The 61,608-nt window shown below is 33.6% G+C and overlaps 1 protein-coding gene across 1 annotated transcript; it reads right to left on the bottom strand.

Annotated features, from left to right (window-relative positions):
- Positions 1 to 1,694: 1,694 nt before the first annotated feature.
- LOC135133593 (nephrin-like) lies at positions 1,695 to 33,825 on the bottom strand. The gene is made up of 17 exons (XM_064062042.1): positions 33,657 to 33,825; positions 31,929 to 32,005; positions 30,957 to 31,076; positions 29,838 to 29,880; positions 25,939 to 26,103; positions 20,919 to 21,098; positions 18,537 to 18,689; positions 18,289 to 18,483; positions 17,944 to 18,234; positions 17,586 to 17,885; positions 17,240 to 17,536; positions 16,880 to 17,182; positions 16,529 to 16,819; positions 16,306 to 16,473; positions 15,925 to 16,070; positions 3,653 to 3,845; positions 1,695 to 2,109 (listed from the first exon to the last, which is right to left on the bottom strand). The coding sequence occupies exons 1-17, from the start codon at positions 33,823 to 33,825 to the stop codon at positions 1,769 to 1,771; spliced, it is 3,432 nt and encodes a 1,143-aa protein (XP_063918112.1). The 3' UTR covers positions 1,695 to 1,768.
- Between the last annotated feature and the right edge of the window lie 27,783 nt (positions 33,826 to 61,608).

The raw sequence follows: 61,608 nt of genomic DNA, 5'->3' as shown, positions 1-61,608 counted from the left end.
TTCGAAAATGTGGTTGGCAGTTGTAAGAATGATTTGGACAAGTAGATACGTCAGTCCATTCGTCCCGGAATGTTAGAACGCGTGAGATGTTTTTTAATGAACAGAATTGACAGGTGCGGCTGGTGCCGGGGGGCTCAAGGGCACGTGCCTCCCCAAAATTACAACGTCTGCAAACATACTGGACATGGTCAATAATAATAATTTTCAATATTTAAAAAATTATCCGGAAATTTGTGTCATAATTGTCAAAACTAATTTTTTTATCTCGCTACATTTAATAAAATATATCAAAACTTGTTATTGCTGATAAAACCTGGGCACAGAGACCGTATCATGGCTGATTTAGACGTTTTGTTTACGCCGTTGCCGTCTGATAGAACTGGACTGGGGTCCCGTTTCGACCGTGCTCGGTAGGATTGAGTTACTATCGCGGGTTTTAATTTTCATTCTGCACGAATACGTATGATAAATATTCTTGGATAATCGTCTCGGTAATACAGACATTCGGAAACAACTACACACCGCCTATATTAATAATACTCGTGCACATAACGCAAGGGTCGACAAAAATAGCCTTATATTACGCCGATTGGTAATGTGCATAAATGAGAATTTGTTTTAATTATTTAAAAAAATAATCAATAAACTTTTTAAATATTGTCACTAGTTTAGAGGATATCTTTGCTTTATATCGTACCTTTCTTATTTTCATTTTTTTTAGCTTTTTCGCGTTCCCTATACGCTTTTTGATACTCTGCTTTGCCATTGTTACTATATTTATTATTGTTTTGACGATTTGAAATTGTATGAAAATAAACGTGGCTACTCACGAGTAAAATGTTTCTATCATGTGCGTATTCGCCACGTGCTTGTCCATGAATTCATATAGTATATAGTATGCATTGGCGGGGTGGAGTGGTAATAGAGAGAGAAGGGATGAGAGAACGAAAAGTGTTTAGGACATTTTTTATATTTTGTCGGTGCGGTCTCCACGTGTTGGCGGTGTCTTTGTAAGGCAGCTGCACGTGTGCGGACCTTCAACCTTGTGTGGCGGCACAATAACACGTCGGTAAGCAGAGAATAAATAAGTCGTCTCGTGGTGTAGTGGTCAGCATACCTGCCCGGAGAGCAAGGAGACGGGGGATCGAATCCCACCGAGCCACAACATTTTTTCTCTGCTTACCTACACTTGTAAGGCGGCCGCCGTCTGAAGTGCGGCTCGCACCACCTCTGGTCGCGCCTGCCCACGTCCCATTTAACGGTTTTATTCCACGGAATTTTTTCCACGGAGTTTTTCTTGCGGTTTTAGGATCACATTTGTTTCAGTTCGGTCGTGCAGTAAAATTCCTATCTCCTCCAAGCCTGCCGTAAGGAACTTCGTTCCAAAAAAGAAAATAAATAGACCCAAGAAAAAGGAAAATTAAATCCATACTTATAAAAATTGTGGAATGTTAATTCATAAAATTCGAAAAATAGAATCATATTCAAACTTAAGAGAAGTAACAATTTGGTTGTTGGATTAGACTAGTAAATAACATTTTTTACTCATATAAAAAAAATTCAAAAAGAACTTAAGTTAATATTTAACAATATACCCAAACAACACTATCAATTGTTTTTACGGAGTTATTGTTGAGTAAACTTAGCAAAATACACTGTTATTAATTGATCGTTTATGTCTCTGTATTGCAGCGATCCTTTTTAAATTCACAAAATTGAGCATCAGTCACACTTTATATACAGGACATATAAAATAATCCTCCTTGTCTCAGACAAGATATCCTTCTTGTTCATTAATACCATAACCTTTTCCAGAACTAGTCAGGATTCGTTTCTGAGCAAGAATTTGAGCTAGGAGACCTCGGGGATTCTGTCGCTGGTCTGGCGATGGAACGGCATCTCGCTGATGGCGGAGAAGAGACTCATTGGCCGGAAGAGCCGGTGGCACCGGGTTGCTCATATGACCCACGAGAGGAAGTGGCGGTATTTGAGGTGGATCTTGAAAATGTAGAGGAGGTGGTGGATACGAAAGATAGCGGTCGGGCATGTTGTGACAGGACTCGTCCGCTGGAGGTGCTGGCGATGGGAAACTTACGTACGACGCTTCTGCTGAAATTTCATTTACATAGTTTAAAAAATCATGGCCCGAATGTACTTTGTCAAAATGTGTTCAAGTACGGAGTTGTGCAATAGATAATTTTAAAACATCGAGATGAAGACAATAAATAATTCAGTTTGTTTCAGTGAGTTCATACTTGATGACACCGTAAAGTTTATAATTTATTAATTTAGAATGTTACAGAAAGGATAACGGCGTTGCCAGTTCGTTAACATTTGTTTGATTATTTTAAAGCTAAGTTACTTGAGCCGACTTGAACTAACCTAATGGAATACGAGAACGTTACAAATACATCGATTACCTATCTATAAAGATAAATAAATTTAATTCGTTGAAAGATATTTGTTTTAAAAATAATGTTACCATAATCTACACAGATGCTGGATTTATGCAGACCATTTGTTTCTCTTTGTTGAAAAAATTTGAAGACACTATGAAAAACCATATTGTTTAAATCAGCTTTATGCAGTTATGTTACTATGTAATAATTACGAAATTTCGAATGGCTTTCGAGTAACAAAATGATAGAGAATAGACAACTATTACAAAAAAATTTAAAAAAAATTAAATTTAACGACAAAAGGTATGGAATAACAAAAACTGCGCACTGTGTACTTTTCTTAAAGAATTGCAGATGTTTTGAACGAATTTTTACTATTAGACAGGACACAATTTTTTTGTATTTTATTTTTGAGACATAAAATCATATCAAATAATTTGTTTTATTAAATATTATGATATGAAATCGTAAGAGAAAACACCAAAAGTTATATTTCTGAGATTTTTGAACTGATTCCTTGAGTCTACAAACGACAAACGTTGAAACTATATCTAATCGTTTTCTTTTCGCCAAATGAATCGATCGTGCATATCACAAGAAGTTCAGAATGGTTAATAGAAACCTTAATATAACTCATAAATGTTAACAAAGATTTGATCTCTAGCTAAAATGTGAAAGTTTTCTTGGCATTTTTGAGTTCATAGGATGTAGCTAAGGTACAATTCACTAAATAAAAAATAAATACATTTTCCAATATACATATAAGTGTTCCAAGAATCAGGTGATAAAATTGTTTGACGCAGTTTAGGAAAACCTGTCCAATCTCGATTAAAGAACGTGTATGTGTGTCCAATAAAAATTGTCTCAGATAGGAGAACGAGGAAAGTTCTTTAAAACGTAATTATTTAGATAAAGAAAAATATATCTATACATTTAAAATTGTAAAAGTAGAGTAAAAGTAACAAATAGTGAATGATATTTTCATTTATATAATAATCTAAACTGTTTAATCTATAGAAATCTGAACACACTGTCTATCTGCAATTAAAAAAAAACACTTTAGTGCTTACTATAAGTCTTCTCGTAGACTAAAAACTTTTGGCACCAAAATATCAAAAGATATTTTTAGAGGTTAACATTATTTGCAAGTTTTGCAACACTACAAATTGACTAGTTTCAAGCAGATAATAATGTTTGCATTTTTCAAATAGGCGATCGTTAGTAGGTAGATAGGTAGCAAGTGACTTAGTTACCTGTCATAGTGGCTTGAAAATCAAGGCTTTGGTTATCTCTAGCTCTAGTCCCATCATGTGTTTCATGCTGGTGGTGATGATGAGGGCAAGGAATAGTGTGATTTTTGTGAACCATGTTAGGTTGCATCTGAGGCTCATAACTGGGACACACTGGGTGCGCACCTGGGTAGTCCGGTTGTTTAGGGCCATCCTCCTGGCAAAAATATTCAGGTGTTACTTTGCCTTCCATTTATATCGTTATTACTATTTATACTGACGAGACAACGAAATTAGTCCGTTGTTTTAAAATTATGTGTGAAAAAAATTACATCATATTTTTGTTTTGTGCAGTTTAGTGGAATCAATTTCAAAGCCGACGTCAAGATAATAAATAATCGAAACATTTTTAATAAACAACATGTATTACTTTAATTGATAAATGAGCTATTGTATCTTCATTTTTAATAACTGTAATGCAGTTGGAGCTATAATTATTCAAATTATGTACACTTTCTTCAAAAAATCTTTGAAATCTGGTATATTTAGACGCAGTACATATATATGGAAATTTTTAAAAGAACCGAAACAAATCTGGCCTACTTCCTGTTTACAACAAACTGTATTTATACCAGAACAATGTGTACCGCATTGAAAATACATGTCTGTGCATAATAAATTACCATATATATTTACATACGTGTATATTTTTTAGAAACACCTACCCCCGTGAATAGAACATACATATGTATGACGTAAACAAATGCTACTTTTCGTGAAAACTATTACGACGTACAACTACGTAAAACTAAGACAACCACTTAATTTTCATTTTTTAGTTCATTGTTTCCTTTTTACTTCCCGAGCGTAAGCAAAGGAAGTATTGTAATCGAGTCCGTCGGCCGACCCTCTACTTTTACGTTTTCTCGATCTTTCATGACTCCTAGAATACGAAAAAATAGGTCTCCCATTTCCGTCTGTCTGTCCGTCCGTCTGTCCGTCTGCCGTCCCGGATTTTTATTAGACAGATAATCTCCGAAAGTACTGGACCGATTGTTGTGAAATTTTGTACTTATATTAGGAATATAATGTAGATGGTAAAACGCTAACCAAAATTTGTCTAATCATCCCCACCACTAATGCGATGACGTCACTTAAAAATTGTACATAGTAAATGGGTCTTAAATTGTATAAAATAACATAGTCCTACACATGTAGTTTACGATTCCGAATTCAGTTTTTACCCGAAACGTCCAGATTTTTGGAAAAAAAATTAAAATCATAAAACAACATTTTGCAATTTAATTTTGAATTTGCAAATTCGAATAATTTGAATGTTTTAAAATGTTGCAGATGTTTTAAGGCTCTAAAGAGCATCATAAATCTTTAGTCAAAATATATTTGGTTATCCCCTCCAAAAACTTGATGACGTCAGCTCAAAAGTTTGCCGAATAAAGCCTATCTAAAATGTACAAAATATGATGCGTCTGTACTTGTGATATGTCACTCCATTCATATTTTTTGGATTTGCATATACAGGGTGACTCAAAAAAATTAATGATTGCGCAAAATTTATTTTACTGATTTACTCAGGAACTATAAAACCGAATGCTTTGAAATCTTGAAGATGTTTTAAAATCATCATAAGCATGGTAAATTTTTGGTCAAAAGGTATTTGGTCGTCCCCTTCTAAAAAATTTATGACGTCACCACAAAATTTTGCTGAATAAATCCTATCTAAAATGTACAAAATATGGTGAGTCTCTTCTTGTGATTTATCATTCCATTCAAATTTTTTCGATTTGCATATACAGGGTGACCGAAAAAAATTAATGAATGCGTCAATTTATTTTATTGAGTTAATCAGGAACAACAAAACCAAATGCTTTGAAACATAGGAGATGTATTAAAGTTATCATAAGCACGTTAACTTTTTTATCAAAATGTATTTGCTAATCCCCCCTCAAAAAATTTGATGACGTCAGCTCTAAAGTTTGCCGAATAAATCCTATCTAAAGCGTAAAAACATGATGAGTCTGTACTTGTGATTTATCACTTCATTCATATTGTTTAGATTTTCTTAAGAGGTGGCTCAAAAAAATTAATGAAGTCAATTTATTTTATTGATTAAATTAAAGGCAACACTTATTATTAGTATTACATTGGACCAACCCAATTTGGTAGACACAAAATTTTTTAAAGGAAAAACTCGGTTGAAACATAAGGGTAGCACGCTTATTTACATCGACTTTAACATTAGAGACCTGCATTTGTTTTATACGCTCACTTGGTTCCGCGAATATGAAATAGACATGTTTATAATCAACCAGTTGTGAATTTCACCGTCAAGAATTAAAATAAAACCCAATGTTTTATATAATAAACGGAAGTCGAAGCAATAAAACCGATGGTCGTTTTGTTTACAGTTTCTCTGTTTGACTCTCACGTATGCTGTCACGCTTGTCATCTTAAATTAAGAATGTTTATACATAAACGATTTTCAGTTGCCTTTCATATTACTAGTCCTTTTGTATAGTGGACCAAGAGTTATAAGGTTATATGGCCATCATAAAATCATCCCATTGTGTCGAAGTGAAGTTGTTTACAATAGAAAAGGTTTTAGGGTCGTAAATAACCTGTCCACTGCAGCTAGACCGGCTATTTTGGTTTTGTTCAGGGGCGGCTTTCACTAAATATGAAAATCCACCACTCTACTATTTCTTTACTACCTGCAGCCGCTGAAGGTTCCGAAATAACCACTCGCTCTGAAAGCCGGCTCTGTTAAATGTGAGCAAGAAATGTTTAGAAGACGATTTATTGCCAATCGGTAAGCTTAGTGCGAACCACACAAAGGGGGTATTTATATGCGGTCAACTACTTTTATGATGGTCATATAACCTTATACCTTTTGGACAAGTATACTTAAATTAGCAATATCATGTAGATGGTAAAACGCTAACCAAAATTTGTATAAAATAACATAGTCCTACATCTGTAGTTTACGACTCCGAGTTGAGTTTTTAAGTGAGTGAGTGAGTGAGTGAGTGAATCATGAATCACGAATCACGAATCACTAATCACGAATCACAAATCACAAATCACTAATCACGAATCACTAATCTCAAATCACTGATCACGAATCACGAATCACGAATCACTAATAACGGATCACGAATCACTAATCACGAATCACTAATCACGAATCACTAATCACTAATCACGAATCACTAATCACGAATCACTAATCCCTAATCACGAATCACTAAATCACGAAATCACGAAATCACTAATCACGAATCACTAATCACGAATCACTAATCACGAATCACTAATCACGAATCACTAATCCCTAATCACGAATCACTATTCACGAAATCACGAAATCACGAAATCACTAATCACTAATCACGAATAACTAATCACGAATCACGAATCACCAATCACGAAATCACGAATCACGAATCACTAATCACGAATCACGAATAACTAATCACGAATCACTAATCACTAATCACGAAATCACGAAATCACTAATCACGAAATCACGAAATCACTAATCACTAATCGCTAATCACTAATCACTAATCACGAATCACTAATCACGAAATCACGAAATCACGAAATCACTAATCACTAATCACGAATAACTAATCACGAATAACTAATCACGAATCACTAATCACTAATCACGAAATCACTAATCACGAATCACTAATCACGAATCACGAAATCACGAATCACGAATCACTAATCACGAATCACTAATCACGAATCACTAATCACGAATCACTAATCACTAATCACGAAATCACGAAATCACTAATCACGAAATCACGAAATCACGAAATCACTAATCACTAATCACTAATCGCTAATCACTAATCTATTTTTTTGTGATTCGTGATTCGTGATTCGTGATTTCGTGATTAGTGATTTCGTGATTTCGTGATTAGTGATTAGTGATTCGTGATTAGTGATTCGTGATTAGTGATTCGTGATTAGTGATTCGTGATTCGTGATTTCGTGATTCGTGATTAGTGATTCGTGATTAGTGATTTCGTGATTAGTGATTAGTGATTCGTGATTAGTTATTCGTGATTAGTTATTCGTGATTAGTGATTAGTGATTTCGTGATTTCGTGATTAGTGATTCGTGATTAGTGATTAGTGATTAGCGATTAGTGATTAGTGATTTCGTGATTTCGTGATTAGTGATTTCGTGATTTCGTGATTAGTGATTAGTGATTCGTGATTAGTTATTCGTGATTCGTGATTAGTGATTCGTGATTCGTGATTTCGTGATTGGTGATTCGTGATTCGTGATTAGTGATTAGTGATTTCGTGATTTCGTGATTAGGGATTAGTGATTCGTGATTAGTGATTCGTGATTAGTGATTCGTGATTAGTGATTCGTGATTAGTGATTTCGTGATTTCGTGATTTAGTGATTCGTGATTAGGGATTAGTGATTCGTGATTAGTGATTCGTGATTCGTGATTAGTGATTAGTGATTCGTGATTAGTGATTCGTGATTAGTGATTCGTGATCCGTGATTAGTGATTCGTGATTCGTGATTCGTGATCAGTGATTTGAGATTAGTGATTCGTGATTAGTGATTTGTGATTTGTGATTCGTGATTAGTGATTCGTGATTCGTGATAAGTACAAAATTTCACAACAATCCAGTACTTTCGGAGATTATCTGTCTAATAAAAATCCGGGACGGCAGACAGACGGACAGACGGACAGATAGACGGAAATGGGAGACCTATTTCTTCACCTTCTAGGTGTCATGAAAGATCGAGAAAACGTAAAAGTAGAGGAACTCGATTACAATACTTCATCTGCTTACGCTCGGGAAGTAAAAAGAATAAATTGAAAAACTGAAAAATCGAGAACGAAAAATTGAAAAATCAAAAACTGAAAAATCGAAAAATATAAATACCGAAAAATTGAAAAATCCAAAAAAAAATCAGATATCAAAAAATTGTAAAATCAAAAAATCGAAAAAACTCAAAATTGAAAAACAACTGATACATCGAAAATGTAAAATTTTAAAAATAGAAGAATTGTAGAAGAAAAACCGAAAATCGGAAAATTGAAAAATTCTAAAATTGAAATGCCGAAAAATGAAAAATCTAAAAATTGAAAAATCGAAAAACCGAGAAATCTAAATTGAAAAATTGAAACATTTAAAAATCAAGACAACCCAAAATGGAAAAGTTCAAAACTGAAACATTTAAACTTTAAAACTTAATAAATTGAAAAAAAAAATCACGAATCACGAATCACTAATCACTAATCACTAATCACGAATCACTAATCACTAATCACGAATCACTGATCACTAATCACGAATCACGAATCACTAATCACGAATCACGAAATCACGAAACCAAGAAATCACGAAATCACGATCAATGATCAGTGATTCGTGATTAGTGATTAGTGATTTTATTTGTTTGGTGGTTTGCAATCTTGGGGTTTTTCTTTCTGATTTTCCTTTCGGATTTTTTAATTTCTAAGTTTTGCAGTTTAATTTTTCAATGTTCCTATTTTTTCCGATTTTTGTAGTATTTTTTAATTTTTCGTGGTTTGGAATTTTGGAATTTTTCAACTTTTAGTTTTCGATTTTTAATTTTTCAGTCTCTCGATTTAAATTTTTAGATTTTTAAATAACAACCATTTATTTACGAAAGTGTTTATTACATAAATCAAACTAAACAAAATAAATTAATTTTTATGTTTAGTATTCCGATTTTTAGTACTTAGTTTGATTTTTAAGTTTTGATGTTTCAATTTTTCGTTTCTTCAATCTTCCGATTTTTTAGAAATGTGTTAAATTGTAAAATTTTTTACTTTTTCAATCTTGCAGTTTTAAAATTTTTAAGTTTTTCATTTTTGATTATTAATTTTCTCGGTGTCTCAACTTTTCAATTTTTCGATTATTTAATTTTTCAGTTCCTCAAATTTTCGATTTTCCATTCTTCAATTTTTCAGTTTTTTAGACATTTTAATGTTTCCTTCAATTTTGCGTTTTTCCTCTCTCTATTTTTTTTACAATTTTTCAATTTTTCTATTTCCCAAAGTCTTAAACTTTTCGATGTTTTATTGTTATAATTTTTCGGTTTTAGTTCGTTTTTTTCCGATTTTTGAACATTTTTTTAATTTTTAGTTATTTTATTTTTTGCTGGTTTCTAAAGAGCATCATAAATCTTTAGTCAAAAAATATTTGCTTACCCCCTCCAAAAACTTGATGACGTCAGCTCAAAAGTTTGTGGAATAAATCATATCCAAAATGTACAAAATATGATGAATCTGTACTTGCGATCTATCACTCCATTCATATTTTTTGGATTTGCATATACAGGGTGACTCAAAAAAATTAATGAATGCGTAAATTTATTTTACTGATTTACTCAGAAACTACAAAACCGAATGCTTTGAAATCTTGCAGATGTTTTAGGTTATAAAGAGCATAATAAATGGTTAGTCAAAATATATTTGCTTATCCCCTCCAAAAAATTGATGACGTCAGCTCGAAAGTTTGCCGAATAAATCCTATCCAAACTGTAAAAATATGATGAGTCTGTACTTGTAATTTATCACTCCATTCATATTTTTGGATTTGCATATGCAGGGTGACTCAAAAAAATTAATGAAGGCGTGAATTTATTTTATCGATTTAATCAGGAATTACAAAACCGAATGCTTTGAAATCTTGGGAATATTCTAAAGTTATTATAAGCATGGTAAACTTTTGTTCAAAATGTATTTGTTCATCCCTCCTAAAAAAATTGATCACGTCACCCTTAAATTTTGCTGAATAAATCCTATCTAAAATGCAAAAAATATGATGAGTTTGTACTTGTGATTTATCATTCCATTCATATTTTTTAGATTTTCTTAAGAGGTGGTTCAAAAAAATTAATGAAGTCAATTTATTTTATTGATTAAATTAAAGGCAACACTTATTATTAGTATTACACCCCAACCAACCCAATTTGGTAGACAAAAAATTTGTTAGAGGAAAAACTCGGTTGAAACATAAGGGTAGCAGGCTTATTTACATCGACTTTAACATTACAGACCTGCATTTGTTTTATGCGTTCACTTGGTTCCGCGAATGTGAAATAGACATGTTTATAATCAACCAATTGTGAATTTCACCGTCAAGAATTAAAATAAAACCCAATGTTTTATATAATAAGCGGAGGTCGAAGCAATAAAACCGATGGTCGTTTTGTTTACAGTTTCTCTGTTTGACTCTCAAGTATGCTGTTACGCCTGTCATCTTAAATTAAGAATGTTTATACATACACGATTTTCAGCTGCCTGGGATACGTATACGTGAGTAAATTGTTTCGTTATTTTATTGATTATTACAAATCAATATTCAAAACGACCCAATTCATTTTCCCGAAAATTTGAGAATATAATAATTTTATTCTTAGTATTACACTACATCTATCCCAAACTGATATACGTGTCCTTGCAAAAATGTTGATGACGTCATCGCAATTTTTTTTTTAATTCCCACTACAAAAATGTAATGAGAAAAAACACAATAGGCATGCAGTCGTCAAGTTTCCGACAGCGAGGGAAGTACTGTCTAAACTCTTTAGACCAATTTTTTTCAGTAGTTATTAGTTGAATTATACTAGTAGTAATTTTTGATACTTCATGTTGGTGATTTTGGTCACATAAACAAAAATAGAGGTAAGAGGTCCACTAATAGTGTTCTGTCACGGAAATTTTCATAGTTTAAATACCATAATTTCCTACATTGTAGCCTTCAGTACTTATACATCTTTAAATATAATCTTGAGGGGTAATAAATCTAAGCCGTGGTAAGATGGTATTTTAAAAACCATAAACCACAATTTACTTCACTATTCACTGCATTTTACCCTTATCCGGGGCAATGCATTTTAACTGTGTACCTGAGCAACCCGGGTCCGGTAGGCCCGCTGGTTGTATTTTTGTTATCAAATAAGAGTAATTTTAATAGTAAAAATATTTGTTTAAGGTATGTTATTACTTTTAGAAAATAATAATTGCGTGTTACATAATGATTAATTTTTTCAATTAGCACAAATTGGTTCTGTAATCGACTAATCGAATGTTTAATACATACATTTCTCTCGCATAAATCGCATATTTGTTACTGTTTTATAGCTTTATTTTTCAGACAAATGTAGCATCTTTTCCTGTTGCCTCAAGTGTCATTTCTTCACTTTTTCATTGTTGGACCTAATGCGAGGCGGGCTTGGCAGGTCCGTTTTGCCCTAGAATGTGCCGATTATGTTTAAGTGTAAATCTTGGGCAATAAAATTAATATTTTTACAACCCTCGGTAGAATAATTTATCGTGATATATTCTCAGAAATCGTGAAACGAGATTAAAATAATATGAGTTTCAACAAAAATCTGAAAATTTGAAGTTGCACTCTGGTGATTCCGGCCTGCCAGGCAGCCTTTGATCATCTAATGCCCATTTGCACCAACGTTAGCAGTAAGCATTGCTTAGCTAAGCAATTCTTAAAAGTAACTACTTTTTAAATTGTACAGTTGTTGCACCGTCACCGCTTAGACTCTACTTAACCAAGTAATACTTAGTTGGGGAATTGTGTAAAAGTTTCATTTCTATTGGCGACACCGACGCTTGTTCGTATACAAACATCAAATATTTTAGGTTAGTTTGTACGTGTGTAGTTGGAATCAGGTTGGAATAGTGCTGATATTTATTTTCGCTAACGTTGGTTAGGTGTTTAATAAAAACAGGGCTTAGAATATAGTCAAATACCAGGTCAATATTGTTTAAAACCGGGGGACGGGAAATGAATTTAGAAGAAGTTTTATAACAATTTTTTTTGGGAAATTCATATTAACAAATCTATGCTACATTACTTTTTAATTTGATATTTTATTACATCTCCATGTTATTACGTTTAAATTTATTTTGCTGCTTCTTTTTTATTTCAATGTCTAACTCTAAAAATTCGCTTTCGCACCAGTAATTCCATATTTTTTCTCTCTTCGTATTCTTGTTCAGTTGTGTCTCAAATAACTGTAGTTTCTCGCTTCCCTCTGGCGCTTTTTATTGTTCATATGAAAAATACTTATTTATGCAACTAGTGAATAAAGTGTATCTTTTTTTCACGAGATGGAAAATTTGCCGCACGAATGTCTTCCGTTAAAAAATGACACGCTACGACACTTTTTCATTTAAATGCGTGAAAAAATGAAATGCTATGACACTTTTTTCACGCTTCTAGTGCCATGAAATAAACGTATCCTTTATAAACAAAAATTAATAAAAAATGTTACACTTTTTACGAACGTGAAAAAAAACATGTTATTCTTTACAACAAAACATTGTAACTGTGGTACATATCTTCTTTATATTAATTTTTAAATTGTTAAGGTGATGTTATCGGTTTAGTTTTCAGTGAATTTACAGTAGATTTTGTTTCACAAATACTAGACAACTACTTGGAATCTGAACCCAATTTTTTTTTTACAATATCTTTGATATGCTATTAGTGTCCGGAACTTATAAAATTAGAGAAAAAATGACCTGTTTTGCTCTAATAAAATCCCAAATATGCTCAAAATCACACTAATATTAGGTCCGACTGTGCCGACCATAGTTATAAAATCCACATTAAAGTAAGTCATGGACATTCTTTGAAGTGTTTACTATGATATTTCAAAAAGAAAAAAAAAAGCTCTATTTATAAAACTTCATAATTTTGTTTTAAAACTGATCATGTTTGAAGCTTTATTTTATTCGTTCCATTTGCTGTCTCTTACTGCGGTCTCTCTCGGATCGGGATATAACACCCACCGAACGTTCTTGGACCGATGGGATAATTTATTACTTCCGACATCTTTTCGGTTACAAATTTAATCTTTGCATAAATTTACTTCAGTGTAGTTAGTGAACTCGTTGTGACCATTGAAATATATAAAGAGTAAATTTTGAAATGGGACGAAAGTCGAAGATTCCAATTTCAAAGCCACGAAAAAGTCGAAAAAACTTTTATCAGAATTATTATGTCAAAAACCTACTAAAACTACAGACAAAAAATGCAGTTTAATCATTTGATTAGTTTTACTATTATTACGCTTTTATTTCCTAATTTCTCTACATATAAATATTATTGTTTTTTAGACCCGCCGCTGTTTACTTATATAAAGTGTAAGTCAATGTTACTAATAGAAATTTTATTATTGTTACTTTATATAATCACCAATCCTATTGCTTCTCGGCTTTTTGTCAAAGATCAAAGTGTATTACCTGAAAGAATTTTATTTTGTTAAGTAAAATATTACCATAAACCTTATAATTAGCCGGATAACCATTCAGTATACACAGGTAGTTTCTATACCTCTTTAGTTTGAACTTAGCCGATATTAACCAGATAGGGAACCAGTTATAATTAAAATATGTACTTTATTTTACACTTCAGATACACTTTTGAGCACTAATAATAATGATGGAATCGTCGCAAAATTGGAAATTTTCGATTTCGTGTAATCACCAAAATTATTATCCAATAGAAATAAAGTGTTGTTCTGTTACCATGCGTACCGCACATGCGTTGTATTGTTGTGTCTCGTTAAGCATTGCTTACAAATTTAAGCCTCAGGTAAACGGGCGCTTAAATTAAATAGTTCATAGAACCGTTTAAGAAAGACTTAAACGTTGGTGCAACACATTGTTGGTTTTAAGAAATGCTTAGATTTTAAGTATCTGACTTAAACGTTGGTGCAAATGGGCATAAGGGGTTTAAAAATACCTTTCTAAGAAATTGTACTTATTTTGCCTTATTAAACGGAACCAGCAATTATTCCTAAAATGTATCTACCTGCCGCACCGGGATAGACGATTACCGGACATGGTCATAAAAACATCATAAGCCGATATTGAAGAATAATAATTTATGACAGGTTGCCGACAACAGACCTTCAGCACCGAATAATCATTTCCCGTATTCTTTCGAAATATTAATTTTAATGCTGGAGATAATTATTAGATATACTCGAAACACAATTTGTATACTGTAGTATGGAAATAAAAACAAAAAAAAATCTTTTTAAGCGTACATAATAAATATTGCACAATTTGCGACACATCAAAGAGCGAAGCGATGGCCTATTTGCAAGAAAAAAGAAAAGATTTTTCAGTCTTGAATAACCATGCTACAGTAAAATGTTTATTTTTTTAAATTTAATACCACAATTCCTTCTTCTGCACCTGTGGAACGGGTGTTTAATAGCGGAAACCAAATTCGGACATCAAGAAGAAATAATTTAGGTAACAATACGTTCGAGATGTTGTTAATTTTAAAAAATTCATTAAACAATACTTAAAAAAATACATGTTTTCAGTTATTTTATTTGCCAACGCTTTACAAAGTATCTTGTATCTGTATCTAGGTACTTTTATCTGCCATATATCTGTATCTGTATCTAGATACTTTTAAAAGTATCTGTCCCCAACACTGTGCATAAAAGTAAGTGATATCCTCGTTGTTTGCTGTCAATGGTTTACTGTATACATACTTTACAAAGTTAGAAAAAATCATTACATTGGAACATTTTTAAACTTTTAACGACAGATATTTATGTTAAATGAACAGACAAATCACTTCAAAAGCATGCAATAAAAAATTCATATAAAATAAGTTTTGGACGGAGCAATCGGAAAATATTGTTCAGAAACGATTTTTTATACCCTAGAGTTTATTTGGAATTTCATTACTTAAGCTGCTCTAATTTGTGTTCCTGCACTCAGAATACAATGAACTTTTCACACAGTTGTAAGATTAGGTGTTATTCTGATGAAAATTCTTATTTAATTAAAAACTTATTGATATAAAATTTAAGAAAAAAAAACCCTTGGAAAGAAAAAAATCTCCTTCGTCATAATATTATAGTTTTAAGACAAAACTATTTATAATAATTTATTTATTTACGATTATACAGATGTAGCTAATTTGCCAAATAAAAAGACTATCTGAATACTCATTCACTTCTTGTTGTCTCTGATCATGCATCTAATTATATTATTTTGCAAACATTTTAAAGTTTTACAAAAATAGAAAGGGTTCATTCTGTAGTTACCGAAACTATAAATCTTTCAGAGTTCTCATCATTTTCACCTACACATGGTCTATTCGTAATCACAAGTGAGTTGTTTAATCAAAGAAAGCAGAAAATTTAATTTAAATTAGTACTGATCATGTCGTGAAAAATTAAAAACGCTAAAGTATTTATTAAAAAAAAACTTACCACGTAGTCGTTGTTACTTCCTTCGTTACTGTAAGTTGCACTTTTCTCATTAACGGAGGATAATGTTACACCTGTGACGGTATCGTTGTGGCTATTTGGAGCACACAATTCGATGGTAGCCGATGTACAAGTTTGATTACTTTGTTCTGAAAAAAATATGAAACAAGTAAGTATATAAACTACTGCGATCAATAAAATACGCGAGTAAAAAAAATATCAAATGTGAAAACAAACCTCGGATTCTTTTAGCTCTTCGTTTAAGCATGCAACCGGCAACTAATTCGATGTTGGTAATTAAAAATAAAATACCAATAACAGAAACACTAATAATAACAATTCTCGGTAAATCCTGTTTAAAAGAAAATAAAACGTATTAATCACCTGAAATACGTTTCTTGGATCTTCTGTATAAGAAACAACCAATTAGCAAGACGTTCATTAGTATTAGTAAGGTGCCCACAATAGTGCCCACTGTTATAAGGAAATCGGTGAAATTTTTTAAGTTTTCCTCATCTAAGCTGGGTGACGAATTAGACGGAGGAACTTTGTCTACAGTTAGTTCGTTAATAAAGAATTGCATGGAAAAAAAGATAATTGAACATACATTGGACAGCAATGTTAATCTGAGTGACCGAACTGCCCTGTGAATTTATCGCTTCGCAGGTGTACGTGCCAGCGTCATGTCTGCTTAACCTTGTTATATTTAAAACAGGACCGTCGGAGATGATTCGTTCCACACCAGAACCAGTTGACGATTGTATAATCGGTAGGCCGTCTTTGGTCCAGGTGTATGCGATGTTTTGCGGACTGCCATCCGCTTTCAGCGAGACGATCAGTGGTTCGCCTTCTACTCCTGTGACCGCTTCTTCGTTATCTTTATCGAAAACGGGTTTATCTAAAAGTGTAGGATTAAGGATTAAGAGATGTCATATTAGCGCCAAGGGTTTATCCTCACATAAAACTTGGAGAGTGATGGTGTCGAGAGCGGAACGTCGTAAGGCTTCATTAGTAGCTTGACACGTGTAAACAATTCCGTTAAGTTGTTCGGTGATATTGAGTTTTAGTTCGATTGTGGACACGGTGCCTCCATGAAGACCTGCTTTCGTCGTGTTGTACAAACCTTGTACGAGGATGCCGTCCCTCCACCATAATATTTTAGCTGGGGGATTACTTGAACCCGAGTCGCACGTTAACGTTGCTTGCTCGTTTGGTTTTAATTCTACAGGATCTTTCCGAATTGTCACATAGTCGGGAGGAACTACAAAGACACGTTTAGACGAAACTAGAAAATAATCTACCATGATGAATCGCTTACAATACACGTTCATAGTGATGTCTTCAAATAATGGAATATCGATTGCTGAATTCGCCGCTTCACATCTGTATCTGGCTTTATTGTCAGTAACATTTGTTACGATCGTTATTTCTGCCGTTACCGATTTGTCAGTCGTTTTTATAATTGAATTGATCTTCTTGTCGTTTTTATACCACGTCAGAGTGGCCAGAGGGTTTCCTCCAGATGATGTACACGAGATATTTTGCACAATTCCCGACGGTACATGCGACCCCTCCGTATATGTATATCCATGAATAGAAGGCGGAGTTGGTGGATCTATAAGAGAATACATTATAAGACGTCCAAGACGACGAAGAAGACTTACATAAAACGTTGATAGTATGCGTAGAGACTACATTTTCTCTTAACTGCATGTTCAATCCGTGACAAGTTACAACTAAACTTGTCCTGTTAGGCTCAACAACGGCTGTGATGTAGGACGTTGTAATCCAGCCTCCTTCTGGAGAAGCAACAGTTCTGGAGGTGGCATTTCTAATCTGTCTGCCGGCCACCATCCACTTCATTTCTGCAGGTGGATTCGAGTTTGCGGTTGTGCAAGTCAAGGTAACTAGATCGCCAACTTTGGCCTCGGTTTTACCTGATATGGTGACACGTGCTGGAGAAACTAAAAAAAAAAAACGAAATAGTACTGGAACGTTACGACAATAATCGGAGTTAATTACATAAAACGGTCATGTCGACTTCTGCTCTCAATGGAGATTTGGACATGATGTTGCTAGATTCGCACTTGTATCTTGCCTTGTTGTCGCTGGCGTCCGCTGTGAAGGTGTAAACGTTTTTTGAAACTCTTGCGGCCGTTTTGTACGCCATTCGGATTTGTTTGTCGTTCTTGTACCAGATTAATTGGGCTGGAGGGTTGCCTCCTCTACTACGACACGCCAACTCCACGGTTTGGCCTCGTCGGATAGTCTTCGCTTCCGTATACCCCTCAATATATGGCAAACCAGGCGGATCTGAGCACATTCGGAGTCAGAGTCTGTTAAACGATAAAGAGTGAAGTTACTCACGAAATACGCTAAGCTGCACTGTTGTTCTCATAGGTATGTCGGAAGATAATGCTTCGTGCCTCGCTTCGCACGTGTATTCGGCTTGATCATCTTCAGCTGTTGGCTTCAACGATATGCGAGAATGCGTGTCGTATCTGGTAACCCTTTTGTGCCAGTTTTTCCACGTAACTTCAATGATTTGATCATCGCGATTGGCTGCAGTGAAAAAGTTTGTCATTCTAAGTTGAGCAAATATTTAAAGTGCTTACGTATGTTTAATTCAACGTTTCCTCTATACCAGACAATTTTTGCTGCTGGTTTTGCATTTCGCACTCTGCATTCGAGATGGAACTCTTCATTTTCTTTTATTTCAACCGTTGAATTATGCCGGTGGTCTAAAATTTCAACGGATGAGGGCGGCGCTGAAAAGAGTGAAATGTAAATTTTTTATAGAAAGAAATCTGATAAAATAAATTGTTGACATTGCGATAAATTCAACCGTCCTCCTTTACAAATCCGACATCATTTTTATTAAGACTACTCCATATTATTAATATTATTATTATTAATGATGTTATTGTAGATAGGTTGGCTAACAGATCTAAGTTCAGTTATAAGCCAACACAAGAAGAAGCATCTTAATCGTTCCAAATAGCTAGAAGGATACTACTGGTTCCTTATTAGAAATTAATTAAGATGCTGTTTGTTGTTAAGAAGTATTCGAGGTAGTGATTGCGTGTGCTCATATAGAAGATGTTAAAATCTGTGGTTGAATAAATGTTGATGATTTGGTGCCATGGTGACATTATCAGAATATTTGTTTTCGGTGTATCACAATGCCAAAGACAGTGTTTTCGGGAATTGAAACTAGGTATCCGAAAATAGAAATTTGTTAGCAGTTTAGGACAATGAATACAATAGTTTAATAATAATTGATACAGAAATTTAAGGAAAAAATATCTGCGCGTACTATCCAGAGTTGGAAGTTGAACGCTTTCTAAGATAATATTTTGAGGAAACCCTCGAGGAGCATATTCGCTTTTAACTATAAATAAAAGGTATTGCTGAAATGTCTTTGATTTTTTTCAAGTGCATCTATATGGATTTTGTAAATAGGAGACCATACAACACTAGCGTATTCAAATTTAGTTCTTACCAGTGTTTTATGTAAGACAAGAAGCATACTGGGATTATTAAAATATTTAAAGTTGCGTAAAACAAAGCCTATCGTTTTATACGTTATTGAAGTAATTGCTTCAATGTGACATTTAAGGGAAAGTTGAGTGTCAAAGATAACACCAAGGTCTTTGAATGTATTGGATCTTTTCATGACTTGATTATGAATTGCGTAATTGTACCTAATATTATTAATGACTTTTTTATTAAATGATACTACACAACATTTATCTTTATCAAGAATAATGTTATTTTCAGAACTTCTGTTGTAAATTTTGGCGACATCCTGTCGTAAAAGAAGGCAATCATTCGTGGGACAATTTAAGGTCATCAGCATAAAGCAAATAGTGCACCTTGAGGGAGTCTACAATGTCATTTATATAAATAATGAAGAACAATGGCCCTAATACAGATCCCTGGGGAACACCAGACTGCTGGATGAATTTAAAAGATTTAAAACCCCGATACTGCACAAACTGAAATCGATTATTGAGATATGAAGCAATAAATTTTACGTAATCACAAGAGAAACCAATAGCATCAAGTTTATTTAACAGTAACTGATGATCGACTCGATGAAATGCCTTCGTCCAGGATGAGCCCGTCGTGAATGAAGTTGCTGTCCAGGAGGGAACGACCGTGCCGGGCGTTTAATTCTTTTGTTTATTTAATTTGATTTGTGTTTATTTAAAATAAGTTTAGCCGTAAGATTATTATCTTAGCCGTGTAGCTGGTGTCACGGAATAGACCCGATTTATTTTTTAAAATATTTCCAGGCGTTTTATTTTATTATCTTGCTTTCGCGGGCGCTCACCACCTAAAATTCGTGTCTCCGGCTTGAGAGCAACCCCAGCGGTCCCTCCCCCGGAGAGCGACCGCCGCTCCTGACCGAAAGCGCCACTAGTCGCCCCAAGGCTTGGCACCCAGGTACGCCGCCACCAGACGTTATCGGCGAGATTCCGGACCGTCACTGTCCGTCACACCGAAATTTCGTCGCAATTTGTCTAAGGCGTAAGATGCAGCACAGTATTTTATTATAGAAACTCTATATCTTTGATCTATATCATGAATCCTTGAAATTGATGCAGTCTTATTTGCATAATAGAGTTTGTTATGTATACTTTAATGGATTAGCATCAAGAGAATTTATAGCTAGATCAGGTGTACCTCAGGTTCCCACCTAGGTCCTTTTTATATTTTATATTTATTTATAAATGAAAGTATAAAACGCCTCTTGACTAATAAATTCAGGTTGTGGGAGCGGTCGCAAATGACTCTACAGAAACATAGATATTTCCAGGACATTCCTGACATTAACTTTGAAGCTGCGTGAAACATCTGACTATAAGATTTTCGCTCCACACGAGAATATATCTCCCTGATTTTAGGACTTTATGTTTTATTTTTTAGTAAATTAAAAACAGGACTGCGTTCGAACGTATGAAACAACCTTAATCAAACGTTCAGGTACTTACAGATGACGTTGAGCCTAACTCTTGCCCGAATTGCCTTATGAGACCTTGCCGGTCCCACTTGACACTCATATTTGGCGTCGTCCTCTAGGGAAACATTGCTCACCCTCAAGTTAAATATTCCGTGACGACGGTCAACGATCACAGAGTGTCGAGGCAAACTTGGAATAACCGACCAGAACCCTGTGGACAAAAAAAAAACATGATTTAATTAACGCTGTAGGATTCGCCCTTAATTAGTGTAAGCGGAATTTTTAGTGGAGGTCTTAAAGGCAACAAAACCAATCAGTTTTAACTATTAACCCCAACTTAAGACACGTATCTCAGACGCCGAAGTTGCATTTTGAGGGCAGTTAGTCAGAGTCCGTGAGAGTCAGTGAAGTATAGTCTATTTCAGAACTCCGTTCGTCTAAGCCATAAACCGGGGTGTAAATCAACAATTAGCACCCAGTTAGTAGGCTTTTACCGGACTTCTTTTGTTAAAGAACAAGCTGTCCCCTTCTTTTAGCCAGTAAGAGTTGAATTTAACGGTGCCCTTGTCTTTCAGTATAGAACAAATGAGTTGAATTAAGAAAACCACAGTGCACTTTCAGCATGGTTGTATGATATAGCGATTTACTCAATGCTTAAAGCAGTGACGTTAAAAATGTCGAAACACTATTTATACAGCCTGTTACAGAAAAAAGTAAATTAATAAAATCTCCAGCAGATACCATGGTATGTAAAGTAGCCCAAGAGCTATAAGGTTATATGACCATCATTATGAACACGAAGATTTTCGTTCTCGGATGATCGTGGTGCTCCTACTAAGTTTTAAAATAAAAGTGGTTATTTAAATAATAATTACTAAAGTATTGTGCCTAGTTTCAGTTTGAAGTTGGGTGAAATTGATGTTTTACATTAGTACATTTTTTTCTCTTGGTTTTTCCCTATCATAAGTAACACTTTTTACAAGTGAGTAATTGTACGTGATAACCTAGAATAATTAATTATCCTCTGTTCTCTGGTGCTTTAATCCATGGGCCACCTGTTTATTTCTTGGTCAGTCACTTTGAAAGGCCCGTGAGTGCGAATTAAAGTGTCCCTGAGTCTTATTTCCTTATATAGTTAACCCTAAAAGCGTTACATATGAATAATTGTTGCAATTGTGGCAACGCTTGTAAACCAATCGTATTTACAATAAATTGTGATGAATGTCAGGGTGTGATGCGTGTGTGGGTTTATCGGAGAATAATGTGATATTAACAAGGGCTAAATCAAAATTTGTCAATGTGGTATGCAACACATGTAACAGTAACATGTTTAATTTTAAAGATCTAAAAGAGCTAATAACATCAATAAAACATGATTTTATGACTTCTCTGAATGAATTAAAGGAGGATTTTGAAAATCTAACTAACACCTGCACCCTCTTACGAGTCAATACATTGTTGTGTTGGTATCAAAATGTCCGTGGATTGCGCACAAAAGTTACACGTTTGTACAATTCCATATGTTCTTGTTCTGAATTTGATTTACTTGCCTTCTCGGAGACGTGGCTCTCAAGTGAAATAAATAATAATGAATTGTTTCCTAAAGATTTTGTAATGTTTTTCGTAAGGACAGGGATTTCGAGCATTTAAATGTTTCTAAGGGTGGTGGTGTACTTATGAGCATTAGGGATAAATTGGAAGCTACTGCGTTAGATCTTTCTTCTATTGATAATCTGGTACCAGTTATAGATATTGTTGGAACCAGAATCGCTGGTTATTATGAACCATTAATAATTTTGTGTATCTATATTTCGCCAAGGACAAGTTTTCAAGACTTTGAATTATTTTTTGATGGTCTAAGTACACTAGATGTACTTTGTAATAGTAAAATTATATTGCTGGGTGATTTCAATGTCCCTGAGTTTACTTTGGGTGCTATAAACAACGTCACTACAACATTGAGTAACTTTAAAGAGTTTTTTAATTTTCGTCAATATAATAATGTAAAAAAATTGGTATAAAGAGTTTAGACACTACTTCCCTCGCTGTCGGAAACTTGACGACTGCATGCCTATTGTGTTTTTTTTCTCATTACATTTTTGTAGTGGGAATTTAAAAAAAAATTGCGATGACGTCATCAACATTTTTGCAAGGACACGTATATCAGTTGGGATAGATGTAGTGTAATACTAAGAATAAAATTATTATATTCTCAAATTTTCGGGAAAATGAATTGGGTCGTTTTGAATATTGATTTGTAATAATCAATAAAATAACGAAACAATTTACTCACGTATACGTATCAGAGGCAACTGAAAATCGTGTATGTATAAACATTCTTAATTTAAGATGACAGGCGTAACAGCATACGTGACAGTCAAACAGAGAAACTGTAAACAAAACGACCATCGGTTTTATTGCTTCGACTTCCGCTTATTATATAAAACATTGGGTTTTATTTTAATTCTTGACGGTGAAATTCACAATTGGTTGATTATAAACATGTCTATTTCACATTCGCGGAACCAAGTGAGCGCATAAAACAAAAGCAGGTCTGTAATGTTAAAGTCGATGTAAATAAGCGTGCTACCCTTATGTTTCAACCGAGTTTTTCCTTTAACAAATTTTGTGTCTACCAAATTGGGTTGCTTGGGGTGTAATACTAATAATAAGTGTTGCCTTTAATTTAATCAATAAAATAAATTGACTTCATTAATTTTTTTGAACCACCTCTTAAGAAAATCTAAAAAATATGAATGGAATGATAAATCAGAAGTACAAACTCATCATATTTTTTGCATTTTAGATAGGATTTATTCAGCAAAATTTAAGGGTGACGTCATCAATTTTTTTAGGAGGGATGAACAAATACATTTTGAACAAAAGTTTACCATGCTTATAATAACTTTAAAATATTCCCAAGATTTCAAAGCATTCGGTTTTGTAATTCCTGATTAAATCGATAAAATAAAATAAATTCACGCCTTCATTAATTTTTTTGACTCATCCTGCATATGCAAATCCAAAAATATGAATGGAATGATAAATCACAAGTACAGACTCATCATACTTATTTTGTACATTTTAGATACGATTTATTCGGCAAACTTTTGAGCTGACGTCATCAGTTTTTTGTAGAAGATAACCAAATATATTTTGACTAAAAATTTATTATGCTCTTTATAACCTTAAAACATCTGCAAGATTTCAAAGCATTCGGTTTTGTAGTTCCTGATTAAATCAATAAAATAAATTTACGCATTCATTAATTTTTTTGAGTCACCTTGTATATGCAAATCGAAAAAATTTGAATGGAATGATAAATCACAAGAAGAGACTCACCATATTTTGTACATTTTAGATAGGATTTATTCAGCAAAATTTTGTGGTGACGTCATAAATTTTTTAGGGGGGACGACCAAATACGTTTTGATCAAAAATTTACCATGCTTATGATAATTTTAAAATATCTTCAAGATTTCGAAGCATTCGGTTTTGTAGTTCCTGAGTAAATCAGTAAAATAAATTTACGCTTTCATTTATTTTCTTGAATCACCCTGTATATGCAAATCCAAAAAATATGAATGGAGTGATAGATCACAAGTACAGACTGATCATATTTTGTACATTTTAGATATGATTTATTTGGCAAATTTTCGAGCTGACGTCATCAAGTTTTTGGAGGGGATAAGCAAATATATTTTGACTAAACATTTATTATGCTCTTTATAACCTTAAAACATGTGCAAGATTTCAGAGCATTCCGTTTTGTAGTTCCTGATTAAATCAATAAAATATATTTACGCATTCATTAATTTTTTTGAGTCACTCTGTATATGCAAATCCAAAAAATATGAATGGAGTGATAAATGACAAGTACAGGCTCATCATATTTTGTACATTTTAGATATGATTTATTCGGCAAACTTTCGAGCTGACGTCATCAAGTTTTTGGAGGGGATAAGCAAATATATTTTGACTAAACATTTATTATGCTCTTTATGACCTTAAAACATCTGCAAGATTTCAGAGCATTCGGTTTTGTAGTTCCTGATTAAATCAATAAAATATATTTACGCATTCATTAATTTTTTTGAGTCACCCTGTATATGCAAATCCAAAAAATATGAATGGAGTGATAGATCACAAGTACAGACTCATCATATTTTGTACATTTTAGATATGATTTATTCCACAAACTTTTGAGCTGACGTCATCAAGTTTTTGGAGGGGGTAAGCAAATATTTTTTGACTAAAGATTTATGATGCTCTTTATAGCCTTAAAACATCTGCAACATTTCAAAGCATTCTGGTTAGCAGATTAAAAATTAAATTTCAAAATGTTGTTTTTTAATTTTGATTTTTTTTCCAAAAATTTGGACGTTTCGGGTGAAAAGTCGATTCGGAGTTGTAAACTACATGTGTAGGACTATGTTATTTTATACAATTGAAAACCCATTTACTATGTACAATTTTGAAGTGACGTCATCGCATTAGTGGTGGGGATGATTAGACAAATTTTGGTTAGCGTTTTACCATCTACATGATATTCTTAATATAAGTACAAAATTTCACAACAATCGGTCGAGTACTTTCGGAGATTATCTGTCTAATAAAAATCCGGGGGCAGACGGACAGACGGACAGACGGACGGACGGACAGACGGACGGACAGACGGACAGACAGACGGAAATGGGAGACCTATTTCTTCGTCTTCTAGGGGTCATGAAAGATCGAGAAAACGTAAAAGTAGAGTCGGCCGACGGACTCGATTACAATACTTGCTTTGCTTACGCTCGGGAAGTAAAAATCCTTAAGGTGCTTCGGTCTTAGTTTATGAAAGAAAGTTTACTCTGGTTTTTGCCTTCGATACTTCATTTGTTTATGAGTTGCAAAAATCGCTTTTCTTGGAAAGTCGGTACGTGTTTAAAACTTAAAAACATTCAGTGATTTTTTTGCGTATGTAACGAATTTTTGTTATGTAAAATTCGTGACATTTTGCATCTGCTTGTGAAGGAATCATTTATCTTCCATAAAATAAAAATTCCTACCTAAGGCGAATCCCTCCTTCGCCCATTGCACCTGACCCGCCAAATTGGCCACCTCGCATTCCAGCAGCGCCTCACCACCTTCTTGCACTTTAAGATCCCTAGGTTGCACTCGAAAATATTGTTGTTGACCATAGACCAAACTTAAACCGACGGTTATTAAGCACACTGCAAAAAAGGAACATTGTCAAAAAAGGGTAACTGCAACGAGGGTTGCCTTAAAATTTAAATTTATGGGATATGTACCAAACCTTTTCTCTACGCAGGTATTGGTCATTATTTTTTATGTTGGTTTGTTTTAAGGGGGAACGCTAGATGACAGACAAGTTTGAATTGGGCGCCATTTGTTGTCGTAAACGCAACCAGCAATCCTTCTTTAAATCTACCTGACGCGCTGAGATACACGATTACCGGACATGGGCCATAAAAACATCGTGAAGAATAATGATAATTTATGGTAGGCTTGAAAATTCTCACATTGACAAAGCATCCCTTTTTACAGGCCGCAGAGTCATTAAATGTTTGTTAATGGTACAATTTATTTAAATAATAATGTATTTATTAAAATCAAAATATACTACAAATTATTGAAAAATATATACGTCGAATAATTTTAACAGGAATATCAGAGGAAAATTAATGATATATTGCTTAGCAGAGTTTTTAACAAAAACTAACAATTATTGAAAAAAATGGGTATTAATTCGACACAACTTGAGCCGTTAGTTCAAGACTGCCAATAGGAGCGCCAAAAAACATTTACGGAAGGAAGCGACTTTCGGGCAAAACCCTTATAAGCTGATTGTTAGCGTTCTCGGCTGATTTTTTTTAATTTATGGCAAGGAACTCGGTTTTATAATAAACCGCTAGTACCAAGTTTTGTAATAAACCCGAATTAGAACTGGGTAACTATAATATTTTTACTCCACTCAGGATCCAGAATTCGATACACATGATTACTAAAAATTCATTGTAATATTGTTAATATACAGGGTTATTCAGCTAAGATGACCTATTTGTGTTTTTAAAATAGGCAACCCATAATACCGATTGCACTTGAGCCTGGATTACAAAAAATGTTTCAAAACTGGATTGTATCAAAGTTTACTTATATAAGTGTATAGAAACGTCAGCGTCAGGAAAATGCCTATGCATTCTTACGATAATAACGAGAAAACCGAATCTAAGAGATTTTTGTGGGCAAATTGTGTTTTTTTATTGCCTGGTAGGTGAACGAAGCACATTCAATAAATTTAAGACTGTCATGCAACTGTAATACTTTGGCTTCATCACTGAACAAAACACACTGAATAAAATTGGGATTAATTTGCATTTGGTTTCTTATAAGGTTGTATACAATTGTGCTGTACGGCTAGCCTTTTTGTGTCATTCTCCATAACGTGTCCATAAATAAGGATCATGTCGGTTTTCTCGTTATTGAATGCATAGGCGTTTTTCTGACACTGACCAACGTCAACACTGACGTTTCTGTATATTTAGCAAACTTTGATACAATTTAATTTTGAAACATTTTTTGTAATCCAGATTCAGGTGGATTCGGTATTTTGGGTTGCCTATTTTAAAAACATAAATGGGTCATCTTAGCTGAATAACCCTGTATATTTTGCTTTGTTAATTAATAAAACTAATAACAATATTTATAATAATAATAAAAAATATATAAAATACAACTTTTGTTTAATACGTCCACGTCCAGTAACTTCTCCCTGCATTGTTTACTCGAAAAATAGTTTTACAAAAAGTACTCGTATATGTTTTCATTTGCCGAGAGATCATTTTCGAACTATATTTATAATACAAATATGCAAGACTTGGTGATGAAAATTGTACTCCTCGTACCTAAAAATTTAGAAATAAATTTTATTTATTTAAAAAAAATCTCTCGCAAAGGCAGGTTCCTCTTTCTTCTTGAATCAATTATTTCGCGCAATAATGCCCCAAAGTAAAATGTGCCAAGTTTATTTACCATCTTTTTACACGTTTCTTCATCTTTGTAATTTTTTCTATATTTATTCCTTTGGGTGTCCACACAACAAAATAAACTTGTGAAAGACCCGTAAGAAGCATTTGTCCCTAGACTTGAAAGTAGTAATCATGATTTTCTTTTTATTTTCAAATCTCTATCTGTCATTGTACACAGTTTTATCTGTTGCTGTAGTCGGTCTAAATTTGTAAATACGTCAAACATTTGAAACCGTAACCCTAATTCCTCTTTCTTTTGCCCAAGTGTTAGAGAGTTGCCTAGTGTTCATTTCAATTTGGTCTAAATTCAAAGATACTTTTCTCAAAAAAATCTCTTTGGCTGTAACAAATGTTTCTACTTCCACGTCAGGATTATCTAAAATATTTAAACCATAATCGCAGTGGGGACCAGCATACGTCCGTTTTTTACGACATATTTTTTGTTGATAACATTGTGTAATAAACTCCACGCTGTATCTGCCACCCTTCGAAACAAAATTTCAACAAAAAATCCATTATCCATCAACAGTGGGACAAGATTTTGTTGTCTAGCCCCCACTTTTTTTACAGATTCTTCAGTACAAAAAGAAGTTAATTTGGATACGTAATTGCGAATATAATTTTTACGTTAAATTTTTTGAAGATGAAATTGTAAATTTTAGTCCCATTTGACCTTTTGGCAATAAATTCTTTTTCCGTTAAACGAGCCATTATTATGCGACTTTATTAAACCAACAAAAATTGACAAAAGCGATTCTCTTTGACTGATTTTTGTTTCAATTTTTTTATAGTAGATACAAAAAAATAGACACTTCTTGAAACTGGCCAATAAAACAACTGATAACAAGTTTTTATTTATTTTTTAATGAATCTTTTAAAATAAATATATTTCAAATATGTTTCGCCTAAATTATTTTTTCTTTGTGTAAGAATTTAGCTTTCGCTGCTAAACATCCCCTCCACAACGTTTTATTGTAAAATTCAGTGAATATGGTTTATGGTATCAGATTTATTACCCTTCAGGATTATTTTTAAAGATGGATAACACTGAAAGTTACAATACAGAAAATGATGCTACAGTAGTATGAGTCACAGAACACTCCTAGTGAGCCTTTTATATGTATTTTTGTGTATGGAACCACCATCACCAACATGGCATGTATTTTTTATCTAGATACAGACATTTTGTGCCTAAATGTGTTTTTATCTATATACAAATAATAGATAACCACTGATCATAACACTGTTTATATTTTTTGACTTGTATAGTACGCTGTAGGATTTTTGCCAAACGTTTTTAAATCAGTCTGTATATTCATAATCAGCACAAATATAACTTACATCCATCTAAGTTTAAAATTATTCATCAAAATTCAAAACCAGTATTAATAATACATTTAGGCGAATAAATTAATAGCCTTGTGTCCAAATTGTGTTTGAATATAATAATTATCTCGAATACTAAAATTAATATTTCAAAAGAATACGGGAAATGATTATTCTGTGCTAAATTATGTTATGGGCAGCCTGTCATAAATTATCATGATTCATCATTATCGACTTACGATGTTCTTGTGACCCATGTGCCGTAAGCGTCTATCTCAGCGCGTCAGGTAGATTTAAAGAAGAATTGCTGGTTGCGTTTAAGGCAACAAATGGCGCCGAATTCAAACTTGTTTGTCGTCTAGCGTTCCCCCTTACAACAATGTAAGTTTCATTTCTTATATTGAAGTTCTGTGGTCACTTCGAGTCGTTTACCTCGTCCCCAGGAGCTAAATCAAGTATAAATTAATAACGGCAGAATTATTTTAAACCTCCGCCATCCCCAAGACAATTAATTATTTCCTTTGAAATTTATTTTCGCGCATAAAAAGCCACAGTGCCACAGTTTAATTACAAAATAAAAATCCTGCACTTACATATCTGTCGTACGTAATCCATAATAGCCACAAAAGAGTAATCCTACAAATGAACGTAATCACTAAATCACTGAATCTTTCACAGAACAAATGGAATTTTCGTAAGTGTTCCACCCTCACGCAGCGTTGAAGTCACTTTACACAAAAGTGCACAGAACTCGTGTGAAGAGTTATTACGCACTAATGAACCACATAGTTAAGAGAGTTAGTACAAATAATGTCGACCTTACATCCCGTTAAGTAACCGCGAAATAATCACTGAAATCATCAATGGACAGGTAGTACTTTCGCAACACAGCCCCAGTGCTTCACTATCGCTGAAACGATGAATAAAATTCGGCGTTAACGTGAAACTTTCAGCTTTTTCAGGCGGGCTTCATGAGGTCACGCAATCGCGAACTGTCATCGAGATTTCCTCGCGCCAATTAGAATGTAGAGGGTGGGGAGATCGATTTAAAGATCGGAATCGAATCTATTCCCTGCGAGTACGTCCGATATCGATATTTTAAAGGCTAAATCGATTTTTACTTAGAATTTCAATTATGTTATAAATACTTTGTTGATACAAGCGTCTTTTTAGACTGTCAGAAGTTATAGATAATAGAATAATAAAAATTAAAAAGTATGAACTAGCGAAGGAAAATTTATTAGTGCGCATGCACCTGTCAGTATATTTTCCTATTTCCGCAGAGACTTTAAATATATATTGTCGAGGAGTTGGGTTGTTATTAAATCCACCCCTAGCTCTAATAGAAGAAAAAAACAATTCGAGGTGGTCTTGGCTTAACTTATACGTCAGCAAATATTTCAGAGTGCCTTGCTCCACGACATATTCTTGAACTTGTGGTTTCGGGTTGCCGGAACGGTAAACGAATTAAGGGAGGTAAGAACAATTTTATTTTGCTTTTACCAAGTACAAGCGATTTGATACAGAGCTTCGCGGTCTGGTCACATTGCAGATGGGAATGGCGCATGCGTGATTTTAACGAAATGTCAAATTGAATTACATGAGAATTACAGCTTAAGATATACTTATTACAAAATATTTACAGCTCGAGATATATTACAGAAAATTTACGGCCTAAGATATGCTTGTTAATCATTTTGTAAAAAATCTACCTTGTCTCTGGGGCGTGGTTTGAATTTGGCGCCTGTATGGGTAAGTTGGTATTGTTGTTGGCACCCATGGTTGTCGTTGGTTGGAGAGCTGTCATCTTTCCGACATGGGTGACCTTTTACCTGTCAAAAGAGATATTAGAACGTTTTGTCTTCACTATTATTGCGAAAAATTTGTCGGAGGGTTTTGACCACTTCGAAGGGGCCCTCGTAGGACGGTTGTAGGACTTTTCGTACGGAGTCAACACGGACGAAAACGAATTTTGCCTGCTTCAGCTAATGGGGTGGGGGGCCTGTCTAATTTGTAGACCACAGTTTATCTTGCAGACTGGGGGTTAAAAATGCTGCAATCAAGCCAAAACTCCACATATGCTTATTTTTCAATACGAAGATTGTTAATACAAAATTTCAACTCGTTCGGAGAAACCCTCAAAAATCACCCCCAAAACAACCTTGCAGACTGGGGCTTAAAAATACTCCAATCAAGGCAAAATTTTATATTCGCTAGTCTCTCAATACCGGGATTATCGATACAAAATTTCAGCCTATTTGAAGAAACCCTCAAAAACTACCCCCAAAACAACCTTGCAGACTGGGTCTTAAAAATATTATTTCCAAATCGAAATTTAGTGTTTAGTTTTTACCTATACGAGAAGTGATAATGCAAAAAAACAGCCTTTTTTAAGCTGCTCGTAACAAGTACCCCAAAGCAATCTTTCATAATGGAGCTTAAAAATACTCCAATTGAGTCGAAAGTTACCACTTGCTAAGTTCTTTACACAAAAAATTATCATGTTAAATTTTAGTCGCCTTGAAGCAACTTATAAAAATGACTGATAGTTCACATTCATTTAAAGTACAAGTAGCAGAAAAATTTTAGACACATATAAAGAGACAGTACATATTTCTAAAGTAGGTGCACACCATAGAGGTAGAATGAGAGGAGGGAAGACAGTTTAAAAAAATGCCTGGTACCGCGCTTTCTACTAGAGTCATAAATGGTTCTTCCAGGTCCTCCTTGAAACTGGTTGTTCCAGTGGCGTGCCCGAATACTAGACATAAAAGAAAAATAATTTCATAAGAAAGCATATAAAAGCAGCAGCAGCAAATTTACTTGAGTGTTTAATCGGTTAAGATTCGTTGCTACGGTCGTCGTGTTATCTCCACCTTCGCACAAACCGATCTAATTCCTACAACAACTGCGGCATCACCTAATGATCTTAATATGCATTGTTAATTATGAAAAATATTGTTGTGTTATCTTTTATAACTTTATTTTAATGCATATACACTGAGCGGCAAAAAAACCGGCCACCCTGAAACATTTCGCAAAACCAAACTTTAAAAATTACTAATTTAACTAGTGATCGTTATTTCATTAAAGAACTATTCACTATTGACATATGATATATAAATTAGCAAAAAAAGAAGACAAATAAACACAGAATTAAATTTAATTTAACAAAATAACAGAAACAGAGCGACAATTTGAGAGACAGCAAAAGGGCTAAATGTTCAAAACATACAGCATCGCAGTTAGAGAGAATTCTCAGATGTTGCCGGCTATTGAGAATTCATCATTTTTTGAACAATCGTGTGCTTGTGCTGGGCGATGAAAAATATTTTACGTTTGCGTATTCAGAGATGGAAGGATGGATTTTGTACAAACAATATAGAAGAAATTACAAATAAAATTAAGTCGAAGGCAAAATTTGAAGATAAAATTTTGATTTGATGGGCTATATCTGCGGCTGGCGGTTCAGCACCATTCATTGGCAGTATTAGAAGTGACGCGGTCAATACATAACAATATATGGGAACACCATAATAACAACCGACGGTGTAATATTTTGGCCAGATTTAGCAAGATACCATTATACTACAATGTCCAGGGATTGGTTAGAAAGAAATAATATAAATTTTGTACCTAAGATAATCCCCCCATAGTGCCCCAGTGCGAACAATCGAAAACAAAATTTGGGCAATATTAAATAAAAAGGTTTACAACAACGGCTGGTAAGCCAATTTATTAGAAGAACAAATTACCAGAAAGTTAGAGAAATAGACGTGGACACCATCCAAAGGCTGTAAGACCTACATATGAAGACAATTTTGCGTCGTATTGAATATAACGGATCTTTATCTGTTTTCCTATTAATAATAATTAATTAAGAAATTAGCACTTTTCTGGGTTCTTTTTGAAATTCAAATAAAATTAAGTTTGAGCTTCCTATTTTTTACGTTAGGTTTCTCAGAAATTAAAAACGTCTCTAATTTTCTTTAAAATATCTTTAAGATTTTGTTTCCTATGAATTTTAAATTTTCTCTTCTGGACACCACTTTGTATTTTTTGACTGATAATGAAAGTTTAATTATACCTCAAAGAACTCAAAACCTGCATATAGTATGTACTAAATGAACTAAGTTAACAGCAAAAATGACGTGTAAAAACACACCCTAAAATGAGAGACTGAACGAAAAAGCAGCAACTGATTCTTATCTAACAGTGATAAACATGAACTCAAATTATCGCGATTCACGTATCTATAACAAATACTCCTATATTCGTAATTTACATATTTTTTAAACTTAAATATTAATAAATTAATTAATAATTAACAATAAAATAATAAAAAAATAAATTAAAAAAACTAAATTAAATTTAAATAATAAAATATTTTTTTTAAGTGATTCGTTAAGGACCCTGAGCTTTTTTAGGGCGATCGCCGGGTAGCCGGGCGAGCCAGTCCGACGCTGTTTTAATTCCTAGTCTGTTTCTTTTAAGGATTTCTCCAAATGTATTAAAATTTTGTATCAACAATCCACGTTTTGATAAATAAGCAAATGTCGAGTTTTGACTTAACTGGAGCATTTTTAACCCTCAGTCTGCAAGGTTGTTTTGGGGGTCATTTTTGAGGGTTTTTGCGAATGGGCTGAAATTTTGCATCAATAACCCTCGTATTGAAAAACTAGCGAGTGTCGAGTTTTAACTTGATTGAAGCATTTTTAACCCCCAGTATGCAAGATAAACTGTAGTCTGCAAATTAGAAACGCCTAAGTTCGAGTGCCTAGGCACAAAATAACATCTACAGGACGCCGGAAATAAAGAGCGAATTACAATAAAGACTGATAAGTAAAAACTGAAAATAAAAAAACTTTTGGAAGTGAAATGTGGACGGTAGGAACGATAAAACAAAATTTACTAAGCAGATGGAAAAGAAAAGCTTACCGAGGGAAAAAGGTAAATGGAAGACGGGAAAGAAAAACAGACATGAAATTATTTAAAGAACCGAGCATAGTTGTAGTAGTGGTAAGACAACGAATCAAATGGAGGATACTGACGTACAGAATGCTAAGAAAATTCAGAACTGTAAACTGACGGGAAGCAGAAGCCTGAGAGACATAAATACAAGTGGAATGAAGCACTGGAAGAGAAAAACAAGAAACAAAACGGAATAGAGAACAACAATACAACAAGCCAAGAGCCTTCTAGGCGTTTAGAGGTATAATGTACAGAATGAATAACGACTATAATAATGGTTGATGATTTACATACATGATTATCTATTGTATCATTATATATGTATTTATCACATAATTACGTTGACGAGTTTATTCATATGCTATAAATGTCAAGAAACTTTGAAGAAATAATCATTAGGGACGTGGTCTACCTTTTTATGGTATTGAACTGACTAAATGGTCGAGCAAACAAGGTCAAGAATTTCTGTTGAATAATTTGTAGGTACAGCTAAATAATATATTTTTTTGTAACCAGAATTCATAAATATCACAATTTAATCATGTAAAATAATTATTATAAATCTGTCCAGTTATTTTTGTGAAGTAAGAATAAAACACAAAAAATCAATGAAATAATTTATAGTTTGTTTTTTTTTTTTTTGTAACAAGTATTTAATTCGTGAAATTATTGCATTGAAAGGGGACACGTTCTGTCCTGAGTTTTCTTATTATATTTTTTTTTATAGTGACTCCATTTACCAGCTTCAAAACACGTAATGGTGTTGTCGTTTATCTTACGATCGTTACGATTAAAAGGCTCTTACATATTTATTTAGTCATCAAACTTTCCATGTTGTGCCTTCTTTTAATTTTGTTCTTGTCTGACCTATTAAATCAAATGAACGAAAAAACATATTACGGCTTTTATGTTTTATTTATTATACTTACAGAAAGAACTTATTTTTGACCTTTTAATCTTCCACTGCGTATCACAGTTATCGGTATTGGTGTGATGGTTCGTTGGTAGTGTCAAACTAAAAATTTACTTTCACAAATGCAAGATTAAGGTTTTGAAGTTCCCTGAATCCTTTCACATGGATTTTGAGTTGTCGTCTTACCCGAAAGGTATTGATTTCTTTTTGTGTACAAAGTGATTATAAAAGATTGTAAATACATCAAGTAGGTTTTACTTTTCCATTTTTGCTGCCTCGTTGTGCTACCTGTCAGAAACTTTTCAAACACAATTTGATGTACAATATTTTATAGTCAATCCAGCCTGTTCATGATTTACTACTATAATATAGTGAAAACAAAAAATGTGTTGTTTAAATGTTTATTCAAGTACACTTGCGAGCATTGAAATCGGGCCACTATTCACATCTGACTTTGAATCAAATTTTCCACCGAACTATATTACACTACATTATATATTAAAGAAACTAAAAAAAAACCATTAGAAAGACCAGATGTTTGTCTTTAAAACAGAGTTACGAAAAACTTCATGACATTGTTTTGCAATATTACTTTTTTTCTTTTCAATAACGAAATTTTTTATGTTAACAAAATAAAAAATTTAAAGAAGGAAATGATGTTAATATTCGGTGTTGCCACTCCTAGCTCTAATAACCGCTCGCATTCGTCTATTCATGGTCATTCATCAATTCTTCTTGCGGGATGAGCCCATTCTTCTTCAATGGCTATTCTGAGCTCTTGGAGTGTTCTATAGGATTCATATAGATATAGATATAGATTTTGAATAATTTTCATTCAAAATCAGATTTGAATAGTGGCCCGATTTTAATGCTCGCAAGTTTATATTAATAGGTATTTTAATTAGACAAATCGCATTTACTGTTTTGTTTTCGCTGTTTCTTTTATTATCTTTTTTTTTAATTAAATTATCAATGATTTTAGCCACAAATTCTCTAGTCGTCAAACAAAAATAAGTAGCAATTGTACTGTAATAATTTAAATGTACATATGTTTTAGTACTAGATAAATTTTGTTGTATTATACCTACATATAAATGATATATATTTTGGCCATTTAAATTCGTAACTTATATTGTTTGTCGATGATACCACCACTATAAGCTCTGACACCACGATATAACTGTCTTAAGCTACATTTGTCAAGATTTCCTTAAAACTTGGTTTTCACAATTGAGATTTGAATTTAAAACAAAATTCTGATAATGTCAAATTCTCTGAAGTATATTTAGATCCCGGTCTTACTTTGTAAACAATTTAATTTCAGACTGTGTGGTACATAAAAACACTTGATCAAAAATTACCGAGAACGGGGCTAATCGGATTTTTTTTTCGTATTTTTGTTAGTATGATTCAAACTGGTTTTGCAACATTCCGAAAAATGTGTTTTAGAAACAACTTACTTTGGGCTATTTTTGACACCAAATAAGTTTGCTCCTGCTAAAATAATAGAGAATTTTTTTTAAGTTTCCAAATTTTGCTGATGTGGGGTTATTCGGGAAACTGTGTAAAACACTACAAAGTTCGAATTACCTCGCCTCCCCAGTGTAACAAAATAAAAAAAAAAACACGAAAGAATATCTATAATTTTGTACCAAAATATCCAAATTAAACGAAAATACAACGTTAATAATTTTTATTTCAAAATAGCTAAGAAACATAGTATTAAAGAAATTAAAAAACATTTTATTTCCTGATTTTTTTTTAAATTTGTAAAATTTTCGTCTTCCACTTCCGTCTATAACTTATATCTTGTAACTTTTTAACAAGTAGATCCACACTGATATCATCTGAAACTTCGTTTGATGTACCTATTCACACAGTTTTCTGTTTTGATTAAAAAAAGTTCTTAAATCACAAAGTAAACAACGCAAGTACAAGTTTTAGTCACAATAAACAATTTCTGAAACAACCCGATGGGGTTGTCCAAATAACCCCATTATGTTAATTATATATTTTTTTTAATATAAATTAAAAATTCATGCTTTGTAACGAAATCTAACTTCACGATTTAACAGATATTTTCTAGCTTATCGGCTCAAAATTCACAAACTGTGTGTAGAACACATTTTTAGGTTGGAGGTTAAGCTAACATCTCCCCCTGGGTAGGTCCCATTACCATCTCTAATTACCAGAACTAGATGGCGTTGAGTGTTTTTTTTTTTGACTGATTACCGAAAAGCCCCGCAATTCCCGATTAGCCCTGTTCTACGGTGCATATGCTCTTTTATGTTGGGGATATTTATTGTCGGCAGCACCTGTCTTTAAGTAGCAAAGGCGAATGATCAAGATTCTAGCAAAAATAGGTTTCCGGGACGATTGCACAATTTTTTTTGTAATTTTCAAAATTTTAACGATACCTAGACCCGGTTTATAGAACAATTTAACAACGCGATCAGTTTAACGACGCAATTAACCCGTCACATGAACAAATTCAACCAATCACATTCTCAAATTTACGGGTTAATCGCGAGTTAAATTTTAGCTCGAGTTAAATATTTAACTCGGCTTCTATAAACCGGCCCGTACTAATGTTTTTATTTACATCTGTTTAGTCTACATAAAGAAAAATCTTCATTTTTATCAAACACGTGACGAATTTCACGCAAATAAAGCAGTTTACCGAGAAAGTAACTTATATTTGGGTTTTTTACGTTTAAAATGATTACTGTTATTATTATTATTATAACGAAGCAAATTTTGGCGGGCCGGAAACCGCCGTAAGGGTATCGGGGAAGGAGGAGAATTTTACGAAAATCGTAAACACCAAGTTGGATTCTGTACGTTCCTGCCTGCCGTCTCCAAGACCATGCACCGTTCCAAACCGCCCTCATTTTGATCTATTTTTTCCGTCGTACTGATAAACACCCCTTTTCGGGTACCGTCACCGCACCGTCCCCGTTTCAGTGTCTCCGCCTCCCCAGAATCCGAAGCAGCTCGTCCAGTGAAGAGTCGCCGCCAGAGAGGTTACTGGAGTGCTCTTTACTACAGTCAGCTGTGTACCAGGGCAGGTAATAAAACCTGTTATCCCTATGTTTCTACCCAAATATTATTTTGTTGCGGCTCACGGGATCACTGGAGATACGTGTCTTCGGCTGGAGCAGACCCAGGTGCTTGCTTTTCGTCCCCGTAGAAGACGCCTACCCACCTAGTCTTAAGGTGCCTGTAAATGCCAGGTTAGTGTTCCTCTACAGGAACACTATGCCAGGTGTGTCATCAGCGCCACTAGCCGGTCCACCCTCGAAGATATAATTAAATAGTTGTTGAACTTATTTTTATCCGAGTTTCCACACATTGCACTTTATGTCGTTTGATTACTTACTTAAATTCAATGTCTTCTTATTTTTGTTTTCAGATGACGTTCTATGGTTACTACGTGTACTCTGTATAGATATCTTTCAACTCAAAGTGGTAAAAGTAACGATATGTCTCATTTTGATCGTAAATACATTATTAGTCTTCATTCAAACTTACTTTTTTTTGACAATATTTGAAATTGACTACTTTGCGATGTATGCGCCCTGTTACTTTGGAATGTTCTACGTAAGTATAGTCACACATTAATAGTCATTTACTAAAAGTATACTAAATGACAGAAAAAACTCAAACAGCTAGGGAAAATTTGGTACATATATTGAGGTCAGGTCCTTTAATATAAGCAATTCCAATTGGAATTCTATTACAGCGGTTTAATTACTCTCAGTTCGAGCAATATGACGTTCCACATTTTGCGTTTCACTGGACTATCATGTTATTCTAAACAAAATTGGGATTTTTCCAAAAAATAATTTTGTTCCACCGTTCATTTCACGTGTCCAGCCCTAACCTGCCGATCTTCTACACTAGAATACGCGATCTTGGGCTTCCAGAGTGCTTCTAAGTCTACCGGAACGAGAAGCTCGTGTTATTCTTGGGTATTTAGTCTAAGCACTGCAACACTAGACTACTTCGGGTAGCAAGACTTGCAATAGAACACGCCAGTTTGGCGGAATGTAAAAATTAGTCCTCTCTGAAATGGGTTCAGCTAAGGAAACTGCTTATTTTCAAACGGGGGGTATAAGTTCATCATGTTAGAACACGGTCTTGCCGTTTCTACGGAGGTACAATTCGTACTAACCACACAACCGCGACTCGTTATTACCCTACCGATACATAATGGGTCTAGGTGCATACTGGGTCAAAGCAAATGACCTCTATATTTATTCGCCCTTACAAATGTCATTTTATGAGTCCATTATCATTGTGAACGCGTGTCATTTTGATGAATGTGAATTTACGGTTCCAAAATTTGTGGATAAATACACTGTCATCTATAAAACGTACTATTATTTTCTTATTAGGAATAATATTTTGTATCATGCAAGGTTTATTTGATACTTTATAAAGTTGATTTTTCACACCTAACCTCACATTAGATTCCTTTGTAAAAAATGGCATATATTTTAACCCAGTGTTTGCGGGAAATTTAAATTTAAATTGTTTATCAAGATATTGTTTCTGGTTCATACGGAAACAAGTTTGATGGTGCAGTGCAGGGTCAGTGCCCCACTATGTACCTTATAATTATTTGACTTGAAAAAGTATTTAAACAATTTTTCAGGTAAAAAAAATGCCACGTGTCAAATAAAGTCATAGGTACTCATTTTGAACAAAGTTTAAGGAAACATTCTCAAAATGCAGAAGCAATGCAAAAAGCTATTGCGAAAGTATGAAATCTCCCGATCAGCTTTCCAAAGAAAAATAATTAAATATAAAAACGGAGAAACCATTGCAATCGATCAGTTTGTTAGTGCCAACATTAAAAGAATTCCGCCTTGTTGGGAACAAAATTAATCTGCTGGGATAGAGTGGGTCCATGAATTCCGTAAACGCCATCCAATCTTGAATCTGCAAACTCCAGAAGCAACAAGCCTAAGCAGAGCAACTAGCTTCAATAAGGACAATGTTAAATTATTTTTTGAAAATTTAGAAGCAGTTTTTTCTTTATACAAATTTGAAAGTCATCGAATATAAGTAGTGTTACGATAGTTCACAAACCACCTACAGTTTTAGCGGGATCTAAACAAAGACAAGTTGGTCAAATGACAAGTGGAGAACGAGGAACGCTTGTCACTGTGTGTGCAATCATTTGTGCAAATGCTACGGGGATTCCGGTTACAATTTATGATATAGCCGGCATCACTGCTAAAGCCATTCCTCTTGTTTTTACCTCAGCAAATATAACCAAAGCGTTTTAGAAAGCAGGGACTCACCCATTCAATTTCAGTGTAATAGACGACTCTCAATTTCTGTTATCCTATGTAACCGACACAGAACTTGAAGAACCACAATCTTCAAATTCTAACAAAAATTCTGAAACAGACAGTTTAGCAATAATGTGCAGGGCATCCATGAATACTCAAAAGTCTTCTACTGATGTCTCTAAAGGACCTGAAGTTACTAAAAATAGTAGTTTATCAGCAAGTAATAGTTTTATATCTCCTGAGCAGGTTCGACCATACCTCAAGGCTCTGGAAAAGAAAACTTCAGGCAAGGATAGAAAAAGAACACGCTCTTTAATACCCACAAAAACATCAAATAAAGAGGAAATAGAAAAAGCCCGTCAACAAAAAATGGAAAGGAAGCACAAACAATTCACTGTAGAAAGAGATGAAGTCAAACTGAAGATTTTCGAAGCGTCGCCATCAGAAAGCGATGCAGAAATAGAAGAACACGAATGTGAGACTGAAGAAATTCTTGTTGGAGACTATGTATTAGTAAAGTACACAACAAAGAAAACTATAAAATATTTTATTGGCAAAGTTGAGAAAGTAGAGAAGTCAGAATATTGTGTTTCATTTTTAAGGGAGGCATATAATTGGAGTTTCCAGTTTCCGGATAAAAATGATTTTGATGTAATATCTCTTGAAGATATATTATTATTAAGATATATATTATTAAGTGATGAAGTTACCGTCCCCAGTCATTTCTGGTGGAGCTTTAAAAAGTTTAATTTTTTAATAGATCTCAGCTCTCTTGTGATTTATTAAAAATGTTGCTAATTTTTAATGTTTTTTGTATTGTAAAAAATAATAAAAATTCTATTCTGAAATTTCGATTCAGGTTAGTTGTCAGAATAATAATTGTCCCGATATGCACCATAGCTCTATCCTAATATACACTGTAGCGTGGTACATAATTTAATGAGACACACGGTATATACATGGTGAGATCACGTTGACAATAAAAAGAATAAATATTAGAATACAAATATCGAAAATTTATATTGAAGTTTTACTGAAATAGGGCACATTCAAGAGAAAAGAAATAATTCATTCCGTCATGTACCAGTTTCTCCTATGCAAAAACTGTACGCAAGAACCTCCTTTTCTAGATGTTTGAGTTTTTTTTTTATTGAGTATAAGTTATGTGTATTAAAATCTTTTTTAGCTAATACTGTCCCTGTTGAGAATCATTTTAGCTACTCACCGTAACGGTGACGCCTTGAACGTTATACAATTATGGAAACTTCAAAATATCGACGAACAAATTGCCAGACGTATAAAATTCGAAATTAAAACAGTTAATGCATACACGATTGTGAACACATTCTTTGCTCTATCCGCTAGTGTGGTTCTTATGCTACCATCAGAAGAGTTGAAGAAAATGTATTTTCAACTACCAATAATTGAAAAATATGTACCAGCTTGGAAGAACGAAATATCTTTTTTGTATTTGTCAACTTACACTTTAATAGCAATGGCGTTGGTCGCAAGCTGCAATCAAGTTGTTTACGCGACGTGCCATTTTAGGATTCAAATTTATCTAGGAATAAGTGCCATGAAGAAGTCATTCTCTGTCAAGATTAAAAATTCAAAAGAAGTATCGCGTCTATTGTGTGCAAGGCAATTTCAAAAGGATGTTGGAATAAAAATGATTTTTATTATTAAGAGAATGAACCGGATTTTTGAGTAGAACGTGGATGAGAGTTATTTACAAGAAGTTGTTAATTGGTGTTTTATTTTTTAGAATGACCAGAGAATATTACAAAGAATTAAGCATTTACGTGATGCTGTTTGCTGTGTCCGGAACTTTGATGGGAATGGGCGTCTTGCTCTTTTTCCTATTGGCAATGAAATTACATGTTGGATTAAGTTTACAGAAATGCCTTTACGCCGTCTGTGTAGTAATGTCAGGCGTGTCGACTTTCGCTGGGTTCATCACTTCTGGTCAAGCATCAGAGGATATAGTAAAAGAGTTGATAGTCTCATACAAACACTAGTAGATTTCGTTGTTTAATGATTTTAGATTGAAGAGGTTCATTACATGTGGTCGTCGTTTCCCTGGTATGTGCTTAATCGTGAAAACAGTCGAATTTATTTAATATTCACGGGAATAATAATGAGACCTTGTAAAATTCGTTTCACTGAAACGGTTTCTCTAAATTATGAACTAGGAGTTTCGGTATGCCGTTGGGTTCCATGTGCTATGAATATTTCAGTATAATTTTTTTACAGCTTGTAAGGGCCATGTTTTCGGTGTTATCAGTGTATTTACAACTTCTAAATTTGGATCGCTAGTAATCACATAAACACTAATAAATCTATGTCACGTTTGTTACTGTATGTTGGAAGTTACTGTTCGGTACCAAGGGACAGGCTACTGGTATGTCACTGACACGTTTGCGGCTACACACGCTTAAAAACAGCGATTCCTTTATGGAACAATTGCTCTCACCCTACAACATCACATAAACACGGAGAAAAAACTTGCTGGATCTACTTATATGTTACGTCCCAACGTATATTCGCCACAATGCATATTCGCCTACTTATATGGAGCACCGAAATTTTGCCTCATTTCCATACGTTATCAACCATCAATTGATCTTTAACTTTGAAGAAAATTTCCTTCAATGCAACAAACTTACATCAACCCATGTTATCTTGTCCAAAACAGGTCAAATCTCAGCATAGTCAAGAGAGAGTCCCCAGACAACCTTAGTCAGAGTTAAGTGTCGTAATCTTCACAAAAAAGATTTTGTGAGAATAGTTTCTCCAATTATCTAAGGAGCTGAAAAGATAAGTAAGTAAGTAAGTAAGTAAGTAAGTAATGTTTTATTGTGTTAAACTAAAAGTTACAGTCGTCATAAAAAAAGAATATACAAAAAGGTACTTATATTTCTATAATTACAAACTGAAATTGTACTCTAAATATTCATTAATGCTATAAAATGCATTTGCCATTAAAAATGATTTTATTTTCCTTAGAGCTTCCTTAGATGATAGTTGTCGGTAACTTAACGGCAGCTTGTTAAAAAATAATATACAATAATAATTAATAGCATTTCTACAGCGCGAAATCCGCCAATATTCAATCGACAGGTCAGCTGATCGCGTGTGATAGTCGTGAAAGGAGCTTAATGTGGGAAAAGACACTATTTCCAGGAGGATATATTTTAAGCTATGGTAAATATATAGAGATGGTAATGTCAATATGTTTAGTGTTTTGAAATACGATTTGCAGTCATCCCGGTATCCAAGATTTGCAATGATTCTGATCGCCCTTCGCTGAAGTCGAAACAATTTGTATATTGCAGAGCTATGTCCCCAAATTAATATGCCGTAAGTTAGGTGAGCTTGTACTAAAGCGAAATAGGCAATTTTTAAAACCTCACAGTCAACATTGTTCGATAAGTTTCTCAATAAATATACATTTCTGGAAATTTTATTTGCTATATAATTCCCGTGCTCTTGCCATAATAGCTTTGTATCTACCATGATCCCTAAGAATTTGTTTGTTTGATTATTGTTCAAGACTGGACAATCCCTCTTCAAACTAAAAATCATATCGGAGGACTTATCTTTGTTCACACAGAGTCTGTTTGCTAAAAACCAGAGTTCAGCTTCAGTGTGGATGTTTTCTAGACAAGGGGCGATTGATTGCATAGAAGTCACATTATTACTAATAACAGTATCATCTGCAAACAGTGTAGTTAAATAATTTGCCATAAAAGAAGGCAGATCGTTAACATACATTAAAAATAACACAGGTCCCAAGATGGAACCTTGCGGAACCCCGTAATTTAATTTCATTGCTTCAGATGAAACACCTTCAACATTTACAATTTGAATTCTATCCGAAAGATATGATCGCAATAATTTTATGGCAGTAGGGTGAAAATTGTAACACGAGAGTTTGTGTATTAATATGTCATGTGACATACAATCAAAGGCCTTGCTAAGATCTAGAAAATAAGCTGCAGTATAGCCTTTATTTTGAAAAGCCATTGTGACATTGTTAATGAAGGAGAGAATGGCCTTTTCAGTTGACAGACCTTTGCGGAATCCGTATTGACTGTCAGAAATTAGGCAATGAAAAGTCAGGTGTTTGACAATTTGGTCCAGCATCGCACTTTCAAAAATTTTAGAAAAAATAGGTAAAAGTGAAATCGGGCGGTAATTGTTTACGTCGTTGATATCCCCTTTTTTATGCACAGGTGCAACAAAAGCTACCTGTAAACATTTCGGAAAAACTGAGTTCGCTATGCATATATTAATTATTTTAGTTAAGGGTGGAATTAATATATCCTTCACTGATTTAATGACTTCCACATTAAACCCGTAGATGTCTTTACTTCGTTTGTTTTTCAACTTATTAACAATATCACGAACTTGTACCTCACTGACTGCGTCGAATGAAAAAGATACGGATGTTGCACTTTTTGATGATACAATATTTATTGGATCTACGCTAGAAAGAGGTAAAGAATTAACTAAATTGTTAGCTACGTTACTAAAGAAAAAATTGAATTGATTAGGTGATAAATCTGTAGTTTCCTGAATTGTTCGCTGTTTATTTCTATTAATTAGTGACCACATTGCTTTAGAGTTATTTTGATGATCTCTAATAAAATTATTGTTAGCATTGATTTTGGCTTTTTTGATGGATTGCGCATATCTATATTTATAGTCACTATACAGTGCTTTCAGTTGTAATGTGCCATGTAACTTGTAAGCGTCATGTATTAAGCAAAGTGTTTCGCGCATTTTTTTTAATTCAGGTGTGAACCAAATTATATTGTGGACTTTGCTTTTTTTACAAAAAAGTTTACGAACAGGAAACGATACATTAAAATGAATTAAGATCTTGTCCAGAAACATAGAGAATATCTCACAAGGATTTTTCTTTAGATTGATAAATCTCCAGTCAACTTGATCTAACAACTTATAAAACTGGATCTTCCCTTTTTGCGTGATAGGCCTTACATATTTTGGAACAATGGAGTTATTATAAATGGGTTTCCTTACAGTACATTTTACAGAAATTCCTACATGATCTGACAATGAAACGTTGGCAGGTCCTACACAGATTTTTTCACTGCTAAGATTGGTGAACACATTATCAAGGGTGTTATTCTTACGAGTTTTAAAATTTACAAGAGGGTGTAAACCATAGCTACACATCAAATTGCAAAAATATAATACTTTTGCATGTTGTGTACCAAATAGCAAGTTAATGTCGCCACCTAGTATGATGTACTTGGATGTACCATGTAGTTCATTGAGAGTGTTTACTACAGTGTCGATAAATTTGTTAAAGTCACCGTTTGGCGAGCGATACATAGTTATTACTATCACATCTACGATTGGTATAAATACAGCACATAATTCACAAATTTTTTCAACAGAGAACGAACTTACATTTTCTAAAGAGTTGCAAAGTATATTTGGATTAAGAAGGGACATGACACCTCCATGTTGATGATGAAGCCTAGAGAAGTGCGTTTTCACAATGTAATTATCCAAGTTTATGATACTAGATTCCTCATGTTTAAGCCAATGTTCTGTAATGCACAGGCAGTCGTAGTTTTTATCATTTAAATAACTTTCAATTGATGGTATTTTATTACGGAGGCTCTGTGAATTCCAAAACAGAATTGAGAAGCAACATTCACAACCTTCTTTGCACTTGGAAGAACCTGTGGCTACTGCGTTTTGGTGGTACCTGACTGATGAACTCATATCAACATTGACATGCAAGGATGACGCTAATTTTCTTCGAGTATTGTGTTCGTGGCTGTTCTCTTGTCTAAAAAATGTTGTACTGAATTGTCCTTTTTTGGGAAATAGAACCTATTTATGACTACTCCTTTTGGCCATAAGGTATCTTGCAATATTTTGTCTTTTTCAAAAGATGGAATTTTTAACTTGAAGGATGCAGTTCTTTCACTTCTTTTTAAGTTTAGTTTCTCAATTTCGACGTTAACAATTTCATGGAGGTGTTCTTTAATGTCGTCAACTGTTGTGTCTGGGTGAAGGCCAGTTACGAAGTAATTGAATTTTTTTTCTATAGCTCTCAAGGAACCCGATGTTGTTCCTTGACCTGCTCCTGCAAGAAGGTTGCGAGTTCTTTTCTTCTTTTTGTGTTGCACTTCAGTAAAACTGACGGTCCCTTCATCAGCTACTTTAGTTGTAGGTACGTTTTCTTGTTTGGTATTCCTGGTTTCATCCTTAGGAGGAAGATGAATGTCTGCAGTAACTAATGATGTGAAAATTTCATGATCATGTTCATCCGACGAAGTTTCATCTTCATCGTGTAACGTGCTTATCTTAGTAGTGGTAGTATCAGTAGTATTATGTGATTTAGACAAACGCCTGTGGTCACTTCCTCGATGTATGTTTATATTATGATAATCAGCTGGTTGATATAGTAAAAAGTTGTCATTGAGTGCTACAGTAGAATTTTTATCCGTGGTTTTTCCATTACTTTGTTGTACAAAATATGACGATCTGCGATTATCAACCGTATGATTAGTTTCATTAGGGGTTTTAGCAGTATTCGCTTTTAATTTAAAATTCTCTAATTTTAGGGCACTTACATCTTTTTGTAGCTGATAAATTATCGTATTTTGAGTTGTAATTAAGGTCTTACAACTATTAATTTCCTCAAGTAAAGCAGAGAAAGCCACTTCACATCCACAATTAACAATTGTTTGGCTAAAAAAATCCGCTAAACACTGATTCACAGCACTTTGAATATCTGTCATAACAGTAAGTGGGGCCTTCTTCACCTTTGGGCCCATGGTCAACTTTCGTAGATTTTCGTGAAAATAATTAATTAATATGGCTACGACGATTTAATGTGACTTGCACCAGACACCGTCGCCAATATGGATCTTCGAAATATTGTGAATTTAGAAATTATCACTCAGAAATCCTTGAACAACTCAAATTGAATTACTCTATCCAGTGTGATAATCTGATAATTATTATTGTAGGACCAATTAAAAGGAATAAATGCACAAAATATTTTGAGGTTATGTTGCTAGCGCCGGTTACATCAATGGCGCAGGTGATGCGCCGGTCGATTTTAATGTGTTTTTATGACCTGAAATCTCATTAAAATGTTACGTTCTACTACAATTAGCTAAAAAAGCGAGAACCTGCTTATTCTTCAATGGTTAATTTAATGAGTAAGTAATAACTTTCATAAAATGCATCTACATAGACGTTTGTTCATTTTTTCAGCTCGGTAAGACATACTTGCATGCGTAATTAATTAATTATAGAGCGTTTCGAAAACAGTGGCAACATTTAGACATTGTGTACTTGTGCGTGCAAAAGGAAACGTGTGAAAGCTGCTGCTGCGCTGGAGGCGAATGTTCGAATATTAGTTGTACTGGCCCAAATCGAGCAAGATCCATCCACCAGCATGAGAACCACGAGAGAGAGAGAGAGAGAGAGAGAGAGAGAGAGAGAGATTCACCACTCCATAGTTGCTAGGGATCTCAAACAGATGTGATACAAGAGTTTCAAAAAACATTATACCCAAAAACTGAAGCCTGAGGACTAATTCCTACGTATCGAGTTTTGCGAAGGGACGCTTGAAAAAATCTGGGCTAATGGAGATTTTTTGAGAAACACTTGTTTCACTGACGAATGTTCACTTGGTCTTACATTAGGTTATAATCGTCAGTACGATCGAATTTGAGCAGAACCCCCACGTGGTCCAGGACCGTCAAGATCAATGGCATGCAACTGTCAATGTGTCGCTGGGGCTTCTAGGGCATCATGTCATTGAATCTTTTTTCATCGACGCTGGATTGAATAATCAGAACTTAACAACAATACGCTAGTTCAGCAAAACTTCCTAGGATTCAGGATGAAGCCTCGAGCCATACAACTCGCATAAGTGTTGCCTGTTTGAACCAGCATTTTCTGCTCGAAAGATTGGACTGATCCATTGGCCTGTCAGATTTAAATCAATATGATTTTTTTCTTTGGGGATTCATGAACATTACCAGCTCTGCAAAGAGAAACGTGCTAAAACAGGCGATCCAACAATGTCTGCAGAATTCTGATTTCACCTCAAATGCTGAACAACACGTGTAGGAGTTTTGAAGATCGACTTACTTACTGAACAGCAACTGACGCCTTTTTAGGATAGGAAGGCAGGGAGTTATTCTCAAGGCATCATCATCTACAGCAGCTGAGGGTGGCCTTGTTAAGCAATGCTTGGAATAGTGTTTCAAATGTGTACAATATTTCGTTACCTATTGTCAAAATTTGTTATTTTAATCTATTGCCGTTATACCTACATGGTTTATTAAAAGATTCGTTTCGGAAACGTCAGCTATTGTTTTAATGGTAAATGTTATCACATGATAAGAGCAAGCAGGCTTTCTTTTTTTCATCTAATCGCAATAGAACATCGCATTTAATGAGATTTTGGTAACCTAATCTCATAAACTTGTTTGTGCAATTTATACATTTATTCCGTTTAATTTGTCCTGCAATAATCATTACACTGGACAGAATAATTCAATTTGAGTTGCTCAGTGATTTCAGAGTGAGAATCGAAGAATCATTTCTAAATTCACTTTTGACTTTGACATTTAGAATTTCCATGGCTAATCCCAGGACGCAATCGTCGAACTGAGACGAAACCTTTCGCAACAAATCGGACCGGCGCTAATTCGAAAATACGATTTTTAAAATCTTTTTTACAGTCAATGGGGGCGATGCAAGGATTTGAAAAAACATACCTTTCCAAATGCATTGCTCAATGATAGCTTTAAAGTTAAAGTGACCTGGGGAAATATTATAAAATAAAAACCAATTCCCCGTGTTAACTCCCTATATCCATACTTGGATGTGGCACCCTCCTGTATATATTGTATGTTATGTTAACATCTTTGAATAAACCGCTTGTGTTTAAAGTTTAAGTGTGTTATTGAACTTGCTATTATTCACACAGGCTATGTGGTAATTTACATTACATTCTTTTCGAGAGCTAACGTAATAATCTTGCCTGCCAATATTTTTACTACATTTCCTTCATTTGATTGCCGTTTTATGAAGGTCTATAATCCCCAAACGGAGATGCTATAGTGCAATGCCACTGCAAGAGACGCTAGTGAGTATTAAATATATATGTAGATACAAAACGATAAAAAATTAATTTTGCAAAAATCGACCTTAAGTTAGGAATGAATAAAATTCACACCACAGGAAAAAAACAAGAAATCCCAGACAACTGAAAACAAACTCACCACAAGTACCCAGGACATCTTATGATACAATCACCATACAAAATAGACAAAGAATTACTTAATAACTCCACACAAACTACGGAGCACCACAGTTCAACGTCTTGAATCGTCGCCTTCGCTGTCAATTATATAGAGATAGACGATATCCATTTTTTGCCTTATTATTTTTAGACTAGAATTATTACAAGATGTTGCTTAAAAATATACGTATTCCTTTAAATGGAATTTTTTAAATTTTCAATTCCAAATATGTGCGGAAACTGTGTGACAGGTTTTCCTTGTTTTCAAAATGAGCAGTGTACAAAACTTTTATAATTGTTATAAATTTAGATTGTTGAGGCCCGTTAAGACAATGTTTTTCTGTCTTTGCATTTCGTCTGTTTGCTCCATTTTTTTTAACATCTTTCACTACCTAGTTTCAACGCTGCCCTTAGATTCCTTCATTTCCTCTTTTATTTCCTTATTATCTTGTTTCGGCGGTTTAATTTCATCTCTGTTTATTTAAAAGTCTTTTCATATCTCTTTAATTTCCGACATTATTTCTGTTATAGTTTTGAGTATTTTCTCCAGAATGAATATTTTAGGTTGTCACTATCCTCTCTACAGCTGCTTGAATTATCGGTTGCCTAATGGTTCAAGCGAAAAGAGACGTAGGTACCCAAGTTGACGCTCTTTTCTCTTACCGGTAACAACAGAACGTAAAGATTTCTCTGGTTTCTATATTTAATTTGTTGTTGTTCAGTACCACCATTGTCTTCTTTTTTCTATTTTTATAATAATGCATTTAAAATATATACAGCTATTCATTTTATCTGTTAACGCCTGACAAATTTTGTCTAGGCAACATATTATACATCCCAGAGACGACTTGGTCCAATTTAAGTTTTTTTTAACAAGCAATCATAGCAATCACAGAAAAAAAGGCAAAGTTGTTAGTGTCAAATAATGACAAAATACTGACACAGTGTTTCTTAACAACGTTGTAAAAATCAGCAACCATTAAATAATTAAATTCTGCAAATTGTTGTTGGAATTCTTGTAAAACACTGATTTTCTGCTTTTACGCCCTTTGTTGTTTTCAGGAAATTACCAAAAGTATTAACGGTTTTTAGCGTGTATGTATGTTACTTAACAGGATTAATTTAAGCAGTTGATTGTTATTGAGAAATATGCAGGTACGAAAACCTAAACACCGTTTATACCCGCAAATAATTAGTTCAATGGTAAACAAAAAACAATCTATAGTTTGATTTCTTTATCATTTAATTTACAAAAAATATACCTACAAAAATATTTACATCTTAATATACCTACTTCCTAGAGAATTACATCAGCATTTGACAAAATTCGTTATCCATAAATAATTTGATTATTGAAAATGAATACCTCGAAGACAACTATTTACACTGAATTGAACATAAGTGATATTGATACATTCACAAAAAAGTTAAATTTTGTTTATTTTGTTTGATTAAATACTATTTTTACGCAATTAGCATGATGGATAAAATTAGATCTTTTTTAATTAATTTTGAGCCGGTTTATAGAAGGCGAATTAAAGTTAATTCTCGATTAAAACCATGCTAAGAATAACAAACGCCTGAAACTAAATGAGTCAAAAATTAAAAAAATTAGACAACGACAATAAATAAGCGTATTAATTAAAGACAGGCGGATAGATGTTTGCTGGACCCCGGTGAATGTCATGCCCAAGGTGCGAAGTGACGGATGCTCAGTCGAACATGTCATCGAGTTGGTCTTGATTTTTAGTAAACAATGTAAAGTATTTCGACAATTAACCTAAAATTTAATCAACAACAGCAGACAACGCGGAAATGTCAATTATATGCAACAATATGGATTAATAAAACACATGCGTTTTTCGCCACGTGTTTTACTATCAAAGAAGCGACGCCAACCTGATGATGTTTTTTTTAAATTGAACACCCGTTATGTTGTACATACACAGCTATTCAAAATATTTTAAGGGATCATTGTCTTAAGAAAACCCAATAAAGCGACATAAACATTCAGAAAAGGAAAGTCGTTTTGTAAGATTCTATGAAAAAAGAAGACTAAGCAAGTATGCGATTTAATCACATGGCGTAATGAAAAAATGAAAGTGCCAAGTATGGGATCAATTTCGCGGATCCGATCACTATCGGCTATCAATTAAAGCTCTCGCTACCACGAAATTTATAGTTTGTCCACTGATATTTGGAGGGGACTTCAACGCGGCTAATGGGCTTAGGACGGTTTATTGTTTAGCCCCGTTGTAAATATGTTCATCAAGATGTGTTTATAGAGTTTGACAAATTTTCGAGTAGGTATAGCACCGATACTCTCTCAGGTAAAGAAACATTCATGTATCCGACCGTTTATTGCAGTAGGCGGTTGTTCGGGCTGATAAAACCCCCTTAATTAGTGTAAGCTTTAGTAAAATTTTTGAGACGAGGCAATAAACTAACATCCTACACGGACGACTGAATTTGAGGAATCCTAATCAGTAGGTAATCAGTACCGGCGATAAGACTAATCCTACTTCTACTCGCAAATATACCTCATCTAGGTACAAATAAGATAAAAGCTTTCTACTTACCTGAAAAATATGTTTTCAAAACGTGGAAAGTTAACATTTAATCTTTTTACGCTTGATAGAAAAATAATTAACGGCACGTCATATGGCCCCGGTTAGAATACACACATAATATTTTGTTAATATTACAGTTTGTAGTTCTATAATCTTAGGGATGGTTCCATGTAAAAGGTCACAACAATGTCCAGGTATAATTACTTGGTCTTCGTGTTTGGGTTTGTAATGATAAAAATTCTTGCCTGAATGCCCGTTAATTTTCCGGATCAATGGTCGGTCTGATCAAAATAATAATATCTAACAGACCAATTATAATACAATAAATGTAAATAAAAATAATTTCAAAATCCATAGCAATTGTTTAATACATCAGCAGCTATTATAGATTACTACTGATCCCAGATAGGAGAGTTAAAACAGTAGGTCCAGTAGTCAACTTCATCCTGTCATTCATTCATTATGTCATTATTACAAAAATGTGTTGCACTTTTACAAGACGATCAATGTAATTAAAACAAAAAGCAGATAATTGTTTGTAGGTTTTCGTTCCCTTTCTCTGTGTGAATTCAAAATGTAATCCGGGTTTCTAATAGCATCTACTACGGTCTACTAAATCGGGAAGTACACAGTTTCTATAAGACTTGTTGCCCCATCGTTGTACTGAAATTTTTGTTGCAGTCGATTTTGTCGATTTTTATCTTTTTTGTCCAAATGCCAAATACCTACGCCCAATAGGGTAATATATAATCGACGATGAAAATAATTTACATATTCTTTTTCCACTATTTTTTTTGCCAGTTAAAACATACGAAATTATTTGCTACATCATAGATTGAATTTTTACTATGTCCACTTAAAATATTCATAATATTTAAAATTATTAACGTAATAATTTTTGTCATTTGATTTTTTCTACAAAAATAATTACTGCAATTGATAAGATTCCCAGAGACATATTTTGCAAAGTGTTTATCACACCTAAGGCTAGACACACTAGCCACACTTGCTTCTCACTAACATAAAATATTTTCTTAATACATGAATTATTATTTGTGGTAGAGGTGGATATTCTCTGAATGTAATTAATTCTTAAATTCATTTAGCAAAGTTTTTATCACATTCGAATGAAATAAACGACCGAAATACTCGTTGTTACCGTAAGAGTAGGATTAGCTAGGTAAAGTTTGTCTAGAATTATAAGAATTTTATGGACTCCCAAAGTTAATTCATTTTACAGCCCTGTCGTCTATTTTATTGTACCGCTGAAGAGTTTGCTTGTAAAACAACCTGTCAATGGATAACACCTGATGTTCGCTACGCGATCAATCAGGTATTATGGCAGCTTGACGATACAAACAACAAACAATAGCAAACAATAAAATTTGTACCTGCCTGTCAGACTGCTCAATGCGTGGTGAATTTGGGTGCAGTAAACATTGGTTTTCCCCTGACAGGCTTTTCAGCTGTACAGTAAAATTGATGAAAGGGCTGTAAAACGAATTAAGTTTGGGTGTCCATAAAATTCTTATAATTCTATACACACTTTACCTGGTATTTTATAATCCCTGACCGAACTGCGGAAAGGAGAGGTTTCAAGAACTGAATAAATATTTAGTAAATAACTTGAACATACTATTCATATCAATTTTCAAATAACTTCACTTTCTTTTCTTTTCGTTCTTTTTACATAAGTATTTATCGAAAAATCACCCACATATCACATACTTATATAGATTTGTGTAATCACAAGTTAATACTAATTAGTTGCATATAATTTCCGAAATTGTTAAATAAAACCACCGTAAACTAAACTAAAATATAACGAATTACCTTACCTTACCTACTTATTATCTACAATTATTACATGATATCAGCAAATTTGTAGCTAACACATTTCACAAAATTATACCTTGAAATTTCATTATTTTTGAACTGAACAATTTTAGAGTCTATAAACATAATGTAGTCTCTATGAACTACTTCTTTTACAATATAACGTGTTTGGTTTTTATGCACGGAATTTATTTTAATATAATTATGCAGGAAACAGTTTGAATACCATTTTTAAAGCGTCCAAAAAAACAAAAATATTTGGATGGGTAGAGGAGAAATAATTTTTGAATTTTTAATGAAATCGTTAACATGCATTCATAATTCTATAAATGCTGGCGCTATTTGCTGCCCAAATTTTTGGCGAGAATGTTGCATTTTCATCTATGTATGTTTCGACAAGGTAATCGATAAGTTTATCAATTCGGACGTCTTTCGGTTCTTCCGCCATGAAGTCCTCCACAAATGAATCTCCAACTTCCTCGGGAGATAAAAAAATTAAACCAAACAGATTTCGTATCCATCTGCCAACTTCTGCCTCGGTATTTTTGCATTCCACATTCGGTCTCACACTTTGTATTTTACGCCACCTGTATCGAAAGTCAAACTACATGAAAGATGGAAAAATTCTAAAATACTAAAATTGACAATGTGAAATTTTTTTAAAATTATGACTATTATTAGATACACATTTAAAATCAAAACCAGAAAAATTACAAATCAAAAACTGAAGAAAGGAAAAATTGAAAAATCAAGAATCTGAAAAATCTTAAATTAAAAAAGTAGTTATATAGTGGGGGTTCTAGACCAGGTCAAATGAGGTCAAACTGGTCCAGCTCCCCCATTACTTTTCATCGAGCGGTCATTGACCTTTCATTTGTTGTCGACCTTGTCGGTGCACGTGGCTGACCTTGCCAGCTGGTCCAGCTCCCCCATTACTTTTTATCGAGCGATCATTGACCTAGTCGTTGCTCGACCTTGGTCGTTTATTGCCCTCGTTCATCTCGAGATCTATCCCCTCTTTTCGTTTAGGTCGGGGAGGGATCTCGGACGCAATCTCGCATCCCCACTTCCGTTTTATACTTGTATAAAAGTCGATGGATTCGTGTGTAAGAATTAATTAGTTTTTTGAATTCAATTATTTAACACTTAGAAATGTCATCTTTCATTTCTACCTTGAATAAAGAGTCTCACTTGCAAGCTTTTGTGAGTGCGAAAACTTTAGAAGAAAATAAAAAATTTTTAACAAAAAATTTTAGTAAACTGTCTACAAAGTACGGTGACAAGATATTTGTGCAACTTGAAGAGTCTAGAACGATACTTCCACAGAGATTTACCGAAAAATTCACCGACTCAGTGATCAGCGATCTGAACCAGAAGATCGTGAACGGCTTGAAATTGTACTTGGTAAATAGAGGTCCGATCGGTCGAACCATCAATATCGAATTTATCGAAGAATGAAGAAGGCATTGGTTCATGTGGAAAACAAATCAAGTGCAGTTAGACTGCTTCGTCGTAGATTAGAATTACATTTAAAACGAATTAGTTATTTAAAAGAAGCAATTAAAATGTATGAAATAAGAACTAAATTGAATAATCTTAAGCTGTAATAGAAATTATAATAAATATTATTTAATTCGTTCGGTGTATTATTTTCCCCAGTCTCATGTAAAAAATATTTGATTGCAAACTGTCATGAATAACAGACGTGTTTGTTTCGACAAAGTTCCGGTTATTTTCTTAATAAATGATAAAGAAAGCCGAATTAATACTTGGTTATACGATGTTAAAAGATTTCAAATGAATGTGGAACGTTTCGAATTGCAAATAAAGCCCTTAATCGAAAAAATGATGGAGAAGAAGCGAAAATTTAGAGAAACAATCGAAAAATTGGATTCAGAATTGAAAATTATTCAGCAAAGAAAATCAGTTAAATAACTGTGCACATTGCGGTTAAACCACTGCGTCGTAAATTAGATTTAAATTTAAAACTTATTAGTTTCTTAAAATGTATAAAATACGAACTAGTTTGTATAATCTTAAGCTGTAATTGAAATTATAATAAATATTGTTTATTTCGTTTGGTGTATTATTTTCCCCAGTCTCATCTAAAATTATTTAATTGGGAATAACAGCAACGAATAAAAGCCGTGTTTGCTCCGACAAAACTCCTGTTATTTTCTTAATAAATAAATGTTCATCAGCAACTTTCTGCCGATTTAAGCTTATTTGTCAGTGATTATTAGAATAAAATCTCAAATGTCAGAAGGCGAGTGTGTTGTTAAAAATTAAAAAAATTGTTACTTACGACATTGAAAACAGGCAATAAAATCATCCGTTCTCCCTCGAAAACATTCAAATACACGCACACTTCACAGAAGCCACCATTTAGTTCAACAAAACCACCTTTTTCCCAAATCTTTTCACGGTAAAATTCATAAACCGAAACACGCCGCCCGTCATTATTACAACACAGAATGAAATAACGCGATGCTGTTTCAGCAAATTCTTACGGAACTGGACGCTCTTATCTTCAATAGACAGGGACGTATTCGGAAATATTAAAAAAAAAGAATTATCGCTTGAGGGTGCCAAAGGGCAGAAAGTTTGTTAAAAAAATAAAAATGCATCCCTATAAACTAATGACACATTTGTGTAAAAATAAATGTGGGTTGGAGGTGCAATAATTGTTTAAATATAAAAAAAAAATGTTTTACTCGAAGACGGTAAGAGATACGAGGTTCGTGCAAAGAACAAAAAAGTTCCTAAAATACGAAACACATGCACCTGTGTCGACGGTTTTTAGTTTGAGTTTAGCATTTCGGAGAAAAGGGCAAAAGTTTGTGGTGACCAAACGGAATTAGTTAAAAATTTGTTTTTTGTGTCAAAATATTTTTGGATGAATAATCAATAGGTCCATGTAATTAAATATGTGAAAATTTGAGTTTGGGGCGCAACAATTTTTGTCAAAAAAGGTTGTCAAAATTCGAAAAAAAGTTTTCCTTGAGCAGTAGGAAAGTAAATTAGAAGTTTTGGTGAAAAAAAAAATTTAAAAAATTCAAAGAATCCAAAGAAAAATTAAAACAAAAAAAATCTCAAAAAAAAAATCCAAATTTTGAAAAGTTAGTTTTTCCACAAAATCAAATGCATATTCATGAAGTACTATCTAATCGTGTGTAAAAATGATTATGACTCATAGGTGTATCTACCGTTTAAATAGAAAAAATTTTTGTTACTCGAAAATGGTAAGAGATAGGAGGTTCGTGTATAGAGCAAAAAAGATTGACAAAAACAAATAATATCGACAGCCGTCGACGGTTTTTCGCTAACTTTTGACATGACTGTGAAAAGGGCAAAAGTTTGTGGCGCCCAAACGGTAAAACTTAAAAAATATATTTTTGTACCAAAATATTTCTGAGTGAACAGTCTATAGGTCCACTTAGCAAAATAAATATTTTTTGCTACCGTTTAGTAGTAATAACGAAAAAACGTCATAGTTCGTAAGCGGTAAGAGGTAGCATGTCGGCTCAGGGGAACGGGGAAAAGCTAAAAAAATTAAGCCATATGTTGAGCAAAAAAAATTTTCAAAAAAGTTGAAAATAAGGGAGAAAAGGGCAAAAGTTTCTAGTGTCCAAATGGTAAGAGATAGAATATCGGTTGTATACATCAAAACCTTCTTCTGGAACGAACGCATAAGTCTGCTCAAAAAAATCGATTCTGTCCACATCGACCTAGATACAGGAGCCATTTCTAGTTTTTTCGAGGTCGCTACGTAAAAATTTTTTCAGGTCGAAAAAAAGACCATCGAAAAAGGATTCGAATAAGCCCAACATGCAACACTTAAAAAAAAAAAAAAAAAAAAAAAAGCGAAATAGGTTGTTCTTTATATGTATTGTTATATGACTACTACCATCACAACTAAATATACTAAGACATTAAAAAAAAAAATTTCAAGTTAACCAAAAACGGCTTTTTGTTGAATTTTATATGAAAACAACAAAACATCATTAAAAAACGAAAATCAAAAACCTATAAACAATCATCAAAAATCACTGCTGTGGTGGTAGATCGTGATGAGTCATATCGTGCTGCTGGACAAATAATTTAAAACATATTAAATAACTTATTGTTGTATTAAATCGTAGTACTGATGCTGTTAAATAAATATGTTAAAGGACATTAAATAAAACTATTAATAATAACTAATTGTTTTATTGAATCATACATTTGTTTGAGTATTGTATTTACTAAAATAACTGAAACAAATTAGTACTAAATAAAGTAACAGACAAAATACGATTGCAAAAATAATTGCTCCTACTGAAGTAAATATCCATATCCATGGTTTTGCCAAACAATATTCTGTAACATTTGCACCTGTAGAATTCTTGTATCCACTATAATCGTTAAAGATGGTGTAATTCGGAGACTTGCATCGAGTGTTGTCTTTGAAGACTAATTCTAGCCGATATTGCAGTTGGTTCGAGGAAGATACATATTTTGAATAAAACATACGTAGTTGTTCATGCCCATTTTTAATTTCTAACATTTTTCTAACAGTACATTCTTTACTACTATCAATAGTTTGTAGATAGACATCAGTAACATTGCTATCAGTCAATAAATAAAAATCTTTCTGAATTAGAATGGTTGATAGAACAAGTGTGCAGTTTAAGCCGAACATTGTTTGGATGAAATGAATAGTTTGTTGTTGCGGAATTCTATATATATAGCAACAACCATCACCACCACCATTAACGAGCAGCCAGGTCCCAACATCCCACTATTACAGTCATTATCGTGAATATGACAAAAAATGAAGCAAACCATACACGATCGTTTCTTAAACAAAAATCAATGACCTCCTTTGAACTGCCACTGTTCTTAGTATTTTCTATTATTAACCAATTGGAAAATTGGTGATTTTCTTCTTCCGTTTTTATCTTGTACGTCAAATGATTCTGCATTGTTATATTTTTCGCATAGAAGAGGTGATAACTGGTTTCGATTAGATTGATCGGAGTCATTTTTTCCCAAAATTCTTTTTCGTACGTCTAAATATACAGCAGACTTATATTTGAAGTGGTGTAAATATTCAAGTTGTTTTCAACTAGCACACTTAATAGTATTAACACATTGCTAGGCAGACACATCTTAGACTTATCTTCTTGTACACAGACACAAATACTTAGTTGTGGTCGTTGATATTTGTAGGGAAGAAATTTTTAGAGGTGGTAAATGATGGTGTGGTAAATGATGGTGGTGGGGTGATAGCGATAGAAATAACAAATTATTGTTTTCTTATATATTTGTTAAATGTCGCATGGTAGGCGTTTAAGGCTGTTCTATCTAAAAACAGGGATCTATCTAACTTTGGGACATAGGTCCCTGAGAATTCGTTGTCCCAGTTTTCCACTTGCGGTGGTGTTGGTGGTGGTTGGCTGAACCACTTTGATGGTGGTGGGGGTGGTGTAGATGGTCTTGGAAGTGCATTCTCCCAGAGTTTTCGCTCCCTTTCCCAGGCATCCCGGTGGCATTTGAAAATATGCTTTCTCAGCCTATTCTCTAAAAGCCTGTGGCTGACATCATAGGGGCAGATAACAAATTTCTCTATACAAAAAAAAAATTAAATACTACAAAAAAAATATATATATATAAGCTTACCCATTTCTGTCGTTAATTAATTTTTATGATATGTACTTGCAGAACACTTATTAATCTGTTCTTTTGTGTGATCTTTAATTTATACACTATATTAATCCCCACCCCTACTTTTTTCCCTCCTTCAGTTGCTTTCCTCATGTTTCATTTTTCGCTGACTTGAATTTATTTTTTACGACCACGTTTTCAACTACGACTTGCAAGTTGTAACTTGCAAATTAATTCTCATATAAACAAGAAACTAGTCAACGGGAAATAGTAGTGTTTCTTTTTTTCTGCTGTGGTGAGCAAGTTTCACGACAAAAAATGAAATCACAAGAATCAGTGACGGCTATATGTAAAAACTCTCTTAAGCTAATTCATGAATACATAAGTAAAATCAAAACAATCGAAGAAACTAAACATTTTTTAGTTTATATCAATACCAGTATTAGAATAATTAGAAAAGCACTCAAATGTAAAATCCATCGAGAAAATATGTTGGAAAACGCAAATTCCTTAGAAACAAGTTTGGCGTATTTGAAATTTTATCGCCTAAAGCTTTTAAATAAGAAAAAACAATTATCTATAAAAACTGGTGAAGGCTATATTAAAACAGTCAAATTTAAACCGGTGACTAATGTAACATGGCAGGATGTCGAATCCTGTTTTCAACAACGAATTCGTACAGGATTTATAAGTAACCACCACATTAAAGATCCTCTTCAGTTTTTTCAACAATCTTTTAAATGCTTTATGTTTAGAATTAAAAAAGAACGGAAAAACTCAATGCTTAAGGTAAATGTAATTTTTTCGGCAAATTTTATTCAACCGCACTCTGGTGAAACAGACATTAAAACATTTTCAACAAAAAATCAGCACATTGATCAATACACAAATTTAAAGGAATGGTACGAAGAAAACGTCATTGATAAAATCATGAAAAAATTAGAGGAATTTGCAGAAAAGGATTCCGGTTGGGCGTTGTATGAAATTTTAGGATTGAAAATTAACATAAATAAATACGACCCAATTAAATTCGGCTATTCAACTTTTGTATCCACACCAGATTTTATAAAAAAAAAACATGCAATAATTAATGTACAAAATAATGATGAATATTGTTTTCTTTGGGCCATAGTTTCGGCTTTATTTCCTACCGATAAACATTCAGACCGAAAATCATCGTATCCTCATTTCAAAAATGTGTTGAAATATGATAATTTAGACTTTCCAATCACAATTAAAGACATTCAAAAATTTGAGGAACTCAACAATCTTGCCATTAATTTATACTGCATCGAGAAGAAAAAAATTTTACCTTGTCGTTTAAGCACTAGATTTTCAAATTCTTATAAAGCAATTAATTTGCTTATGCTACCCGCTGAAAGACAAATACAAAATACTAATAACAGTAATGATAACTTTGAAGATCAACAATTGCTCTATCATTTCGTATGGATCAAAAATTTGTCAGCTCTTTTAGCTACGCAACTTTCCCTCCATAAATGTAAATTTCATATATGCGAAAGATGCTTAAACCATTTCACCACAGAGGAATTGCTCCAAAAACATAAAACTTCATGCCAGAGTATTAATAAATATTCCATAAGACTGCCAACAGAAAACGAAAATTACTTGTATTTTCAAAATTATAGACATCAAGAAAAAGTACCTTTTACTATTTATGCAGATCTCGAGAGTATTCTTCTTGATTGTACCAAACAGCATATGTCCACCACGAATAAGACCGAAACTTATCAAAAACATATTGCGCACAGCATTGCTTACTATTTTCACTGCTCATATGATAATTCATTTTCTAAA

This window comes from Zophobas morio, unplaced genomic scaffold (assembly GCF_036711695.1).
Source record: "Zophobas morio isolate AGI-343-1 ecotype UQ-CSIRO unplaced genomic scaffold, CSIRO_AGI_Zmor_V1 ptg000022l, whole genome shotgun sequence".
Lineage (NCBI taxonomy): Eukaryota > Metazoa > Arthropoda > Insecta > Coleoptera > Tenebrionidae > Zophobas > Zophobas morio.
Note: the sequence above shows the minus strand (reverse complement) of the source record. Positions and strands in the feature narration are given on the sequence as shown.

Excerpts from the sequence above, each read along its gene's own strand:
- LOC135133593 (XM_064062042.1), bottom strand. The coding sequence starts at position 33,825 with ATGCTCCAGTTAAGTCAAAACTCGACATTTGCTTATTTATCAAAACGT. Across the intron at positions 16,474-16,528 it reads GATTAACATTGCTGTCCAAT|ACAAAGTTCCTCCGTCTAAT; the intron begins GTATGTTCAATT and ends AACTAACTGTAG. Across the intron at positions 16,071-16,305 it reads ATCCAAGAAACGTATTTCAG|AACAAAGTAATCAAACTTGT; the intron begins GTGATTAATACG and ends TATTTTTTTCAG.